The sequence below is a fragment of the Centrocercus urophasianus genome, unplaced genomic scaffold, assembly GCF_019232065.1.
Source record: "Centrocercus urophasianus isolate 14NV4802_14NV808 unplaced genomic scaffold, USGS_Curo_1.0 seq_10, whole genome shotgun sequence".
Classification (NCBI taxonomy): Eukaryota; Metazoa; Chordata; class Aves; order Galliformes; family Phasianidae; genus Centrocercus; species Centrocercus urophasianus.
In genome coordinates, this window is record NW_024884142.1 from 40,817,434 (window position 1) to 40,879,907 (window position 62,474).

The following is a 62,474-nucleotide window of genomic DNA, read 5'->3' on the forward strand; positions in this document are numbered from 1 at the left end:
TTAGATAATAGCACATAAAAAATAAGCTGCTTCAGCACTCAGTGTGGAGTATACCTAGGAGAACATTCAGTAACCAAGTTGCATTGTGTAAGTTCACAGATATTCCTCCATTGCTTTCCTCAGCAATATACTATGCAACTGAACATGTGTGGCCATGATATCCATAAAGGATGAACTTGTGGCCTTTACCTCTGGTTGTAGAACTGTACTGCTCTTTCTATTATCCTACAGTCTATGAGATCAAAATAGATCAAAGTCATTTGTGGCTGTAGCAAAAATGCTAAGTCATGACCTGAAACAGTGATAGAGCACCTGGTAGGAAGGCAGGACCAACCCACGGGAGTTCAGGTGTATGCTCCACCAGAAGGGGTGGAGCCAGGATCCACCCCTTCCCAGACTCATTTAAGTGTTGGCAGGGGAAGAAGGGGCACCTCTTGTTGGAGGTCTCTATCTCTTTGTGGCCCTTCAAGGGTAAGTAGCTCTCTTCCTTCAATTTTTGTGTCATTTTGGTGTGGTTGCTGCATTTTGGCTCATTCTCATTTGCTGTAGCCTGACTTTGCTGTCCTGCTGTTACTGTGGTACTTTCTGTTCTATTTCAGCATTACAGTAGCATTTTTAGTAATTTCTATGATCTGTTCCCCTACTGTTATGTGAACTGTGGTTCTCAACTGATGTTTAAGAGTTCTTCTATTGCCCTGCCCCAGCTGCAGCTCCTAGACTCAAACTGACATATGTGAGGTGCCATCCAGTTGACTCTATGAACTCTGGAAGTGGGGCTCTTCTCTGACACTTAGAGTACTTGTTTGAATGTAACAAACTTAATGGAATTTATTGTGAGCCTGGTATCCAGTATCCAGTGGAAAGAGCGAATTCTGTCTCACAGCATCAGTTGTTGTCCAGGCACTGTCAGGAACTGTAGATGCAGAACCCTTGCAGATGATCAGGTGAGACTCACGCTCTTTTGCTCACTTATAAGCCCCTTTGGTACTACATAACCATCTTAATCCATCGCTGTCCCTTCCTTTGAACAAAGGATGCTTCCTTACTCTTATGCGCATACAGAAGCAGACACTTGAGACAATCTTTTGTATCTGCAGGTGCAGTTTCAAAATTATTTTGTTTCGGTGTTGTTGGCCAGTTCAGCAGCGAGATCTGCCTGGGGGAAGCTGCCCACATCCGTTTTTTCAGATTGGCTCTTTATGTCATGTCTGTTGGCAGACTGGGAATCACCTAAGTGCTGTAGGCATGCACAAGGTATGGCTCTGGTAAACCAGGTACATCAGGGTACACAGATACCAAGTATTTGTAACTCAGACACCACAGCTCCTGCTGAAGCTGAGGAGCTCTGGCTGCTGTGAAGATGCAGAGCTCTTTAGAACAGAAAGTGAGAAGGCAGTTGGGAATGTTTTGGGATAAGGTGTCAGCTGCCAACTGGGTTCAGCACAAATTGCAAGCCTCCTGATGAACGCTTTGTATCTGGGATGGGTTTCCTTTCCCCATTGTAAAAGCACTAGCAATGAGACCTGGGGTCAGCAGCACCATGCCAATGGGGGCCCAGAGCTCTGCATCCTGCAGTTTCCATCAGCAATACAGAGAGGTTGGGTTGGAGGTGTGGGGGCACTGTTATTTTGGCATCTGAGATGAGACATGGAGCCCAACAGGCAGACAGCCATGCTTCTGTCAGTAAGCAAGGGGAGAGGATTATAATAGTCATGTCTTTCAAATACACCATTCATGCGCAGGTTAGAGGGGTATCATTTGGCCTTATGAATTAAGTGAACTAAGGCATCAGGTAGTAGTTAATGACCTTCTAATAATCCATAATACAACTCACTGTAACATGTTTTCCCATGACAAAATGCGCAGGGAGTTAACTGAATTGCTTGTTAAAAGGTCAGTGAAAGCATGCAACCTTTGTAAGCCACTGAATACTGGTGTCAAAGTCACTCATTCCTCTGTACAGGTGGCCAGACAGCACAGCTGCTTGCCATTTCCCTGTGAGACCACTGCCTCCTGCAGGTGATGGATTAGATCACAAAGTGAATGATTAAGGCTGTACCTACAGATGCTACCTGTTGATGAAAGGTGTTCTGTGAATAAGGCAGAATGTTTGAGTGCAAGTACAGAGCTGTCATCTGGCACTAGAAGGTTTCTGCTCTAAATGAAGTGTTTCTGTCTTGGGCACAGTGTCCTTAGATAGTGCTGGTTCAGTTACTCCAGTCAGCATCGCCACAGCAGTTAACTAACAAGATGGTGTGTATTTTTAGAGTGACAGGTATGACTAATTACAAAAAAAAAAAAAAAAAAAAATCAGAAATCCCAAGAAGCTTGATGGCAGTTAGAATTGATTAGAACTGTATTTAAAAAAAAAAAAAAACCCTACATATTTTTACCAGAAACTTAATTTTATGTCATCAAAGATTACACCTCTAACTCACACACTTGGAGATATGGGATTTTTTAGTTGGACTGGGAAATAGGTGAAGATTCACATATTCCTACAAAAAAATATCAATTTAAAAAAAAAAAAAAAAAAAGAGAGAGAGAAAAGGTCCCAAGACTACAAAGCTGCATCCAAAGTAACAGGGAGCTGCCCCTTCCACACTTGTGAATTTATAATCAAAGCCATAAGGTATGCTGTATCAGCATCCCTTTTAATGCATAAGTGCCACCACAGAACTTTGCTACCAGACTGGAGTGCTTCAAAGAATTGTTAATATTAACATAAAATACTATCGCTCTGTCTATCCTATTTTACTACACTTGACACTGCCAATAGCACAGTAGTTGAATGGGCCCTTCCTCCATTCTCAGGCTTAGGAGGGGCAGCTCCAACCTTGTCCTTGAAGTGAGCAAAAGGAAAGCAGAATCTGGTATGACCAGGAGGACAGATGTCTGTGATGAGTGATAGCAGCTGCAATGTGATTACAGACAGCTTCCAGGAGCAGAAAAACTTGTACTCCCTCCTACTGTTGACAGTTGTTAGATGGTTTAGTCCTCAGATTTTACCGAGTTGCTTTTTTTATTTCATTCCTACAAAAGGGGGGAGGGGAAGAAATCCAATCTAGCTGTCTTGGTTTTGGATAGAACACAGTTACTGTTCTTCCATAAGGGCTCATATATTGCTGTGTTTTGGACTTAAGTTGAAAACAATTGATAGCACACTGGTATTTTACTTGTTGCTCAGCAGTGCTTATTATAACTCAAGGACTATTCAGCTTCTTGTGCACCCCTGCCAGCAAGAAGCTGGAGGTGCACAAGGAGCTGAGAGGATATAGAAGCATGATAGCTGATACAAACAGCCGAAAGGGATGTCCCACGCCTGGCTGTTGGTAAGAAATAGTGAAGAGTTCTTTGTCTTGCTTGGTTGTGGGTACAGCTTTTGCTTTGTCTAGCAATCTGGTTTTATCTCAAACCATGAGTTTTCCTGCTTTTACCTTTCCAATTCCCTCCCCAGGCCAGCTGTGGGGGAAGTGAGCAGGAGCAGCTGTGAGGTGCTCAACTACCTGCCTGCTGGTGATAAACCACAACACTGGTAAAGAACACTGAGAGTTAAATGCTTGTTAAGGGAGGAAAGGCTTTTTTTTTTTTTTTTTTTTATATAAAGTTCATGCCTAACATTAGAGACTTGCAAGGAGCTTTCAAAGGACCATGTAGGCAGGACTCGCAGCATCCTTCTGGTTCTATATGTTGGGGAAGTTGCAGGCAGGTACTGTGCAAAATGAAGTCTGACAGGACAGAAGATGCCCTGGAAGCATGATTTTTTTAAAAACCATTATCAGAGCAATTTTTAATTAAAAAAATATTTATTCGTAATACAAAACATTTTCTTTCCACGCTACAGTGGTTTGTCTCATGCACACTCCTCGAGCAAACAATCTCCACTTTGTACACCACTGCCTCACCTCATAAGCACACTTCTGTTAGCAAGGGGTGCACCAAGGGAAGACAAATGATTAAAAAGAAATGCAGTAGTAAATGAATCCCTGCTGGAATAGATCATGCCAGGTGAAAACACTCAATTGCTTCTGTACTTCACAAATAGTTGCTGGAGAAGTTGCTGAGATACAAAAGATACTTGTTAATCAAATTTTACAAGAGATGGAACATTAGCCATAGAGGAAGTATAAATGTATTTACAGAGATGAAGTTGACCAGGCACTCCAAAAAAAAAAAAAAGTCGTTTCACAGTATTTTTACCCACTGTGCTTATTAATAATTAATTATAGTGCATAGCTTGCTACAGGGCAGTGGATGTTACTTTGTAATTTAAACAACTAAGAAAATACCCCATTTTCTGCTAGCCTAAGAAGCTAATACTGAAGAGTTACACTTCACCTGGAGGGAAGTGTTTTGATTGAAGATTAAAATTATAGGCCTAAGTTTGATGTTGTGCTTCTCCAAGCTCTTAGACATAACTTAAGTGTACAAATCGTTAAGCTAGTCACAGTCCAATATGACTAGTTCAGTGTTTTGTATTCAGCAGATTTCAGAAAGAGGTAGGTAAGGCATCCTTTAAGGAATCTTCTCTGATGTTAAGACCTGAGAAGCCAGACAGCGAGCCTAAAAAGAACGGGGGAAGGAGCGTGAATAGTTTAACAAATGAAAACATCTTTTTTCAGTCATTAATTTAGAAAATGCACTTACTAAAGGGCTATATTTCATCCTAAATGTGATCTTTCAAGGTAATAATCTAAAGAATTAATATTTTAAAATATAAATAGAATCTTTGGAGAGAAGAAAAAATACATGTTCCCCTCCCCCAGAAAACACTACTTTAGTTACTGTGTTGTGAATTCTAATGCACATTCTTTTACATTTTCTTACACAAACTATTTCCTAAAATACTTACAGTTTTCTCTTCCAATGTGAGGATGCCATCTACAGCAACTATCTGGTATTGCTTTTCTTTTAAGCTACCCATAAACTTTCGAAGTAGTTTGAGACTAGTGCCATCACTGTTTAGTTTTAACAGTTTCTGCATTTCTTGAGCAGGACATCCAGGATCAAATAGTAGCAAACATAAGGCTTTATTCTTCTTTTCTTCTATGCCTACAACAGTACGGCTATGACCTAGTTTCAAACAGATTTTCAGTATTTTAGAAAAATGAAATCCCATTTACTTGCCTGTAGCATATTGCTTATTTTTAAATCAAGCAATACATTAGTAGAAATTCAACATAGTGATTGTAATTAAAAAGCAGATGTCAAAAAGCTGATATTCCACTCATGCTTTTCTACCCAATAAAAATACAAAATTAATGTTATACTTTTTAAACAGAAATTTAACAATAAATAGGCCTTCAATTAAGTGAAAAACACAAGACTGCTCTAAATCACAGCACACATAGAGAAAAAGTAAGAAAACAAATCAGTACATTGTGATGCTGACCTTGATGTTGCAAGTAGATAGGTGGCCTGGAAGTGCACACTACCTTTGCAGTACCTTCATTATCTGTAGAATAGTAATGTAAAATCCACTCAAACAAACGAGGGTGTGTGCCTGTGGGACCAGTTGGCTTGTGGAAGTCAATAATTTGGCACCTATAGAACATTAAAAATTAAAACAAGGTATTAAATTTGAAGCACTTCCTTTTTTTAAAAACAAACAAAAAAAAACACCTCTCAGTCCTTCCCTCCTTCATGAAGAACACTTCATAAACAGCTGCAATTGCAGGCACTAACTATTTCACACTATTTTTGTTGTATGTTTGCTCTTGCATTGGACATGCTGAATCATGGCCTGAACCTCTGATTGATCACCTGAGGAGAGCAATGAGTCAGCTATGGGAGCACAGGTGAAGGCAATTCACCTGTGCTCCCAGAAGGGGTGGAGACCTCTCCTAGACCCATTTAAGAGCTGGCTACCAGGTACAAAGGATCTCTTCTGGAAATCATTCCTCTGGAGTTTTGCAGCGAGGCCAGGACATGGGTAAGTTTTCTGTCTATTCTCTCTCTTTGTTATTATAATCTGCTTTGCCAATCTCTCTTGTTTATTTCATAATTATAACAGCTTTATATTCATTGACTATACAGCTCTTATTTTAAATACAGGCATAGAAGATAGGCCAACTACAAAGGAATGCAGTAGGTACTGTTCAAAACCACAGTCTTTACTCTGTAGCAAATAAATACTCTATTCTGCTCAGCCAAACGAGCTTAGGAAGTTTGCAAAAATCCAAACATTAGATTTCTGTAGAAATACCAGGAAGTAAAACTAACAGCAGAATATGCAACTGAGTAGCTGAAATTCAGATTGTTCTCAAAGTGCAACTAGAGAGAAAATAAGTTTTTAAAATCAGTACATAATTGTATGCATATATGGCACAATTCCTCAACAAGTCTCAGTGATTATAAATAGTTATTCTCCTTGCTTATCTGCATAAGTAGTTACACAGGTTTATGATTGCATTGACTACAATGTATCCACTTACAGGCTGGTTGAATTTGAAGTTGCTATGATGGATGGTTTTTCTTCATAGTTGACAATTTTGACCCTCAGAAGGTATATGCTTAACTATTGCTTAAAAATAAAAAACAGAAAAAGTAATACTTACTTTATCCTGAGACTGGTTAACAGCGAATAAATTTCACACGCTCCTATCCACGCCTTGGAACCACGTAACTGGTTGTTGAAGTGAGATGCTCCATGAGGATCAAAGCCTTCTTTCCAAGCATCTTCGATCATGGACTGAATTTTCGGTATGCTAGGAATTAGTGCAGTATCTGAAACATAGAAGCTTTTGAATTGCAGCTACAGTTACCAAAATAATCTATTAAGAACATCCAGCCTCTTTTCTAAGAGATAATAGATATTAGAAAAATACACCCCCGCCCCTTCAAAAAAAAAAAACCCAAACCTAAAGCTTTAACCATATCATACCTCACCAATATTCACCACCCTTCAAATTCTTTTCACAATGTGCACTGGAGTTCTAACAAACATTTAATAGGTATAATTGACATTGATAAGCTTTGCTGTATAAACAAAAAGGTAAAACATCAACAGTTTGTCATCTGAGGCATGTAAAACAAATAGGAAGTATTTTGATTACTACCTCTCAAGCAGTCATTATACAAGCTGTTTTGCAAGAGTGAGGAAAGGAGCATTTGGAAATTCCTGTAACCACAACCCCAGCCTTTGTCACCCAAAGATGATTGGAAGTGATCTACTCCTGCTGAAAGCCATACGCGTCTCACATCTTTGTTTTCATTCTGGTAGTACTTGCACAATACCTCAGTGATTCCTGGAAGAACATATAGAGAATCTGTAGAATGATTTACAATGTGCTGAAAAAGATTACAACTAACTGAAACATAATACAAAAAGCTACTATAAATTTGAATAGCTATCCTATAGCACTAGGTAGTAAACAAAAATATTCTCTTAAAGACAACCTATATGCAACAGGAGATTTTAATCTTATGACACATATTGTACTTGAGCTCTTAACCACTCAATGCGATTCCAAAGTTTCACCCTCCCTTGGACCACCCATTTTGAAAGAAAAAAAATTAGAAGGATAGATGTTACCGACATGCTCCAGATTAATATTATTTGTGCCATAATACCAATCTGAAGTGGGGAAACATTTTGCTAAAAACACCTTTGTTCACCACAAACTATGCCCAAAATTTACATACTTCATTGCTGAACTGCTCTTTTACCTGAGGTTTTTGTTTTCCCATCATCTATACCAAAAGCCAAACATTCCATCATGTCGGCTTTTCTCTTGTGATACTCAAAGGGCTGCATCCTTCCTCTGTTAACTTCTCTTTCCATATTATTCAGGAATTGCTTCTTGTAGCCTCCAGAACCATCCAAGCCATACTGTCTCTGTAAGGGATACAGTGTTTATAATTTAAATTACATTTTAAAAATTCTTCTTCAATGATTTAAGAAGCAGCTTGCACCATCAGCAACATTGAAAAATAGTGAACAAGACATAAAACCTTTGTACTTACAGCACAAGCTGCTCCTGCCACCAACTCTTCAGTACCTGATTGAAGCCTACCTGACTGCGTAAGTCTGACCCGGTATGACTGCTCTTATTTTCATATAATGCAGGAAACAGTTTCAACTTCATCAACTTCAAATGGCACAACTCTTAAAAATTTTCCCATTTACAAACATTACTGTACCTGTAGCTTTTTAAATTCTTCCTTCTCTCGCTTCTCTTCTTCAAGTCTCTGCTGTTTATCTTCTTCAGTTTGAAGCCGCTGAGCCAGTTCTAAATCTCCACTGCCTCCACCTATTCAGGAATAACATTCCAGAACCAGAAAACTTTACCAGGAGGTTAACGATGCTTTGATGGATTGTTTACTTGAGGATTCTTTTCTAAGCAGACACTGACAAACACAGCTAGGCATCACTTTTCAAGAGGTATCCTCAGCACTATGCTGAGTTATTAGCAAAGAGTACTAAACACGAATAACAGAATTGGGTCTGTTAAGCCCAAATTCCTGACTTGGAGAATGTGTGTGCAATCATAGATGCAATTCCTTGGCAAATAATGCAAGTATAGCTCTGCTACTAAGCAAACATCTTTTGGTTACTGTGCTTTACATAATTATTAGTAAGAAATCCTAGTTTTTTGAATAACACAGACCTATCAGTTTCTCAGATCCCTCCTAGCAATCTCAGAGTGACAAAAAGAAACTTGGGAACAGAGAGCTGGATAGTGAATCTCCAGCATTTTATTAGCTATGCAAATAAAGTAAACTTATTTTGATTCCTTTACCCTATCATTATGACTCTGAACATTTGCAGAAAAGAACTCAGAAAAAAATCAGTAGTTTTCAAAAGACTATTTTGAACTCTTCACGTGGGAATGAGCTACTAGATTCTGCGAAGGTAACCCTTTCATAGGGCTAGAATATGTAAGGAGGCATCTTTATATTTATAGTATATTTTAATATATTTAATTATAATATATTTCTAAGTTTTAGTTTTACCTGATATTTAGAGCATATACTGAATAACCGTACATAGAAAGACACTTCTCATAGCACATGTAATTAAGCAAAGCACAAGGGCAAGTGACCGAACTTGCGTTTAACTTCATTATGAATCTATTCAGTTCTCTTCTTAAATAAATAAATATTTCATTTAAATTTTGTATGAGATTCTGTACTGCAACATGCAAGTATTTTCAAAGATTATCACTTGCATCCTTTCAGGTACCTTCTGGAAAGCTGTGTTCCTCTAAGTGTAAATCCACATGTTCCTCGAGAATCTGAATGTCTGTACAGGTAAGACCACATATTGGACATTCATATAGCTGTTCAACATTCTCTGTGTCTGAAAAAGAAACACAGTTTCTTGCTTAATGCAGTTCCTGGTCCTCCTTTTCTGCTATTTGTAAGAATCATCCCCCAGCAGCTCAAGATAAACAAAAAGAATTATGCTGGTATTGAAATTCTCCAGTGGAAGGCACCATATGCCTTGGTTAATAGCTATGGTTCTTAACCACTTATGAATTCATATTTAAATACCTTTAAAGTTCGAAGATATATTTTCCCTCTTCCTATTCAGCAAAATTTTCCCTATTAAACTTACCACAACTAGCTATAATATTTTTTATTAAGGCCTACAAAATGCCAATCAAATATCAAACCTTTAATGAAAAGATACATCCTGCTGATGGAAGAACACTTGCTTACAAAATCTTAATGCTTGTATGACAACTCAGCAATCAGCAGGCAGAAAAAAAAACTACAATGCTGTCATGTTTCCTCAGCTGTTTCTTCAGCACTTTTAGTGTTATTATGAAGAGTAGCATATAACAGCTAAGGTTCAGAAAATCACCTGGAGATCACCAGGATCCTCAAACCATGGTCATGTCAAAATGGCTCAGGGTTATCACTCAGGGTCTTTTCCAGTCACTTTTCTGAGGTTAGAAACTCCACAATGTTCTCGTTCCAGTAACAGCTTTCTTATGTTTCAGTGGTAGCTCTTTATTTCACTTGCTGCCTGCAGTCCTGCCACTGCACACTACAAAGACTTAACCTTCAGTGCCCTCTCTTTTAGTCACCTAGCCTCAGAATCCAACTCATTTGAGTTGGAAGGTGCCTTTAATAGCTATCTAATTCAACTGTCCCATGAGGAATACTAACACCTACAACTCCATCAGGGTGCTCAGCCCCATCCAGGCTAACCTTGAGTGTCTCCCAGGGATAGAGCTTCCACCACCCCTCTGGACAGCCTGTGCCAGTGCTTCACTGTCCCTACTGTAAAAAAAACTTATTCCTAACATTAAAATAAATTTCTCCTCTCTTAGTTTGAAACCATTTCCCCTTGTCCTATCCCCGCAGACCCTGTGGTGAGGAGACAGCCCTTTCCTTCTTAGTTCCTCTTTAGATACTGAAAGGCTGCTCTCAGGTCTCCCCGGAGCCTTCTCTTCTCGAGGCTGAACAGCCCCAGATCTCTCGGCCTGCCCTCAGAGGAGAGGTGTTCCATCCCTCGGGTTTTCGTAGCCCTTCTCAATCAGGTCTATGTCTCTCCTGTACTGAGCACTCCAGCACAATACGGAGAATAACAGCAGAACACGTCATGCCGTCGATTACACCCTCACATTCTGCATTCTTAACATCATTCCTTTTCCCTGTCAGCACAGCCAACGCGTTACACCAGCGATGCCACGCCGTATGGGAACCACCCACCTGCGCCGAGCAACCGCCCGTGCCGCGCCCTGACGTGAGCTTCCAGCTGGCGCCCCGCCGCCTCCCCGCAGAAAGGGCACTCGAGCTCAGGGCTGCGGGGCAGCGGCTGGGGCTCCGGGTGCACGGCCTCCACGTGCCGGCAGAGCTCCTCGTAGCCCGAGGCGGCGGCGCTGCAGAGCGGGCAGCGAGGCTGCTGGTCCGGGTGGGCGCGATTCACGTGACGCCGCGCCGCCGCTTCCGAGGGCAGCACCCGTCCACAGATACCGCACACGGACATGGCGGCCCAACGGTCCGCTCGGAAGCCCCGTCCCCTTCCCGGGGCGGCGGAGGCTACGCCCGCCCTTCGCCGCCGCGCGGGGCCTGCTGGGAACGGCGAGGCCCGCCCGTGGGTAGTGCGGCGCGAGGTGGGGTGGTGGCCGCCATCTTGCGCTCCGGCTGGGGGCCGAGCGCCGCGCAAAGCGCGGCGGGATTCTCTGGCTTCGGGGGCAGTGGGCGCCGTGCGTCCCCGCTGCGATGGGTAAGAGCCGGTGGGTCGGGGAGGCCGCGTTCGGATTCGGGCGGGGCGCGGTGCCCCGTGCTGCGTAGCCGGGCTCCTGACCGCCCGGAGGCGCTGGGCTGTGGCGGGGCGATGCCGCGCACGGTGCTGGGGCTGTCCCGCAGCGCCGGGACAGGGGCTGCTTTCTTCCCGCCGCCGGCAAGAGCGCTTCTCCGTCGTCTTTTCAAGGGGCGCAGGCGAGAAGCGTCGCAAGCAGAGCCCGGGGCCGGGTGCCCTCCGTCCGGGCAGCTAGTGAGCGAGACTGGATCTGACGCGGCGCCCAGCGCGCTCTGGGCCGGGCGACGGCTTCGCGCGGTCTCTCCGGCGCTCCGGGCGCTGAGGGGCAGCGAGGGGAGCCCTGCGGCGGGTTATGGCGGGGCGGCCGCAACCGGGGCACAACAGGTGGGCGGCGTGCGAGATGTGGTGGCCGCGGGGGTCGGTGGTAACGCAGGCATAGCTGGGCGCAGCAGAAGTGTGGGCTGGACGCAGTCGTGATGCCCGAGTAGATAAAGCACCGCTCGACTGTCTGCCCTTCTGGTTCTTATTCCGAAGCCCTCGTGGGACAGGGGCCGCAGCTATGGTTTCAGCAGCTTTTCTTTTTGAGGAGAGCTTCCTTCTGCTTAATCGCTTATGTAGAGCTTGGGTTATTTTGGAGTTACTTTTAATGCAGTCTTCTCACCTTTGGTTCCTTGTGTGGCCTGGCAGGTGTACTGGCCCAACTCATTCCTCAAGGTGTGAGTGATTAAGAAGGCGACGGTGTTTGAGAACTAGTTAAGCCACAAGAGTTGCTGGACAAAATGCTCTTCACGTTAAATTGTACTTTGGAAGCTCTGTGAGTTAGAAGACAGTGACTTTATACTGCGTCTTAAGCAGCTCTGTGTCCAGAAATGGCAATAATTTGTAAAGGTTCTCATGAAGCAGTTGTGTTTGGTTGAAACAGCTTGCTGACCCCTCGGGTGTCCTGATGGTGCCAGCCTAACAATGTGGGCTGTTGGCTTTTTACAGCCTGTGTTTATTACTCAGCAGGCCTTGATACTGTTGATGTTAAACAAAATTAAAAAAAATAATAGTAATAATAATCTCAGCATGGAAGTGGGAAGAGAACTTTGACCATGGTTCAGATAGGCTTATGCATCTTTCCTTGTGAAATAATTCCAAGCAGCTGAGTTTGCTTAGAGTATTGAATCACAGTTTTGACAGTTATTTCTTCAAATGAAGGCTGCAGTTTTGGCTTTGAATATTAGCACTGGGCTGTTCACAACCTTTTTCAGTCAGTTTGATCATTTCAGTAGCAGAATCATGTTGTATCACTCTTCTTTACACAGCTGATATGCCTGACAGGCAGATTCTAATTTTCCTTGTACATCAAAAGAGCTGTTAATTAAGGATGAGTCATTTTTATTATTATTATTATTTTAAATTTAAAATTGCAAAGGAATACTTGTCTGGATGTTATTAACCATTGATTCTTTTTTCCTGTAGAGTTTTTCTGCATACAGATTAAAAGGAAATTTAGCGTAACTTTTAGATCCTGCTTTGCACTTCTGTGATAGGTATTAAAAAAGTAATGAAGAAACTATTCAGTGAGGCACTAAATGAAGCAGTAATTACAGCAGGTTTTCTTCTGGGATTTGTTTTCGAGAGAAGAAAGCAAATTCCTGTATTTGTTGATGGTGACAGACATTCCTTCAAATTTAGGTCAAAATTTAGCAACATAATGGTTTTGCTTTTATTGTCTTATTTTGCTCATAAAATCAGTAACTTCATTTTGCGGTTCCTTATGCCCCTTATGAGGTGCCTGATCTCTGAAGTGAACCTGTGGTTTAATCTGCAGTTCAGAAATGCCTGTGGAGGCAAAGATTTTTCTATGATTTCTCTCTTGGAGATTTTTGTTGGTAAACTGGGTATTGCCAGCAGCTACAGGAGTATATAACTGTTGCTTTAGATACTTTTTTAGTATGAGAGATAGAAGGTTTGCCTTTCAAGGTTTGGCCTTTTGGAGTAAGTGAGTAATTCCTTTTTTTTTTTTCTTTTTTTTTTAATAGACATCATGTCAAGCCCAGGGAAGGATAACTTCAGAATGAAAAGCTACAAAAATAATGCACTTAATCCTCAAGAAATGCGCAGACGAAGAGAAGAGGAAGGAATCCAGCTTCGGAAACAGAAAAGGGAAGAACAAGTAAGTATCCTGATGAGCTGTTAACTGTTAAATGCTCATGCAGTTGAATTCAGATATGTGAAAGGACTTGAGCAGATTCCTCCTGTGAAGCAGAAGTCAGAGCACCAAATTAAAAGTGTTTTCTGTGCAATCTTGGGGAGCACAAGGCACCTCTTGGTAGAATTATAAATCAAAAAGATGGACACAAGCCCTGTAAGTCACTGTGGCATTTCAGGTAGAGACCTGTGTCTTAAATCGAGTCCTTAGTCTCGTTTTCAATATGTGAGCAGAAAACTGAGCTGAAAGGCTAACCTTATTTCTGGGAAGAATGGGAAAACCTGCATTCTCTTCTAAAATTTGCGCCAGAGATGCACTATTAGAAGTGAGAGGAATGGACTTCAAATTGCCCAAGAGTTTTTCTATCATAGCGTAGTGTAGTGGTCAACAAATAGTGGTCTGTAAACATGAAATTACAGATATTTTAATACGATATTTAAGTTGTCTTTATTGATTTTGATTTTTATTTTTTAGTGTTTAGAGTACTGTATAATTTCATAGTTGGTAGTAATTCCTTTCCCCAAAATATTTAGTAGTTCATTGCCTGGAAAATGAGGAATATGGTTTTTTCTTCTGCTCGCTCTAAAGTGGCTGACTTTTGTCTCCCACCACCTAGTGTGTCCCAGGCACTGATCTACAGTCCCCTCTGAGGTGGGAGTGCTTACCCTTCTCCTGGGAGAGTGGTGCTACTGCATGGAAAAAGAATTTATATTAGTTGGGCCAGAGAGGTAAGAGTAAGAAGCAGTATGCTGCTGGAGCATTTACCTGTGATTGAGTTCTTCTGAATTGCAGTTCCTGCTGAAAGTTCTGTGTATTTTGTAATAAATGCTCCGTAGGTAAATAATTTATTAAAACAAACAAAGAGAAAAACATTGTTTCCCATGCTGAATGTGGTGATAGTTGAGAATACCTTGACCATAATTGTTGGATGGGTGTTTTCATCTCCTTTAGCATTGGTAGGATCAAGTTTGTGCAGGGAAATGAGTCTGGTTTTCTCCAGATAAATTATAAATTGTAGAGAGAGTGTCTTCTTGGGCAAAAATGGTTTACGTTTTTATCATTTATATTTTACAAGATCCTGTATGGCATTGTTGAGTGCTAGGAAGAATGGCTGATTTTCTAAAAGAGGAACACTGATTCTTCTTCCTTTTGTGGGTTTAATTAAAACCTTGTTTGTGTTCAGGACTGTGCAATTGTTAGGGTCCAAGTTTGTGCTCAATCCAGAGTTTGATCAAGCAAAGGAGAGAATGCTTTGTTTTAGGTTCCTATCTGAAATATAACTACATGTAAACATGGTGTTTCTCATTTAGTTTTTGGCACTTGTGACCACAGAAATACTGAAATGTCTGTAGGCAACTTTGAGAACAACGCTTACTTCAGGACGTAACAGGAGTTTTCATTATTATGCTTCCCAATGAAATCTGAGACACTCAGTGGTCTGAGATTCTAATATTTGCTTTTAAGGTTACCAACATGATATTCTTAGAATTGTTAAGGATTGTAGTTTTATGAGTAGTAGTAAATTAAAGGTACTAACTGTAGGTTTGGTCTGTGGGAGTAAACAGGCTAACGTGATTGTTATGTTTGCATGCTAGAAAATGAGGAGGTACTCATTAAGCATAGCTTATTAAATACTGCAGCACAGGTATGTATTTTAAACACACGTGGTGTTTGAAGCCAGTACCAAATGTTTTTTGGATATAGAGAACATTTAAGGTTACATAATTTGAAAGCTTGCCTTCAATCTACGTCATTTGTTTCCAACTACAGTTTTAGTTTTCTAAATAAACTTGTATACTAAGTGTAGCTACTGTTCAGTTGGCATGCAAGGAGATTTTATGCTTTCTTTTAAAGTGTGGAGTACAGTGTGCTGACACAGACTTTGCCTTTGTGTTGATGTTTTATGCCTCAAAATTAAGAAAGAATGCTATTTCCCTCTTAAAAATAAATGCTAAACTATGAAGTATGAAACAATGAAAATAAAAAGGTTTGTATCATCATCGCCGTTGTCTGAAAGATTTATAAATTTTTTCTTTGCTCAAAACCTCCAGTTTTGTTAATTTTGGCCTGAAGTGTTGCAGTGCTATTTATCAAGATGCTGAAGATAGCAGTGTTTTTTCTGTTACGTTCTTAAAACTTGAAAGTAGAATTCCATTTGTGTGAATGAACTGGAAGGTGAGTTGAAGCGTTTTGATTGGTACAGGTGAAAACCAGTGTCCTCAAGTAATAATCAGTATCCACTGTGCGATAAACTCCCCCCACGTTTCTTCTTTGTTTAGCTCTTTAAACGCCGAAATGTTTCTCTCCCGGGAAATGAAGAATCTATGGTGGAAAGTCCAATTCAGGATCCTGACGTCAGCTCTACTGTACCTATTCCAGAGGTAATAACTCTAGAATGTTTAGAACTTTATGTGTTTATACTAGTCCTACAAAATCCCTATTTCGTTTTTAGGAAGAAGTTATTACAGTTGATATGGTGCAGATGATTTTCTCAGATGATCCTGATCAGCAACTCACAGCAACTCAGAAATTCAGGAAATTGTTATCTAAAGGTATGTAAGTGTTGCTTTTTCTTCTTCCTCTTATTTTATTATTACAAATTTTAGTCAAACAGAGTCAGTTAACATTAAATTTTACTTTTTTAAAGTAGAGCTTGCAGAAGCTTCTCAGTTTGTGTGTAACAAAAACAATACCAAATCTATTCTAACCTAACGACTAAATGCAAAAAGCTTTATTATTCTGTTGTTAAGTCTTCTGGACAAAATCACAAAAAAGGATATTTTGATTGAAGCACCCAAGGCAGTAACTAACAACAGCACGCTAACATTACTTGAAGTACTTGTTTTGGTAATTGATTTTCTAATTCTGTGTTTGAGGGGATAAAAACTATGGCTTGTCAAAGAATGGCTGTAATTTTGTGTTGTTGTTGTTCGTGTTCTTGTTGGGATTGTAAAAATGTAGTCTTAAATTCATGCTGGTATTTGTAAAGTACTGTACAGGCATATGCTTGATTATTTAAAGTTTAATCTAACAGCAGTTTTTCTATTGACTGAGGGAAGAGTGTTGTGCTAACCTCCCAATAGGCGACAGTATGTGTTATTGTACAGAATAGAGCAATTGCTAAATTATAACATGTTAAGAGATTATCCAGCAATCTTCAGAAGGAAAAAAAGCTTAACTCCTTCCTTCAGACCTATTAAAATGTCTGAAAATTTATGTTAAGTTTTCTGAGAATCATTCATGTTTTGTGTTGTACTGAAAAAGTAACTGCAGTGGTCTTTTCTCGTTAGTCTTATGCATATGTGCTTTTGTATTTTTATCCCCCAGAGCCTAATCCACCCATAGATGAAGTCATCCAAAAGCCTGGAGTAGTACAGAGATTTGTGAAGTTTCTAGAGAGGAGTGAGAATTACACACTGCAAGTGAGTTTGGCTGCTGCTTGGTTAGGGTTTGGAATGGGGTCAGAAATCCTGAGAACAGCTTTGGAAAGCATGTTAATTAAAAAAAAAAAAAAAAAATTAAAAATAAGAAAATGTAGTTATATCTATCAAAGCTGTAAGTTTTAGATATCCCAAGTTTTAACAGTTGCCACTGGAATTGTAGCTCAACTCTTGTGAATTTCACAGTAGTCTTTAGGGTAATGTATTTAGCTGGTCACGTATTTGGATGTAGAAGGAGGTCTTTGTTCAAGAGAATTTCCAGAATGGTGTATTGAAAGTATCAGTGTAGATGTGTGAGCAGTATCTGGGTGGGTTTTTTTATTTTTTCAGTTTTGTTTTGTTTTTTTTCCTTGGAAGTAGTGTACTGTTCTGCAGTTGAAATCCTACAAAAGAAACAAAATACAGGAAAACTTGGAAGCTAAAACTCTTGGAAAGAAATCTTGGAAAAATAAGTGACAAACAGTAAGAGTAACTAGTAACCTTGTGCACATTTGCATTGAAATGACAGAGCATAGCATAAAAAGATTTATATGAAAAGATTTAGAGATAATCTTAATGCACAGAAATTACAGTAACATGTTTCAGTGAAAAGGAAAAGAAGTTGGAAAAGTAACCTCTGGAACTCTTGTGTCAAACTGCTTACAATAAATTTTTGGGTTTGTTTGTTTGTTTGTTTTCTGCTGAGTTATTTAACATGTTTTTTGTTTGTTTTTTTTCTCCTCAACAGTTTGAAGCAGCTTGGGCTCTAACAAACATAGCATCTGGAACCTTTCTACATACAAAAGTTGTAATTGAAACTGGAGCTGTTCCAATTTTTATAAAATTGCTTAGTTCAGAGCATGAAGATGTACAGGAACAGGTAACTGTTTTCTTGCAATGTTTTATAACTTCAAAATTAATTTAGGAATGTCTTTCCTCCCCTCCAGTTTTTGGTTTTTTTTTTTTGTTTTTTTTTTTTTAGTTCAGGTAAAGAAATCTGAGTCCCATTGACCTATTAGACCATTGATTTGACTCCAGGAAAACAGAAATTTGGATTTAGATGTCCCTTATGATCCCCTAACCCCTTCCAATTTTTCCAAGTCCTTATGAGCCTGTTTTGTTTCTTTTTTTTTTTTTAATATTGTTTAATAATCTGAGGAAAGCACCTCATTTCTTTTGTGCTGTGTACAAGTGGACAGAATCTAAAACAGGGTAACAGAATATAGTGGAAAACAAAATGTTCTAGGTTACAACACAGCTTTATTTCTTAGGTACTTCTTCTTAAAGTCTTAATCAGTGTCTTCCTGAATTTGTTTTTTGTTAGTTTTTCTGTATTTTCATCTTCACATAATAGGTAATATTACAGACTTTGCATAAGTTCACAGAAAATTCAGAATATAAATCAGTAGTCTTCTGAAGTGTTATATTAAGAATTATGCTGTGACTTTTTGGATTCCCTTGTGTTTGCTGTAAAAATATGTAGACTATTTGTACAGATACGTAGATATCTGATTTGCAGACATGTAGAAGTTCACTTGGATGCTTTCATTTTTAAGGCAGTGTGGGCTCTTGGTAACATTGCTGGTGATAATGCAGAATGCAGAGACTTCGTCTTAAACTGTGGAATATTACCACCCCTCTTGGAGTAAGTATTACAAATTGTTACCAACATCAGGTGGGAAAGATGATGTAAGTGATACATTTGTGTGATTCTAACTGGTTGGCTTCCCTGCTTTTTTGTCTGGTAGCTCCAAACTTCAGTCTGTGTTTGGTTGCTGAGATGTGCCAGCAGACTGCTTGTTACACGAGCAGTGTTCCACTGGCAGATTTCTCTTCATTACGAGTATAATTCCACTGCTTACTGTACTTCTACAGTGGGCTATGAAGTAGCTTGATCACAGGGGAAAAGCTACCCAACACAACTAGCATTCAAGTTATTTGAACTTAAAATACCAAGTTGACTTAAAACATTTTTAAAACAGCTTAAAGGAACATGATGTGATTGCTTTCCTTGAGGATTTAAAGGCTGACGGGTTTGATAAGTTTTGATATGTATCTGAAAGTGAACCTGATTTTTCAGCTATTAAATTTTTCCAGGTCTATTCTGTTAAAAACAGTAAAACAAATGAAAAAAAAAATCTTCAAGTTCTAGTATTTTATGCAGCCTTTATTAAAATATTAATTGGGTCTTACGAATTAAAACATCAGTGTTAGCTCTAGGGTAGTTTGCATTTTCTAACCACTTTGAAAAGGATTAGTCAGGTGATTTTTTTTATTATTATTTTCATATGAGCAGTGGCTTACTTTATACACATGTGTATTTGTTTTAGGAATGTGATGTTTATGCACATAACAGTCCCTTCTAAGAAAATTCAGTGTCATTTAAACTATAAAGAGAAATAGCGTAGAACTTGTGCCCAATAAGAAGATTGTTTTTTGTTTTGTGGTACAAGGCATTGATGACAGTAGATGAGAAAAAAACCTTTGCAACGATTTTTTATTTTTTATTTTCTATCTCTTTGACAGACTGTTAACAAATTCAAATCGTCTTACCACAACTAGAAATGCAGTCTGGGCACTCTCAAATCTCTGTAGAGGCAAGAATCCACCTCCAGACTTCAGTAAGGTATAATGAAGTTCTCATTTCAAGAAATTGGAAAGCTAAAGGAAGCCTCTGTTTGTAATATAATATAGTCTTTCTATCTGGAGATAGACAAGACTGTGTGATCACATTAAAAACATAAAATTGAGTCTATTTGTTGTATCTGCTCAACATTTTCTACTTTGACCTGTTAGCAATTAAATGAAATAATTAAATGACTGAGAAGTTTGAGAAGTTATTTAGTCAGATGCAGGTAGTCATTCACTGAAGCAGTGACAAGCAAGGAGTACTTTTGGTGGCACCAAATCCTTTTGGTCTGTATTTTCTGTAGGTACATGTTAGAGGATGTAAGTTATGATTGAAGCTTTTCTTTTTTACTTTCCTTTTTTTATGCTGTGATTACTTAATAAGATATTGCAGGAATAAAATTTTCTTTGCTGTTTATAGAGCAAAAAATTCAATTAATTCACACTGCTGTGACAGAGGTGATTTGCCCTCTCTCATTCACTTTATCTCCACTTTTTGAGACAGTAAGACTGTCTCTAGTTAGGAGTATTAGCTTTTTATTTTCAGTATGAAATTTAATTTCTGGTAATGGTAGTGGCAGTAGAAAATGGAATATCATGTTGAGTATTCTGGCTGATGTTAAAATGATCGCTGAATGTAATTTGGAGTCAATTTGTGTGTCTTAAAACTTCGCTCACAGAATACAGAGTTGCTACTTGTTAATCTCTCTGCAGGAATCACTACAAAAGGAGATTTCTGATGCCAGTTAAACAATCACCTCACAATTGCTGTAGCTAAATTATGTCTTCCAGTAGTGTTTCACTCTGGCAGCAAAAAAAAAAAAAAAAAAAAAAAAAAAAAAAAAAAAAAAAAAAAAAAGATTCCTTGCTGCTTAAGCTACTTTAAGTTTAGTGGAAGAGGATATCCTGTATGCAGCTGCTAATAAGAGTAGCTCCTTTCCTTCTTGTCCTTAGCGATAGTACTAGCAGGACACAGTTAGCAACTCTTTGAAAGGGTTGATAACTGCAGGACAAGGGGAAATGGTTTTAAGTTGAAGGGTATTAGGGTCAGAGCTTTTAGTTAAAATGAGGTTAGCCATAGCTTGTTTGAATCAGTGAATGTTGATTTTACTCTTAGATTCTTAAAGTGACTGCAAATTGATTATTACTAATAACGAATCGTGCTTCTGTACGATTGTTCTTTTGAGTGATTCAGGAAAGCATCAGTAATTCTTGATTATCTCTAGAAGCAGATAGTTGTCAAAGCTGAGCAACCATACACCTAATGTAGTATCTGCAAGTAAGTAGGCTGTTAATTGAATCAGCTAATTTGCTGATTTGAATTGGATGTCTAGTTTAATCAGAAAATGTTTTACCTAGGTCCTGTTTCACTGATGAACTCATGGTTTGGCAGTAAATAGTGTTGCATTTATATGCCTTTGCAGAATGTTTTCTGAAGTACACAAAACACTTAATTTTGCAACATTTTTCTTTAACCCAGGTTGCTCCTTGCTTAAATGTTTTATCAAGACTGTTGTTTAGCAGTGATCCGGATGTATTAGCAGATGCTTGCTGGGCCCTCTCTTACCTTTCAGATGGACCCAATGATAAAATCCAAGCTGTTATTGATTCTGGAGTGTGCCGAAGATTGGTAGAGTTGCTTATGTAAGTTCTCTCTTTATCACAAGGCAGTTATTGGTATAGTCAATGAATGCAAACAGAGTTGTGTTTTTTCACCTGAAATCTGAATTTATTTTTATGAAACAATGAGCATATCAGTCTGATAGCTTTTCAGCTATCTCCTAGTTTGCTTGGCTCCTGGGATTTTTTCAGCGGTTGACAGTGAAAAATGCTTTCTCTCAAATACTCCTTGATGTTAAATAATGAGAAGAAGTAGGATTTCATTTGCATGGAAGAATAGAAAGGTGTTGACTGAAGATGAAGTTTTAATTGTGAATCAATCTCTCAGCTCAAAAATCTTAATTTTCATGTTGCATTTTTTCTTGTTGAAAACTGATATATTTTTTTTGAACTCATGAAGTCTGGAGTCAGGCTTGTGCTACTTTTGAACTGTTGTAGAATACTTATTTTATGGTTCATTATTTTCCTTGAGAAGGAGACTTAAATCCCTGTGTTTGAATGGGGACTGCAACATAGGTCAGATGGTAGTTCCCAACACTGACAACATAGTACAGGTCCATTTGGTTGCACTTGTGAAACTTGTTTAAATAACAGGAGAACAGGATGAAGTAATGCTGTGTTCTCTATAACTAAAAGTTTACCACCCAAAGCAAATCACTGCTAACTGAAAATTCACAGTTATACTGTGCTACTTGTTAACATCAAGCAATATTTGTCTCCAGGCACAATGATTACAAGGTGGTATCCCCTGCATTAAGAGCAGTTGGAAATATTGTTACTGGTGATGATATTCAAACACAGGTAAGACGTTGATTTAAGAAAAAAAAATTGTCTGGAAGGAAAGTAGTTGTAAAAATATCATACTAAATTACAATAGAATGCATGTCTAATACAAGTGTCTGCATATATATAGGCCACATACATTAAGGTCACAAAAATGCTCCAAGGGTTGGAACACCTCTTATGAGGACAGGCTGAGAGAGCTGGGGCTGTTCAACCTGGAGAAGGTTCCAGAATGACCTGATAATGGCCTTTCTGTGTCTAAAGGAGGGCTATAAGAAGTAAGGGAACAGTTTCTTTAGCAGAGTTTGTTGAGGTAAGACAAGGGTGAATGGTTTCAAACTAAAAGACAGGAGATTTAGATTGGACGTAAGAAATTCTTTACAGTAGGGTTGGTGAGGCACTGGAAAAAGGTTGGTTAAAAGAGGTGATGGGAGCCCTGTCTCTAGAGGTGTTCAAGGTCATTCTGATGGAGCTCTGAGCACCCTGGTGGAGCTTTAGATGTCCTTGTTCCTGGCAGAGGAGTTGGACTAATGGCTTTTAAGGGTCCCTTCCAACTCAAAAGGTTCTGTGATATGAAATTGAAGGAAGCTCTACAAATCTGTACTGCTCATTTGACATTTAGTTTAGTCTGGTATTTTAATCATAAAATTCCTGCACTTTATTACAGCATTGTTTGCTGTAATAGATTCACTGTTCAGATTGCTTCGTTCTTGTATGGTATTTCAAATGCTGCTTTCCATTAATGGTGGAATTATTTATTTTCCTAATTGGGGGATTCAGTTGTGTTACAGTTCCCTTTTTCAAGCCTTCAAATGCAAAGTTCTCATTGTTTTAAGCAGTGCATACACTTGTTTTGTTCATAAACCTGTGTATGATAGTCTGATAAAAGTTTGTTACAGAGATACATTTTGTTTAAATTTTGAAAAGTAGAATTGAATTTGAAGTAGTGCAAGGAAGTTACCAAGGTCCTTTGAAGTAAATTGTGCCTGAAAGGCCTACAGTACTAGCGTAAAAGGAAAATAGTGAAATCAGGTAATTGCCTAATTTATTGTGAGCTCTATTGGAGCAGATTTCATTAATGAGTTAGAAAACATATATCCCTTTAAAAAGAATGAACTAATTAGGTTTATGCTTCTCAGGCGTGTAAAAATACATGCTCTGGCACTAAGCAGCCTTATGCACTCTTGGTGTCTTTAGTCTTCTGATGTGAACTTAGTTGAGGGCAGTTTCTTTCAAATTGTATGGACAACTGGATTTGTATTCAGATGGTACAGTATTGAGCAAATGCTGCATGTTATTTTTGATGCTTTTTGTCATGTAAATGTGTTGCAAAGTACACCTCTTTTGAATTTACCTGTAATGTGATTCATCTGTGCATATGCATACACAAATCAATCTTCAATTCTCCCATTATTTTAGGTGATTCTAAATTGCTCTGCATTGCCCTGTCTCTTGCATTTGCTTAGTAGTCCCAAGGAATCTATTCGAAAAGAAGCGTGCTGGACTGTTTCTAATATTACTGCAGGAAACAGAGCTCAAATTCAGGTACAAACTATGTATAGCAATTTGGGTGGGTTTGTTTTTAGTATTTTATTTGATTTTCATTCACAAAGGGAAATAAGATGCTACATTGATTGCATTGCTTGTTGTAGTCCTAACAGTCTATAATTCTGTGTAAGTTTTGAATGTCTTGAATAAAATTGCCAAAGTGGAGTTCTGTTAAGATCAAGTGAGGCTTGATTTCTAGTTCAAAATTTCAAATTTTGTGCTTATGTCACATGATTTTTCAGTAGATCTGTCTGGTAAGGTGTATCCTGATCACCAGAGAGAAATCAACTAATTGCAACGTTGGAATAGTTCTGAATTTTCTTTTAGCATTTGTAGTTAGTGGAATGCCTTCTAAGAAAACATTGCTTCCTTTGATATGAACAGGCATTGCTTACCACTGTAGTGAGGTTATTAATCTTTTTGCCCTCTGTATGTTAACCTCCATAAATTATCATTATCCTCTTCTTGTTTCTTAGGCAGTTATAGATGCAAATATTTTTCCAATATTGATTGAGATTCTTCAGAAAGCTGAATTTCGCACCAGAAAAGAAGCAGCATGGGCCATAACTAATGCAACATCAGGAGGAACCCCTGAACAGATTAGGTAAGCTGTAGTGTTGTTTTCTCTGCCTGGATACCTTTTCTAAGGCATGTTCTTCCTCAAATTGAATCCTGACAAACATGGCAACAAAAAACTAAACATAACTATAATTTTTTTAAGCTATGTCTGTGCTGACTTAAACATATAGAAGCTCAGAAAAAAAATAGGAAAATTTATGCAGTAGAGTTAATAAACTAACTCAATTAACTTGGTTTGGGGATGTTAGACATAAACCTTTCATGGGATTATTTTCCAGAGTCAATATTGTGCTGTCAGGCACTATTTAAACATTCAGCAAACTGTGAGTGTTTTGAAAATGGAAAACTTTAGGACAGTTGTTTAGAAGCTTGTGCAATATGATTGCATCTCTCTGTAGGAGGACTTAGGAGTTTCAGTGGTTTCTTCATGTACATAAATTCACTAACAGTGTTACTTCGTGCTGATAGCTAACTTTTTCCAAAATGGGATTTGATTAAAAATCTACTTGGCAACTATCAAAATACTACAGAGAGTGGACCTGTTGAATAACTAGAATAAAACACATTCTGAGAAACTAGAGAGCCATTAACAAACTGATCAAATTCAATCAATATCTGATAAATGGATTCTAAAATGATCATGTAAAGTATTAAAAATTTAAAAACCTGAGTGCACAAAATTATGTAGCAACTCCACCAGCGTGTTTGGGAGATTTGTTGCAATAACTGCATGTTTGTTTATTTAAAAAAAAAAATAAAATCTCATTCTGATTTTCTTACTGTACTGCCACTACTTGTTTTCAGTGGTAAGGAAAGTTTTTTGGTATTGTGCATTTATTGTTGGTAGTTTGGGTTTGGTTTTGTTATTTTAGTAGCTTGCACAATGTGTTATCTTAAATTTAATAGCAGTCTTCAAATACCAAACATATATCATGTATGTAATAGCACAAAAGTTGCTTCTTACCATAAAGTACAGAGTTGCTAAATTTCATGACAGCTATTACTGTCAAGAAATTTTAGCACTTCTAAGATCCCCAAGATACTACTGTGCAGCTGTAGGATAATTTAAAACAACTGATAAATATTTAAACAATCCTTTGATTCAGACAAACATTAGTGTCGTTGTTTTCCATACAGACTGGAAACAAGGACATAAGTAACGTCTTCCAGAAGTTAGGATTTTGTGCAAAATTGGAAAAAGGTTGCTCAGAATCGCAGTATTTTGTTGTATTTACTGTTATGTCCTTTCCAGTGGATAATTGGACTGGTATTTTGATGGGCTAACAATATGAACTGTGTTGGTTCAGAGCCATGTCCCCTCTTCTTACTTTGTGTGATTTTTTTTTTTTTTTATTTTTTATTTTTGCTGCTGAAATTTAAGTTTCTAATGCCTGAGAAAAGAACTTACTGCCAATACTGTCATTTTCTCGTGTACTCATTCAAATCCATCTGAGGATCATAAGTTGAAAGAAGATGAATAGACTACAAATGTGGAAGTCCTGTTAGGAATGTACATTACATTTTCTCATTAGGATAAATTAGAATATTTATTGTATTTCAGACTGAGGTTATCTTTGTGTTTCATGCTTTAGATTATTTGTTGCAGTTGTTTCAACCATTTATTTTATAACAAAATCACAGCTAATGTGTAACGACGTCATATAAGAGTAGATGTGCTGGTTTATCAGACCTCCTTTTCCACCCCAACCTCTTCTGTTTTTTCTGCTGTCCTAAAGGTATTTGGTAGCACTAGGTTGTACCAAGCCTCTTTGTGACCTCCTGACTGTGATGGATTCAAAAATAGTACAGGTGGCTTTGAATGGACTTGAAAATATTCTGCGTCTTGGAGAACAAGAGTCTAAGCAAAATGGAATGGGCATTAATCCTTATTGTGCCCTTATAGAGGAAGCATATGGTAAGAATTTACTTACTGCAAGGCTACATACCTAAACTTACCTGTTCCAGGGAAATGTAAAAAATGTAGTGAACTATTTTGGTGAGTATAAGAATTTGTACTTCAAACGTAAGTAGACTTTAAATCATTGCAGATTAAGTATTGGCATAAATTTATCACCTAAACCTGCAGCATAGTTTTATTACTTTAATATATAATTCTCTCCTGTTCAGTTTCATTACTGTATAGGGATGAATGATCAGAGTTAGTTTTGCTTATTCCTGAAGTCAGTCACTTTTTAACATAGTAAATATCAGAAATTGCAAGAATTCGTAATAAGTTTATGAGTATACGTGGAAGTATTTTGTTCTGTTTCTTTTAAGATTTGTGGAATTAAACTGTATTTCAAAAGCAGTTTAAACTATCAAAATTAAAATTACATTTGTTGAATTTCATGGCTAGGTACTTCTGACTTTAAATTTAAACATCGATTTTGTTATCATAATGAGTTCAGCATTATTTATGGAGGCTTATCTTTTTGTAATTTCTGACAGCATAAAAATGGCAGATGTTTGTGTTTCATGAACTGGTCATAACAGTTCTGGATGACTGTATTATATCTGACCGGATAGTACTAACTTTTCTTCCAAGTAAGCACTAAATCTGAATTCTCTGTTTAGGAGCTGCATTTCTAAAATCTGCAACCTGCAGGACCTTCTTTTTAGCCTAAGATATAAGAGGAATAAAAGTATTTATTTGGCTTAATGAAATTTATTCTGGTCCAAATCTTGTCCAAAGTCTGTTCTAAATTTCACTTACACATAGAGAACCTAGACAATAAATTTGCTAGTTGAGTAGGCTGTTGGAGCTGAGTAGGGGAATTAGCTGATGGCATCACACTTACTTCTCCAGCCTCTATCGTAACCAGAAGAATTTCTTTTTAGCCCTTCCTAATTTGATGTAAATTGAAACTGAAACATCTTAAACAGCTAAAAATGAGTTCTGAGTCTTCATCTACCTGATCTCCAGGTACTCTGACAGCAGGTTATTTCCTCCAGCTTGCATGTGATAAGCCTTTGGAAATAAAGCATCATCAAATTACAGAAGAAATTTGAGAAAAAGTGATACTAAGCTGATAGATGTGATGATAGAATTTAGTGTTTTTGAAGACTGTGAGAGTGAAAGAAAAGGAATGAGGGTATTGGAAATGGCTGTGGAAAGCAGTTTTATGCTGTCGTGACTGCGTACTTACTTGCTTTCTGTGTATACAAATTCTATGTGGGTACAATAAGCACTTCCTCCCTAGATTAATTTATATTCTTTTAGCATGAAAAATAGTTAGAACAGCAGAAGTTGCTGAAAACGAAACATAAAAATATGTGGGTTAAGAAATTCAGTAATATATCCATTAGGAGCATTTGGTGTGGGGAAAAAAAAGGCAGAAAGAATAGAAAGGGAGGGGAAAAAAAGAAAAAGGAAAAACACAACCACATGATTGTATGTGAAAATCAGTTATACCAAATAAAAGAAATGCAACCCTAAACCATCTCAGTTCATCTAAGTACCACCGGAAAGTTTTCATCCTTAGAATCAGTTTCCCTTTAAATTCTTCTGAAGAAACTAGACTATGAAAATGTTTTGTTTTGAACTTAGGACTTGATAAAATTGAATTTCTTCAGAGACATGAAAACCAGGAGATCTACCAAAAGGCTTTTGAACTCATAGAGCATTACTTTGGCGTTGAAGAAGAGGATTCCAGTATTGCACCTCAGGTGGATGAAAGTCAGCAGCAGTTTGTTTTCCAACAGCAGGAGGCTCCAATGGAGGGGTTTCAGTTGTGAACTATTCAAGTGAAGACAAGTAGAAAATGTATACACTTGTAGAGTTTTTGTTTGTGTTCCTGAAGTCTTTTCTTTATGGCCAAAGGTAGAGGGAAATTTGAGTATGTTTTGCAGAAATAGATGAAGAAGCAGCTCATGCACTTTTGTATTTTGTTAGATACAACTGTTCTTTGTTCTGTACTTGTTTGGTTGTTGTTTTTTTTGTTTTTTTTTTTTTTGATTCTCATATGTACAGAAAACAACTGTGAGTAATCATGTCTAAAGTAAAACATTACATGTGATTTAACAGGAACTGCTAAGCTAAGACTTAAAAGGATTTTAGGCAGTAGTTCTGAATCTTTCTTGTAGTCTCAAACTCCGTATCAGCAATACAGTTACTGACAGTTGTATTTTTGGCAGTAGGCTTGACTTGCCCAGTCTATCAAATCTACCTCTTGTATTGAAGCATTGAACATTGCTTCAGAACTAAGGCATGAAATAAAGATGAGCTTGTTAGAAGCTGAATTGGAATGTGAAAAATATTTATTTAAATTATGAAACTTCCACATGTTACTTACTTTACCACACGCTGTTGGAATTTATTTATAAAATGTATTTAAAGACATAAATACATATATATAATGATAATTACACAATATATAATACTGAGTACCTGAAAAAGCTTTTACACAATTATGTGGGAAGAGACTGTTTCAGAAGTTTTCAAATTGGAATCAGCAGAGGGCTTGCTGGTCACTTGGTGCTTGCTCTGTAATTAAAGCTGCTAAATGGCATTTAAAGTCAGCCACAAATACAATACTTTGCTGTGGAAGCAGTTGCTGTAGTTACCACAAGAATGCTGCAATCATGGATGACAGAGATGGTCATTTGTACAGTTGGAAATACAAAGCAGATGGTTTACAGCTGTCTCCTGCCAAAATGTAGTAACAGCACTTCAGTTGGGGAAACGTTGCAGTGTTAGTCTTTCTAGTAACAGTAGCTTCTTAAAGGTTGAGAAAGTAGGTGTTACATTTTTGATCAAATATGCTACCACCACTTGAGTTGTTCTGGAAGTTAACAAACTCAGTTCTCTTGTAAGACAATGAAAATACTGCAAGGAGGAATGAGTAGAGAATCACTCCTTTCCAGCTAATTGACAATTTGTTATACTGTAAATACACGTTAAGTTTGTGGACACCAAAACTAACTAGAAGTTACTGTATTCTAAATATTTAGGCTCTGCTGTGCACAGTGTTTGCTGTTTAAACACTAACAGAAACAGAATTCTAATATTCACGTTAACAGTTTTGAGTACAGAAGAATGTGTGCTGTGCTTGGACTTGCATATATGCAGTGTTTCTGGAATATCAGTAGATGTTTCATTTGGATAAACTAATACTTTGGATTAACTAAAGTATGATTTCTTTTTTTTATCTGTAATTAATGTATTATCTTCAAACTCCTGGGTTAAGTGAGTTGGCATATGACAGCATTTCATACTTCATAAAAAGCTGCAGTTCAAACGTGAAATTACTTATCCCATGGCACTGTGCACAATATTTTAATGCACTGAAAAATATGTATTAAAGGTGATATCATCTACAGTACCATTTTATATCTAGAGTTTTTTTACGTGCAAGTTAGGATTCTAAGATGTTTCGCTTTGATGTTGCAGCAATATATAATTGTATTGTAATTGAATGTGGGACTTGAAGTGGATTTTTTAAGATTAATGATCAGTTTTGACTAAGATGTAACTGGGAGAAATGAAGTCTCTTTTTGAAGTCTTTGTACTGGAATTCAGACGTGTAAGAGGTGTGTATATAGGAGTGCTGTTACTTTATGAACTCTGAATAATGAGATGTTTTATCAAATGACACTTTAAACCTAGATTTGTACAGCATACAATGGTTTTGAATAGCGTGATAATCTGAGTTACAGCTGCCAAATTTTCATATAATATTAGATGATTGTATTTGTGCCCTTTTTACTCTTACAGTTTTCAGTTTGCGTATGCTGACCTTCTCACCATCTGTTCAAAGTACAGGTAGTGATCATGGAAATGTACTACGATTGTTAGTAAATGCTGAATTTCTATGTTCTTCTAGTGTAGAAATAAAGAATTCAGGTAACAGGGTATTCCATTATTTCTAACAGACTTGTTTTGATAATGTTATGTAACCAGTTGTGCCTGCTTTTTATTTGGAGGACCTTACAAACACTGCATTTATAAGCCTCTCTAACTTAAACCAAAATCTGAACTATAAAAATCTCGATTGGAATGCTTGAAAATGAAATGAGGGGGCGTACAAAGTATTATATTTGTTTTGAAAGAATGTCTTCAGTTTTGTGGGTATGTTGTCTGAACAGTTAGTGACTGCACTTTATGCATTTAGGTAAATATATTTCATGTCTGATATATTTAAGTGTAATAGCTTAAAAGGGAGATAAAAGTGATGGGCTTTAGCTAATGAAACAGTTATTTGAACTCAACACTTGGTTTACTCTGACATTCAAAAAAATATGTCTTTGTAAGCATAAAAAATGGTCCTTCCTGTTTTATCATTGGATTTCTTGCACATTTGGTTAAAAGCACATTAATGAACAGTATAAAAAGATGATGTCTTACAGTCAGCTCTGGTGTAGTCACCTGTCATAGAGATGTGAGCATAACAATGTTGCCTAAACAGATGAAACCACTGAAGGGAAAAAAAAAAAAAAAAAAAAAACAACTGAAAAAAGCATTTTGGTGTTTGTATGAGATACTGATGTGCCCCGTCAGTTGTGAAGTCTGTTTCAAAATACAGTTTTGGAGAGTTTGGGTATTGGGCACCTTTTGTTTTGCTTAAATGTGAATACCAGCTAGCTAATCTATGCAACTATGCAAAGCATGGAATTTATTTTTCAGTTCCCTACTCTTGACACACTGAATCATATCTAAGTTTTTCATCGTTGCACTTTTGTCTGAGGACTGGTTCATACAGCTTTTTAATTTTCCAGTATTTGCTTTAAAAACTGTTGCTAGCAGCAATCAAAAAATAGTAATAATGTTGGCCCAGAAATAAGTTGTAGGAGAAGTTGGCAACTGGAAAGTTTCTGTTGTCAGGTCTGTCTTAAAAATAAATAAATAAGTAAAATAAAAAGATGCACTATTGTCTTTCTTTCGTGGCTAGTTCTCAGTTGGTTTAAATTTAATAAATTGTCCAACTGAGGATTTTTGTCATTGGTCTGCCAGCTGATAAAATTTCAACAGTGGCCTCAAGAATTCACTGAAATCTGGAATGAGAAATTTCAGTTACCGCACAAGATCTTCATATAACGTGTACAGACTTAACATACCTGTATTATCTTCAGATAGCAGTAGTGCATCTTTAAATCCAGGCCAGAGGCCAGTTACTGTAACAAAACACGTATGAGTAGTATGCAATTTTAGGGAATGTTAAATCTCCAAATACCATACAGAAACCAATAAAAACCTATTTTGCAGAAGCGTGCTGTGTTTGGTGTTTTAATGAGTGTGGCTTCTTAGGGTGGAAAGCACGAATGCCGTTTTGAATACAACATTGAGAAAAATGAATTTGGAAAGGCTGGTTTGTGCACTTTGGCCGAGCACCTCTTGTTTTTAAATAGATTTTTAAACATCTGACCAAACGTGCAGTTGTGTGATGATCACATGTAGAACTGACCACTCGTTTGGGAAATTCTTAGTGAAGTCTTTAAGGACTAGAGAATTTGGTGATCACCAATTTGCTTCCCTTGCCTTCCTTCCCCAAGCCTTCTCTCATTATGTAAAATTTTGAAGCATTCTTGCCAATTAGTTTGTTACATGCTTAGCACTACAAAAATTTATTGTTTGTCCCCTTATTTTTGCAGTTTCAGTATTGTTGCTTCAGCACTGTTTGGTCTTTGCTGTACTTAACCTTTGACTAAGAAAATGCAACTAGGTTTTCCAGTAAGGAACTCTGATCTTTTTAGTAGAACTCAATGTCAAGCCTGAAAGAAAGGTTTTAGGGCAGATTGTGGGCACTTGGCAAGCCCTTTACTTTTCATTCTTAGGCATCTACCTCATCTTCTTTGCAATTATTGGTTTTAATCATGTGCAACGCACTCTGGTTTCAATCAGGTGCAAGTGTGTATGCTATCTTCAACAAAAGCCTCAGTTTGTGTGATCTCAGAATCGCTGCTGTTAGTTTCTGTTTGTGCAGTGCTAAAGTTGTCCATTTGGTGGTGAAATTCACTAACCTCTCTTGACTGTTAACTTTGCTCCTGCAAGGACACGAAGCATCTCACAAAGTTACTTTGGCTTTGACTCCGCTGCCAGTGCGGCCTCTTTCCTCCACTTCTCCTTCTTTGCCAAATTCCAGCTTGTCAGGGATTCGTGCCGTGCTGCAGCCTGCGGAAGGAAAGCCCTTCTTGAGAGTAGTGTTGTGAGTCACCATTGGCATGGAGAAATGGGCCTGGTCTCGGGATTAACCACCAACTTAATGCTTTTGTTTCAAAGCAATGGGAGCACTGTTACCCTAAGTTCTCACAGAATGCCACCACTTTGAGGTATGCTACACAGAAGCTAGCCAGCAGTATGCTCACCTTTTTTGCTGAAGCAATCACTGCAAAACAGGCAACAATTGAAAGGCCGATCATGATGTAACAAGCTTTAACACGGGCTTTGTTCCTTGCCCTGTCTAGCATCTCTGGCCTGCAATTAAAGTTTTGGAACGGAGTCATTAAAAAATAGAAGCATTTCTCAAGGTCTCACAGTTGTAATATCACTACTGCAGAGTGGAAATAAATTGACTCTGGAAAGAAGCATCTATTGCTGTGGTGATTGGGTTTGTACCACCTATGTGCACCCTTAACCATTTCCAGCAGAAAAATGACATTTAAAGGATTGTGGAATATTCTAATCCGAAAAAAAAAATAAATAAAAAACATTTGCACTGAAGTGCTTGAGGTAAGCATGCTACAAATTGCACCTGAAGCTCACAGTGTGATGTAGGGGGATTTATGAGAACCAGGAATAAGGGAAACCTCCCCATTACTGCAAGCATCCAGAAATTTCAGTGAAGTCATTCCCTGAGCCAGACGTGGCACTTGGCAAGCACTGTTTCTATGATACTTGTTGTAGTACTGAATGTGTGCTATTTTCCTTTATTTTCTTAAATTGGTTTTAAATACATCAAATATGCATATATATATATATACATATATGAATACATGTTTCTCAAAGGTTTAACAATGAAAAGGACAAATTACAGGCAGCTCTGCTGTACTTCCCCCAGTGCTTACAGCGCACGCACCCGGATGCAGGGCAGGTTCCTGGCTAATGGCTGGCAATGCAATGGTTACAAGAAACCCCTTTCACATTACAATGTAAGCGCAACATCTTTAAAACAAACCGCACAACAGACTGCCACCTAAAGCCATTAATCCAGAAGCCATTTGTAAGAACAAAAGCAAAGCTCTAAGTGTTATTGGTCTGGCTTATAAACCTAATTATATTTCTCAGTGCACTAATTGAAATTCTTCAGAAGCAGGTTTTCACTTTCTCCTAGCTTTCTGTCTCTGCTTTAAGGAGAACAAACCTTATTATCTCCTCTAATTGCACATTAAGGACTCTGTTACTCTATCCCTCATCAAGGTCCTGGCTAAGCCTCTGCCGAAGGCAGTAACAGCTGTTTGCTGTCATTGATATAAACATTTTGAGTGAGGACTGCAGGTTTGACTCTCATCTTACCACACATCTTCAGCAGCCACATTTTGTTCACAGGTAGCAAACAGTTTCTTGCAGTGCTTTATTAACACTGAAAACTGATACAGTTCAACTTGAACATCTTAAAACTAACTTATTTTAGAATGTTGTGGTGACTCCTAGAAATGTGTTGCTCACACAGAAGGTAGAAAGTCTGTCCAAGTGGTTACTGTGCACATGTGCAGAGGGATTAGCATAGTACCTTTACAAACACCTTTCAATGACTTCAGTAGTGCAAATAATGCTTCTGAGACCTGCCTGGACCTTCCTGTAAGAAAAGGCAGTGGGATAAGCACTGAGCAAGAGCAGTTGGACACTCCGGTAAAGCTGCTGCTCAGCCCCAGATGCAGCAGCAACACTGCTGGGAACAAACAGGTGAAGGAAAGGCTGGGGGACACCCTCAGTGGTTCATACAGTTCTGTGTGCTGCAATGGCACAAAGTGGTCCTGAAGACCTTGGGAAAAGCAACTTACAGCAAGTTGAGGTGAGCAGGGGTCAACCAGAGGCTGAGGCTGCATCAAGTATTCAACTGTCCTAGGATTTGCCTTTGGGGATTTTTTTCTCACGACCTCTGTATCTACTTTTTTTTTTTCCTCACATTCTTCTTTAAGCTATAATAAATTACAGTTTGTCTGATGCAATCATTTAGCGGCTCTCAGCTCCCTTAGAGCTGTTTATGGGGGCAATAAATAGAACATGCAGTTTATGATAGCATCCTTCTCTGATTACACATCAGGAATAAACAAACAAGGCAGTGTGGATGTATACCAACAACATGCAGAGACCAAGGCAAGAGTCCAATTCTTAATTACAGCATCTGGGGACTCCAGTAGGGAACATTTTTTCTAACTTGTCAGCAACACAGGAGAGTTTTCTTCCTGCTAGTTCATTTCAAAGCTCTCAGTGCCAAAAGTTCTTCCCAGTTTGAGCTCAGCAGTGCTCTGCTGGGCACCCTCTGCTTCATGCCCTTCAACCCAGTGCCACCCTTGGAATGAACTTACGGGATCCTCAGAGGAATTTCTTCTTCCGTTTTGAAGCGACCGGTCCACAGGAGGATTTTTTTGTCAAACTTTGAAGGTTTGTAGCTTGCAACCACCTTGTGTGCCTGTTCAGCTGAAGGATTGGAAAGAAACACCCCATCAGGCCATGATGAGTGGCAGTAATGAGTGGAAAGAGCAAATCCCTCTTAGTGCTCTAGTGGCCAGAGGAGGAATCATACCACAGAATTATATTTGTGTTGGAAGGGACCCTAAAGCCCATCCGGGTTCATATCCTTGTTGAGAGCTGAGCTGCCCCACCAGCTCAGGCTGCCCATGGCCCCATCCAACCTGGCCTTGAGCTTCTCCAGGGATAGAGGGATGGAGGTGCTTCTCCCTCTGCACAGCCCTTGGACCACCTCCCTTGGGGAGCATCCTTGTGGCTCTCGTTCAAACATCCCTCTACCTACAGACTCACACTCACTAGGCGTTTAAGCCAGAAGGCAAAATAACGAAGCCAGGGTGACGGTGGGGAGCCCTCAATCCCCAGCCTAGCCCTGTCCTTACCTCGGGGGTCTCCTGGGCCCCGCCCGGGCCCGTCGCCGGCGGCGGCTCCTCTTAGTGAGGCCGGGCGGAGCAGCGGGGCACCTCTCAGCCTCCCGGGGAGGAGGCGCAGAGGCAGTGGCAGCATGGGTACGGCCGGGCAGCACCGCACCGCCGGGTCCCTCGCTCTGCCCTGCTCTGCCCTGCTCTGCTCTGCTCTGCTCTGCTCTGCCCTGCTCTGCTCTGCTCTGCTCTGCCCTGCTCAGCTCTGGGGGGCTGAGAGGAGCTGCCTGCCTCCACTTCACCCGCCCACCTTAAAGCAGTCATAAGGGACTGATGAGAGAAACACTCGGGGCGGTCCAAGCTCACACAGTACCAAAATATCCTTTGGGGAAAACAAATAACAACAACAAACAAACATTAAAAGGAAGTCTGGAAAGCGGTACGGAATATGTATTTAGCAAGCAGCCTGTGGCAGTGCTGTGCAAAATAGCCTACCGTGTCTCAGCTGGAGCACTCCCAGTGTGTGGATCAGGAGGTGATGTTACATCTCCCAGTCATGACAGGCAAGGTCAGGTTGGTTATCCAGAAAAGATTCTTCACCAGAGGGTGGTCAGGGCACTGGCACAGGCTCCTCAGTGCAGTGGTCACAGCCCTAAGATGCCAGAGTTTAAGAAGCATTTGGACAGCACTCTCATACATATGGTCTGATTTTTGGGTGGTCCTGTGTGGAGCCAGGAGCTGGATTTTATGATCCTTATGAGTCCCTTTCAACTCAAGGCATTTTGTGATTCTATGATTCTGTGATCCAGCCAATGCCAGAACCGCAGAATTTATTGTTTTCTGTTATCACAATGAACGCCATAAAGACTCCAGAGGTGTGCTACCAGAACGGATGGGGCCCTGTTCATCAGGGCTGCACTGTGAGGTGGCAGCATACAGGTCTGTGCTCAGTGGGAGAGTGTGAGGCAGAATTAGTGAATCATTTGTAGACAAAACTTTATTCCCTGTTCTCAGCAGCACAGCCTGAGTTAGGCAGCTCTTTCTGACAGCAAACTGTCAAGAAAATGAAAACCAACTTCCCACATTCTATACTGGAATAAAATTTCCTGCAAATGGGACTTATTTAAACAAACCAAGTTTATCTTAGACCTGTGCAAAAGCCAGGCACTGGCTTTCTCATGTCTCTTAACAGTTGTAGGGAGGAAGAACATGCACCTCTGCACGTGCACAGAACAGCTCTGCCCTTTTACATGATGTCTCTGGGGAGATGAAAAAGCACCAAAAGAAGTGACCAAGAGCTTCAGTGTCCATTATTCAGCATTATTGCAATGAATGACATACAACCCCAAAGGGCGAATAGTGCAGCTTCACACTCTTCTCTAACAAACATCATTTCTGTTTTCTTGACTTCCCTGAACATCAATGTTTGGGGAGCATGTGTCCTCTCTGACACTTTCAGAGATAAAAAAAAAACTTGAAGATGGACACATGCACACACTAGCATTGGGGTAATTTGTGGTGGGATCTTTCCAATGGAAAAAGGCAGAGCATGCCCTGGTCTGGAAAGAAGAATCATCCCCTTTGTCCCTGCACTCACATCTACTCAGATGTTTAAGGACATGCAGCAGAGATTGGAATCTTTTTGTCTGTTTCATTTTGTTTTACTTAATTTTATGAGCATTTTCTGCCAAAAACCTATTGCATCACCTCTCCCGGGTCTGGATGATTATGCTCTGCACAGAAGTTGCGAGTTGCTGGAGAGACAGAGAGCTCATGGAAGTCATGGACAAAGGGGACTTGACGGCTCTGGAGAAGTGGACCAGAGGTGTGCATGTAGTTGAGAGGTTCCTAGGAGGATGGGATGTATTAGCTTTTGCATGCTCTTCCCCTGAATTTCTGCCTTATGCGATCCCTTTCATTACGGATAGGCGCTGCGGGACGCTCATACTGCTGCCACAGCCCTCTGGAGGCACTTCCCTCCCTGTCCCGCAGGGGGGACCGCCTGACCGCACTGGGCGCCCCGGCTTCTGGCGGGTGGGAGCAGCGAAAGGGGGCTCTGCTACTGCTTCTCGAGGCCAAACCAGCCTGCAGATGAGGAAACGAAGCAAGCCAATTCAGTTTTTAACAAGGACATGACTTTAATCACCCCAGTGTTCAATAAATGATATGCTCACTGCTTTTGAAAACAGTAAATACATGTACAAACTATTAGCCAAATTAGCTTTTTGGAACTCATCATGTGATGAAAGCTTTGTGTTCCTCTTTTTGCTGCGTTGGCAGCCAAACTGTAGGAGCAGCCAAACCTCACTGCACGTAGGTTTGTGTTCTGAACAGTACTCACAACCACTGAAGCACAAACAGCAGTCATTGTACAAATGTACGTGCATAAGCCTGCAGCATTTCCAGTCGGCTGCAGAAAGTACATAATTGCTCAAATCTATATATAAATTACACCCTGCCATTCATACTACTTTAAAATTATCTTCCCAGATTTGCATGACTTATGTAAGTCTGCATCACAGTGATTTCAGAAATTGTGTCCGTTGCTGAAATTTGATCTGTAGACATTTTAAACAAATCTGAGTAGGAAAATCATGCAGATGTCGGTTGCGGCATATAAATAGAAACGCTGAAAAATAGATCTATTGCATATAACAATAACACAACGTGCAACAACAAGTCTGCAAAGCTTTATTTTGGCCTGCAACAGTGTACCATCATTCCACATCTAAACAGAAGCATGGACCAAACTGAAGAGGTAAGCATCTTTTTGCAGTTAATGTTGCAAAGCGGGGTTTCTCTGGTCCACGCCAGGGGCCTCATGAACACATAGAAATGTTCTTCGAAAGCCTTCTGCTGCTCAGTGTCTGAAGATGCTCTCCTTCACCCCAGCTGTGAGACAGCTCCACAGGAAAGCTGTGCCCTGCCCAGCACAAGACTTGGCCGTCCTTGGCTAGGAGATGCAGTGTGGCTGTCCCAGCTGACAGTCCTCCTTCCTGGAGAGTGCCTCTTGCACAGAAGATGCTGTGTAGCCATATTCACTGAGTTGCAGAGCAGAGACTTCCAGAGCAGCTCATTCTGGTGTGATTTTAATGCACTGGAGTGGTGTAATGCCATGTTCTTGTAAAAGTTAGACTTTTTGAACAAGTGTCAATTAAGCTAAAATTCACAGGGTGCATTCATGCTGATTCTGATTATTACATTATTTATGCTAATGAAGGGAATCAATTTATGATTGTAAGCTTTGATGTTGCATATTGTGGAAGGAAGGAAATTTCGTTCCTTCAAAAAAGAGGATATCTGGGGACAAGTGTAATGGGTCATCTCTCCACATGAGTTAGAGAAAGTGTGTGAGGCAGGCAAATCAGTGTATTTCTGAGTACAGAAAAAAAGTAAGTGAGCCTACAAACACTACAGACAACTGCAGCAGTCTGGGTAAATCCTTCTATTTTTACACAGCCCTTTCTTCAATTCATTATCTCTATAGCAAATACAAGGAACTTTAGATGTTGCTGCAGCACCCATATGGAATAAGGCACACAATTTTGGGCACGGAATTTAAAACCAACAAAGGATTCACTCAATCTGGCTGAAAAAGTTGCTTTTGGATGTTCAGGAGAATAGAAAGCCTATCTTAAAAGTGGGGACAAAAGGACTGGGCTTGTTTATCCTGGCAAACAAAGACTAGGAGGGGGCTCTTTTTGACCTGTGAAACAGATCCAGGTGAGAAGAGCAGCTCCTTAAGCAATTGGGTAGAAAAGACATTAGAAAAACTGTGTGAGTCCATGCATTCCTGCCTGCTTGCCTGTGAGAAGTAAGGCCTTGCTGACACTTGTGTTTGGCTGAGAGTATTGAGGTCCTGGCTCTGGTGGTTTGTATGAATGGGTTGAGGATGGGGAGGGAGACAGGGGAGAGATGCTGGAGGTCCCCACAATAGCTGGGGTTCCAAGGAAAGCCTTTCAAACATAGCAATGAATAACCATCAGAGTATGGTTTGCATGGTGTGCTTTCCTTGGGTGTACCAAAAAGAGAGAGATCTGAAGGAGAATGGCTTTTCTTCTTCTAGTACTTCAGCAATGCCCAGTCATATGCTGGACAGCCTTTTCCTGGACAGAGTCCTTGCTGCACTTTTAGAAGCAACTTTCTCTTTGGCTGGTGTCTGCCCAGGCACTTGAATATGGCAGTTTCCATTCACAGAGCTTTTCTCAGCATTACATGAGTCTGACGCAGTGATTCGGGAGCTGGAAGACTTCGAGTCCAAGGAAATCTGGCTGACAGCAATGCTGCCCACACTCTTGGAAGAGTACGTGTAAATCATCTTGAGGAAGGCAGACTTTGTATTTGTTTCTTGCTTGTAAATTATGATATAGCACTTAGGAAAGAAAGTGCAACAGAGAATCCCATAATTGGATATTAATATAACAATGATCTCCACCGCTGGTAGGTATTTGCCAAACGTAGTTACATAGACAGGGATAAATACAATCCATGCTATAAAGTAAATTAGCATGCCAAATGTTATGAACTTAGCTTCGTTGTAGTTCTCTGGTAACTTCCTGCCTTTAAAGGCACATATGAAGCAGATGAAGGCTAGAGCAGCTATGTAACCCAGCATAATCCCAAAAGCCACAACAGAGCCCTCGTTGCACTCCAGAATGATGGCTCTCGGAATAGAGAAATTTTGCTTTACAAAAGGCGTCCTAAATATTAGCCAGAAGGTGCAAATGATAACCTGAATCCCAGTGCAGATGAATACAATGGTTATAGGTTTATAGGCACATTTCAAGAAATTCTGCAGCTTGGGATCGAAGCTAAAGGCTAGTAAAATTTTTAGCGATTTTATTAAAATACATGAAATGCAGAGTGCAAAACTTACGCCAAAGAGGGCTTGGCGAGTTCTACATTTGAACTCTGTGGGTTCACCTATGAAGAACACAGTGCTTAAAAAAATGAGGAAGTGGCTGAGGAGGATAACATAGCAGACAGTTAAACCTCCGGATGCCTTTACAACTGGTGTGCTCAAGTTTTTAGTGAATATTGCACTGATGGAAAAAATGAGCACAACCCCGAAGGCGGAGAGGAGGAGCAGGAAAATAGCAAACCAGTCTGACCAGTCGAGGAAGTGGATTGTTTTTCTGTAGCATGTAGTGCTGTTCACCGGTGCCCAGTAGGTTTTGTTGTGGCACCGGTAGCAATAATCCATATCTGAAAACAGAAAAAAATGAAGGTAACTCAGGAACCCAAAGCAAATAAACTACCAAGCGAATGGTAAAGCCTTGTGATACAAGAAGGTGAGAAGGGACATGGGGCAAAAAGTGAGGCGTGGGCCAGGTATGCAGCTACCTGGAGTACCCCTTGCCATGGACACACCACAGGGATAGAGCTTGGTAAACCTTCCCTGGCAGCACGATGGTGGCCTGAATTTGAACAAATTGCCCTACAGAGAGTGGAACTGCAGCTTTTTCATTTACCTAGTTCAACAAGAAAAAAATCTTTCTTTGTTCAGAAATCTTTTGAAATGCAACAGCAAGAACACACAGTGATGTAGATTCCACTTTCAAAGGTTACTTTTCCTGTGAAATTCCTGTTATCTGCTATGGAGAAATGTCACAGCTTTTTAATAATAAAAGAGATAGCATGTAGTTTCTTTGTTTTCTAACTATCAAGACTTTAGAAGTACATTGTACCCCAATTTTCTTAATTCTATCTCTCTTCTCCATATTTAATTTCTTCCTTTTATAAACCTTACTCAAACTGAAAATGAACCAGAATAAGCATCAGATTTGATAGTAATACTACTACACTCTCATATAAAACATCATAGTTCTCCTACTTAAGATAAAAAGTATGCCAGCAAGCAAATAAATAACCCTTGTACTTGCATTGGACTTTCTGTGTTGCAGAAAGACACAGAAGCAAGGCTCTATTGTCATGAGATGTGTCTCACTGAAACATCAGCCATACTTTTCATCCAAACACAGATAACAATATTCAGCTACAAAGTCTAATTTTTTAAAGTTTCGTATTCTAAAAAGCATGGAAACCTCATCTTATATGCTGCATACTGTTCTTCTCTTTTTTTAATCTGTAAAGCTGAGCATTAACAAATGTTTTAACCTCATTCCAAAGTTATACCCGCAGTTGCTAAGGTGCATTATTCACGAACAAAACAATTGTATTGACCTCTAAATAAACCTTTATTTGGATCACAATTCTTTACCTGTTCGATTGCTGTAATGGTTTTCTGGGCAATAAACGCACTCGTAGCAGCACGTGTGTGGACTTTCTGTAACCTTTTTCATCTGTCCTGGTCTGCAGTGCTGGGAGCATGTTGATGGAACCTTCTGCAGTGTGCAGAGAACAAATTGGAAAAAAAAAAAAGAAAAAGTTCAGGCATTACTGATTACTACGAACTGTTAAAATAAGCCTTCAATTCTACTATGATTTAAACTCTTTTAATATCTAACATATTTTAAGGCAATCTGAAAATGATGTTAAAGAATCTGAAGAGGACTCTGTATTTCTTACGTTTTCTCCACGCACTCAAGAAGGGACAGGATGGGGCCCTATTTACATGACCATTTTATTTTTTGGCCCTAAATCAGTGCGACTGTATGTAGCTTTAAAATTTACATCCAAGTGTCTCATTCAGCTTTGAAACTGGAAGTTAGACCACTGGGATCCAGATCCAAAGAAAGAACAGAAGCATTTGGGAGGGGTTTCAGATGGACCACACCACAAATGCTGTCCTGACATCCTGCTCAACAGCTCTGAGTGCAGAGCAGATTCTCTGGCTCTATGGGACGTGTTTCTCCCATGTCACCAACACAGCAGCTCACCCCTGGGTCATCAGGCACTACTCAAGGTGTGTGTGGTCAGGACCCTCTCTCAAGAGCTGGATTCAGGGCCTTCTTCCAAGATAAGCCTTGTAAATGGAGGGACAGTCCTGAGGGATGCTGCTGTTTCTTCTCCCTGCAGGATAGGGCTTACAAGTTGCCATTCTGAGCAGCACCGTGAAGATGGACAAGAAAAGAGACCTTCTGTCCTAGCATCTTCTTTCAACTAAGGCTACACAGAAACTACATTCATCCCACCTTGTAAACAGCATTTCTTCTGGTGTGCTAGCACAGAGCCACACTGAGGCAGAGCTGCACAAATCCCCAAAGCCTTCACCATGCACAGGTGACATTATCCAGCTGGAACTGGCTGGGGTCAACCACTCCTTCTCTCTGCACTGGTGCTGGAGTTCCAGATGGTGCCACCTATCTCATACTCCCGTGTTTGTACTGACCCCAGCTCTAACAGGAGTAAACAATCAACAAGGCTTATTTTTCCCCAACTGTAAAACAGTAGATATGCATCCTTTTGTGAAAAATAAATGGTTGCCTTGTGGCAAGGCAGGAGACATATATAAGTAGTCATTTTCTGTTCTAAAACTCAATTTTGCATTCTGGAATAGTATCCTTTGGACACATTTGATTTACACATTATAGGAAACCTCTTAGGGGAGTTATGGAGAAATAACTTAATTTCAAATCTCTGAGACTGCTTACAGGCTCATGTGCATCTCAGAATGCATAAAGGTAGTTGAATCTTACCTAGAGAGGATGCATCATTCTGAAAGGAGAATATGACAGCAAATGAGTGATTTTTTACACACACTTCAGTTGCAAACACCAGAGGAAGAAGGACACATATGAAATAAATTTCAGATGTTTGGTCAACAAAATAAAAGTTACCTTTAAATCCAGAAATTCTTTTTTTTTCTCCTCATCCTCAAAGATGAAGTAACCATTTTCTGGGTCATATTCTGCCATAGTGGTGATTTCCATGTGGCCATCAACTTCTTTCCAAAGAAGTACATCATAACCAGAGCTCATATCGCCTTTGGAGTCAAACTTGATTTCTTTATCATCATCAATGATTGTAACCTTTTTAAGTTCTTCAAGGAGCTGAACATAAATATAGGAAACAGTGGCATACATCAGTGTCATTTCAGTGTGATACACTGAGTAGTTTAACATTAGTATGGTAATATCAAATTAAAAAAAGAGATGTTGCTTTCTACAAGTGGTATCATCTTAAAAGAGAGCTGTATAACTGTTAATCCTACATCCTACACAGATTTACATTATTCTGCGAATCCTTGTTGACCTTAAAAATCTATATAGCACAGATAATCATTTTTCAACTTTATGCAATGTATGCAGATACCTGTGTATTAGTATACACAGCCTTACATTTCCAGCCTTGGAAATTTCAGGACAGAAAATGCTTTACTTGCAGGAAAAAGAAAGGCCTTTTAGAACTTTCCTTACTGTAAAGAATGGCTGTGATTGATGCTCCTGTTGTTACCATACTGTCAACAAAGTGGATCTGGGCAATATCTCCTTCCAGTGTAACCTCCCCCAGTGCTGGAAATACCTCATTTAACATTTTCAGCTGAGGCTCTGATATTGTGTATTGCAAGGTGAGGTTCTGAGTTATGGTATGAATAATAAATGCCATTTTACTCAGATAAATTGATATATGGCACAATGGCAATAGATAACAAGGTTATATTTGATGCCTCATAGGAAATTTCATGGCAAGCACATTTCTATGAGACAACTATCTAGCTTAATATTTCAACCCATTCGGTTCAGTAGGGTGAAATTTCTTGCTCCCACATGAAAAAAAACCACACAGATTTAAAAGGTTCATTGTGAATCTAGAAAAGGACAGGTTGAAGCATACAGAACACAATCCCAGTTCATGAGGAGACTGCAAGCAGATTTTCATTAGCTACCATGGCTGCAAACTGAAGCAAAGGTTTTATTACTTTGCAAGCCTAACAACTTTTGGCAATAGGAGTTAATTAACAACAAAAAACAAACCGAGGATTCAGTGAGTGGATGAATTTGAATCTCCCTTGAAAAGCACTCTTACATGGATTCCTGTGTGACAGTTATAGCATTTAAAAAATATGCTGTTATTTAAAAGGTTCTGGTATAGATATATGTGTAAAAAAAATGTGGCATCTGTAAGTTTTTTCATATACAACATCACTTCTTCACAATTTATATATTCTCACTGCCTGTCTGCAAATACATGGTGAAAGAGAACATGCATCTAAGTGACATTTCATTTGATTTGGACATTGCACAGTCTTGTGGGACTGAACAGGGAATTTTTGGTTCAGTGTTCTCAGGTTAATTGTTTAATCTTCCTCTTCTTCACTCTTCCAATTTCTCTAAAATACAAAATACAAATAACAATAACAAAAACTTTTGGAAGACATCTTCAGCTTCAAACAGAAGGATCTAGTAATTAGTAACCATCATTATTTAATTTATATTTATTTTTGCAAATATATAATAGAAATGACTTTGATATTTTTCTGTATGTTGAGGAGAGTGATACAGACTTGTTGTATCCTTGTCTTTAAATATACCCATTTCTGGAGGGGCTAAAGTTAATTTAGAAGAAATGTGTAATGGAAACAGCACTGGGAGTTTCTCCAAGAATTCTTAGCTTCTAAACAGGACACTAAATTTGGGTGGTTTGGGATTTAATTCAGCAGTGATGTAAATGCAGCTCCATAAAGTTGCATATCCCACAGAACTATCCTGAATTTGTCCCATCTGTTTTTACAGATTCATGTAAGAATTTGTTCCTGTGGCTGCTGCTTTTTTCAAATCCCCTATCTTGGTTTGACCTGCCCTGACCCAGGATGAGAGGTCAGAGCAAGTCAGAGAGCTTCAGTGGGTGTTTGACTTTTAAATGAACTTTTGTTTAATCCTCTGAGTAAAAGTGTGTAAAAGTGAATACTCCTGAGCAGGTTCTCAGGTAAAAGGTCAGGTCAGGTTTACTTGTCTGATTTTTCCTGTTCTTTTCCCACCTTGTAAAGTCTGATAACAAGTACCTCACTCATCTTCAAGATTGTGTCACATTTTTCTACCAGTCATTTCCCTGTAACTCATGATCAGACACAAGAATGGTCTGCTACATTTTCATTTCCAAGAAAAATTACATTATAGAGGAATTTACCTGAGCTCAGACAAAATGGAGAAAGCAGTTAGAGATAGAGGGGGGATTTGAAACTCTGTGGGGACCTGTTCTCTTCTGTAACATCTCTACCTCTCTAGAGCACACTGCTGAGTATTAAATCGGTCTGCACAAACAGGACTAGTATTTAGTGGCAGAACACCTATGTCAACCAGATTGATTGCACATTTATGTTCTATCCTGTTCAAGTAGCTAGTAAGATGTTCCAGGAAGGAGCTTAGAGACTGGAGTCTTCATCCAAGCTGATGCCTTCTTTGAAGATGATGGGGGAAGTGCTAGGTATCCATACACATGGGTATCCAACATTTTGGCTTGCCTAGGCCATACTAAATGAAGAGAACTATCCTGGGCTGCACATACATAGTTTGCTCTGAAAGTAATTCCTCCTACTTATTTCCATGGATCAGCCAGTTATCTCAGTATATAAACTGCAGTAGTACATCTCAATCTACAGCAGAATAGAGCCATGGCTTAGCATCAGCAGTTTTTGCTCCTGTGTGGGCCAAAGCAAGGGAAGAAAGCTAGATTCCAGTTCTCATAACTAATTAGCAACTGCTGCTCTGGGAGATGAGCTGTGGTTTCACTTGTCCCATGCAGTTTCAAGGAAAGGCAGAAATAGGAATAAGAAGTCATTTAGTAAAAGAACTAAACATGTAAATCCAGGAATGCAAAAGGAAAAGTGAGATGGAAGTTATATAGAGAGAACAGGACCTCAAAGAATTAACACCGTACCTCCCAGGGGGCGAAAGCAGAGGGGTCCTTGCAGTTTCTGTCTTTGCATTGCCCTTTTATGGCATGGGCAATGGCATACACTGCAAGTATAGTACTGTGGATAAATCCTGGTTCAATGTTGGCACTCAAAAAATCGTCTCTCCAGATCTGATGTTTGTTCTCAACAATTTGCATCAGGTCATATTGGGATTGGCTTGAAATACACATTTGAAAATCGTAGTTGTCCAGGTGTGCACAGACTGACAAAAGCATAATATACTCAAGTAAAAACTTGTTGTTTTCAGTGGGCCTTTCATGAATATTTCTCAGAAAGTCTTGGAATGTGGATACATCCTTGTTTTTAAATCCAAATCCCACAACAGTTCCCAGCTTTCTGATGTTGGGCATTGTACTGATTTTCACTGCAGTTGACCAGTTATCACTTGCAATCCAAATCTTTTTTACATTTCTCTCAATTGCCTTCTTAAATAGTTTGAGCACGTGGAATTGTCTCATAAAGACTACAATGACATTTACTCTGGTTTCCTTGACAATCTTCTCGATTGCACAATCAACTTTTGTATGAAAGGTGTTATCAGAGAGATAGGCAGGCAGCATTTCTTTGAAAGCTATGCAAACACTGTTTGCCATGGCCTGGACCCCAAAGCTCTCCAGAGCAAAGCGCCCGTTGTCATCATCGGTGGCTATTACTCCAATCCAGTTCCACCCAGATTCACAGATCAGGTGGGCCATTGCTCTTGTCTGATGGAAATCACTGGGGATAGTCCTCAAGAAAGAAGGAAAACGGATTTTGTCACTGAGGATTTCAGCTGATGATGCAGGACTGACCTAGGAAGAGACAACTGTTTAGTTATGGAAGTGGTCTCCTCCAAAGGATTCTGAGAGCCCCAAAATTTCCACTATTGCTTTTCCATCCCTGCTGTGACTGGGGGCAAACACAGAGCAGTCAAGCAGGGCAGGACTCTTAATCGTGCTGTTGGAACATGGGCCTGTGCCCAGCACCCTTTCCCTCATTTTCATCTTTGTGCACCTAATTGCTTTACTAAAAGCAGAGATTAAAACATTGTAAATGGATCTGAAAGTTATGTTGGATTTTGATTTAACCTGTACAATACTTAACACACTAGAAGTACTCAAATGTTGTTGGAGCTGTTATTAAAATTTCTAGTATGCCTACATTTTGCAATTTTTTTTTTTTTTGCACTATGTTAGTATAGTCAACCCACTTATTTATTTTCTCTCAAAAATTTAATTACTGTGCTTTAAAGGGGTCATAAGGTCTGTTAGAAAATCCTATCAGAGAAAAAAAAAAGCGTATCTAATATTAAAGAACAATATAATATTTTTTCTTATGTAGAAATTTTAGCCTTTCTATAGTGAATAGCAAGAAAAAACATAACTGAAAAAGATGTAATTTAAACGTATTTACTTTTTAACCTTTGTCTAATTTGTTGTTTTTCCTAATGTAATATTTCTTATCTTGTTTGACAGTTCTTAACAAATCTAAGCTTTCCAAAATGAGAGCCCCCAATCTGTAGAAGATATCAAATCTTAATGTCAGCAGATTGCAGATACTATAGATGAGAAAAATCTACTAGGCCACCTTTTCCATCTCTATGTCACAATGTAAATTTGTTTTATAATTTGCCTTTTGAGTAATTTTAAGTGTGGCTTTTAATTTATATATCAAATATAGCTCCTATTGTGGAGCTGGAGGCCATAGTTATTTCCTCCCAATGAAAGGGAAAAGATTCAATTAAAAGCTACATTTAGCTCATATTTTAATTTTTTTTGCATGTTTATGCTACTTTGCTGAAAGGTAATATATGTCAAATAACCAAAATCAGTGTGCAGCACAAGATGATTTTGGTTTTGACCACAACTTTTTTTTCTTGTAAAGGTGAAAGTAATAATGGAAGCACCAGCCTAAGTGCAAGCATGGGACTGTAAGAACTAGAAATAGTACTGGAGCAGCTGGAAATAGAGAAGGATGTTTGGGGAAGGAGTAGTCATATTCCTTCTCCTCTATAGCTGCTTGAAGAGCAGCAGGACCAAAACTGTTTTTTTGGAACAACTGTGACTTGCAGTCCTTCCAATCAGATCCACATCTAGCCATGGTAAATTTGATCCTCTGTCTCAAATGAAATAATTCCCTCAAACCTACCTGTGGGATTAGTTGCAAAGCCAATAGCCTTGAAACTGCCATTGACACCTCAGAGTAGCTGGCTCCGGTGACTGCCTTAATTCTTGGTACATAGTCTGAATAGTTACACTTGAACTCTACAATATCCTTAGAAGTGTTGGATTTGGACAGGAACCTCAGAGCAGATGCCATGGCTTTTGTAACTTCTGCACAGGTATCATAGATTTCATAGCCCAGAGTAACTCCAGATAATAATGTTGAATTGTTGATCATTTCAATAGCATGTATCATTGCAAGAGTCTGAAGAAAAATTTGAATTTCAAAGCTGTCAGAAAACACAGAAGTTTCATTTTAGAAAAAAGATATTGCTGGAATAAGACTGAAGCAAATTCTGTTCACATCCTTTAGCTTTGCCAGCTACTGAAAGGAAATTCTTGGTGTGATTTGCTCGTGTTTTATAGAATCAGATTTATAGAGTATCTCGAGTTGGAAGAGACCCACAAGCATCATTAAATCCATCTCCCAGCTCCACGGAGGACCACTCAAATTTCAAATCCTATGTCTGGGAGTGCTGTCCAAACACTTCTTGAACTCTAACATCTTGGGGCTCTAACCACTGCCCTGGGGAGCCTGTTCCAGTGCCTGACCACCCTCTGGTGAAGAACCTTTCAATAACACCCAACCTGACCCTCCATTGATTCAGATTCACGCTGTTAAAAAAAAAAAAAAAGAAAATTGTATTATTTTCTTTCTCACTTAAATGGTAGAATAATCATAATTAACATAATACTTCAGTAATACCTGAATAAAAATACTTTTCTGAAAAACAGGCACTAAAGTTACAATTATTGTGATACATGAAAATTTGCAAGGGAAATCTTCAGAAAGTGTCTGTTAGAGTCAGTTCTAATTTGCCCCATTCAGCCCAGCAATTTTTGGTTTTTTTTGTTCGTTTCAATATATTTGTTTTCACCAAAAGAATAAAACAAAATAAAGGACTAGAAGAAAATACTTCAGAAATTAATGTCTTCCTGTGGTTGCACAAATGCTCCTAGCATCCTCTCTAAACCTAACAAAGTTAATACAGCTTTTCTCCTTATCTTATATGGATATGATAGTTTCTTAATCAGAATATACAGGCTGCCTGCAATGCAACCAACTCTCCTCTTAAGCAAGGGTCTCTAAAGTTTACATACCTTGCAAGCCAAAATAAATTTCAAATGGTGTGGATACAATATATGGCTGAAGAAAAATAATAAAATACGGACAAAACAACCAACTTTGACATCATTTTGAAATAAGCCCATACGGATTCCCTACATTAAAATAAAACTTATGGAATTGTAACTATATTAAAATGAAATAAAATGCATGTATGGATTTATATTATATCACATTCCTGAATTTACAAAAAGTAGGATATGGAGTCAACAAAATAAATATTTTGATGTGCAGTATAAACGTGAATGCGTACATGACATGGTGTCTGTTCTGTATATCCCATCACACAGTGCCACAGTTGTAGTACAAAATACAGTATCTACACTGATTATAACAATTGCAACATAGTCAGTAGTACAATAGACTACCAGCGTGGGTGTGAGGGGCATACTTTCTATATGTGTTTAGACAAAATTGGGCAGACTGTCTGTGTTCAAAGTATTTAGGTGCAACTTAACTACAAGTAATGAACTGCAAGGCAGAGTCCTTCAGTCACAGAGCAACAAAACAGTATTAACATGGCAATTAAATAGTTCCTCAACATAAACTTCTAGGGCTATTTGATTCTGTATGAAGATTGAAATAGGATCAAATAACCATTCCCTTCCTTGGTCAGCCATAGTATTTTCTATGACAACTCTGTGATTCCTTGTCATTTTTTGTTATATTATAAGCAATTTATGTGATGTCCAAAGTCTTCTAAAAAACTGAGAAATGCAAGAGAAACAGATTTTGTTGATCACAACACTGTTTGATTTGCCTGATTTCAGTGATCTCTTAGTTGATATAAGTGAAATTTGCCGTGTTACTCACCCAGCACAGTTCTGAATTACTGGCTTGATAGGATGCTCTTCTGGATGCAGCATTTCACTGTGAACTGCAAACAAACCTCCTATAATAATGTCTCCTGGAGAACTGGCGCCCACAAAGTCATCTGTATTCTGGCAAGCAGAAGCAACATCAGAGCTGATCACAAATGGAATCAGCACTAAGCTAAATAATGCCATGCTTCTGCTTCACCTGCTCACTCCCAGCTTTAAGTCCATTAGGCCAGCTGCAGTGCCAGCAAGTGTTCCTATGTCATCTATAAACAGCAGTAAGGGAAAAAAGGCCGAGCTCCAAAGTTAGTCACACCTCATAAGTTGCTCGTATTTGCTTCACTGACTCAGGTTACCTTATTAGAACTTATTAGAACTCCAAAGCAATGTTGTCACATAAAACGTGAGAGTGCAGGGGAGTGAGAGGGAAGGAAAAAGAAATATAAATATAAAAGGAAGTGCTGGACATAAATCTGTCCTGTTGTATTCAAAAATTATTATTCTTAATCTGAAACACTTGGCAAATATTTTTGTATAAGTTTGGGCTTGTCTTGGTACTTTCCAGCTGATTGCTGGGTGGAGAGATATCATGTAATATGGTAGTGATGTTACTTTAAGAGTCTGATCCAAAGAGTACAGAAAAAAAGGCCGTGTTGCTACAGTGGTCTTTATAGAAGACAGAGAAAAACAAAAGAAAGCAACAAACAAAAGTAAACAATCAACAAGATCAAAAAGTAAGTCTGGATTATTATATTTTGCCTTTTTTTTTTCCACTTACTCTTTATAGTTAGAGTATCCATTTGCAACAGAGATATTAACCACAAATGCAAAAGCTAATCATCCATTAAATCACCATTCAGCAGCTTCTTTTTTATAATACAGAGCCTTGTCTTTCTTTCTCTGTGGTAATCTCACTGGTAGTTCACGGTATACAGTAAACAGCTGTCTACATTTTCTTTAATGTATCTAATGAAATGCATTTATGGGCAGGTTAGGATACCAGTTTATTCTGCTTTGTGCTGACTTGTAAAAATTTAATTTATTCTGAAGGTATTCCTCTTGATTTATAGCAGCATAAACATAGTTAGAACCTGACCCTGAGTTATCCACCTGCAAATATACACGTACCTACTTCTTTCCACCCAAGTAATGCTCCCTCAAGCCTAATTCCAGCTACCCAGGTGTTTGATTTTCCATGACTTTGCACATACCTTCTAAACCTTCTGACAAATGATACCTTATGCTGTTGAAGTTTGGGGTTGGAGGTAGTCATTTTGTTGAAGAAGTCACAAGAAATCTTCAGCCATGTGCCTCTAGTATAAAATATACTACTTAAGGAGCTAACACTAAGTACTATTTTAAGCATACAATGAAAATAAAATGTCAATAAATCAAAGTTTGAAATGTATTAGTATTTTATATTAGAAGTAAGAAATAAACTTTCCTCTGGCCAATACTTTAAAAGCTATGAATTTATGTAGAAGAGGATTTTACCTAGAAAAAAAAACCTTACTTGTTTTCTCTGGAAAGTGGAAGTTGACAAAATAAACATCACATATAATTGGTTCCCAATTTCTTGTTATTTATAAAAACACCTTTATATGAAGCGTGCTTTACATTCAACTACATTGAGTTTGGGTCATAGTGTATTGCAGTGTATTTTCACAGGGAGGGGTCTTTTATTGTTATTGCTTGTTTTTAAGACCTACATCTCATAAGTATTGCTAGCGGTGAGGAGTACTTTAATGTTTTACTGAAATCAGATCCTACTCTGGTACTGAAGAATCAACCGTAAGTGCTTGTAAACACTCTTTTTCACTGATAGCTAAGAACCAATAGAAGTAAGTGTATAATACAAAATGATGTTTGTAATTTAATGACATATTGTAGCATCATTGGACTTTCACAGTCTTCTCAGTTGTCTGCATAGGAGAATTTCTTGGGAGAAAGCATGGGAGGAGATGATACCTCAATATGTCAGTCATAAGACTTCAATCAGTCATAAGATTCAGGGGAATAACTGAAGTATCGTCATGTCTAAGAAGCAGTGAAGCAGCCTTTAATAAACTGTGAAAAGACAGAAAGCATGACTTACCAAACCCAAAGATAAGATGAGAGACACAGGTGACTTATAAGAGACTTTAGAGGATCTGGTGGGAGACAGAAATACTCTGTTAGCCTCACTGTATGTCCCAGAGTGACTTGCTACTGTGCCAAGATGTTTTTTTACACTTGGTCTTCAGCCTCCTTTTGAGAAGGACCAGAAAAATTGAGTTTTGGAAAATGCCCTTGCCAAATTCAGCATTAATCATGCAGGGGACTTCTTGTAAATTCACAGCTAGTAAGTTTTTGGCAGCAGTGCCATATATATTCAAAGTCCCCACAATCGAATATGTGCAAGAGAAGCCAGAGATATCTGTGTGGATACAGCAGTGGATAAGTGCAAATGGACCGCCTGCTTCTCCCATCTTTGCAGCCTCTAAAGCTGGACAGGTTATAAGGAAGTTTTGCAACTGCCAGTAGTTTGGTCAAGAAGACAGAGTTGTGAGACTGTTGTGTTCAACCCTAAGATACTACATTACTCAGTTTCTGTGAAGGAAGTTTAAATAGAAGGAAGCAGATATTGCATTACTTCACTTTAATTACCTTTTAAAAATATTCTACTATCTGGGAATAGTCTTAGCTTAATATAAAATGTTAAAATTAAAGAATATAAAGAAAAATAGCAATTTTTTATATTTGTGTCCAATTAAAAATCATCATTAAACATTAAAAAAAAAAAAAAAAATTAGAACAAAAAACCAACAGTGAAATAGAACCTGGATGAAAGCCAAACAACACTGATTTCTGAGAAACAAACCAACTCAATTTTCAGGTTCACCGGGTTTGTCCTCTAGAGTGTGTCAGCTGAGCTGCACAGTGGAGAGGACGAGTCCTTTTTTTCTCCATCAGGTCACAGCATTCTGATGTGCCCATAGATTCTCTCCATAAGTTGAATGTCCCCTGATGCAAATGGCCCCGCTGGATTACTTCTGGTAAACAGCCTAAGAAAAGGCTGTGACAGTGCCCTGAGCCTCCTGCCCTAGCTGTCAAGGCAGTACTGGGAAGCCCCTCAGTAATTCCTTCTTCAAAAAGGTCAATAGTCACCTTTGTGTATGCATCTCTGCTGTTTATGCTACAACAGGCCTATAAGAAATCGAAGTAGCTTTGGTTCAGCAAAGTTGTGTATACGTGGGAGGGAATTACAGTTCATTTCTACAATTTTTGAGTTCAGAGCAGATGTTTGTTTCTTTTATTTTCTCTCTCTGATACTTGAACATACTTAGATTAACATTCAAGTCAAATATAATTTTGAAATGAAAAAAATCAAGTGAATATTACCCTTCTGATACTAAGGAAAAGCATGTTAGTCACTCCAAATTTGAATTTACCTGTAAATGAAATTATCTATATTGTTGGTTTTGGAGTTTATTGCTGTTGTTTCAAAACAATCTAGAAAGACTGTTTCTATCCCACCCAGCCATGATGGTAATCAGCTGTGTAGGACAGAGGCAGAATAATTTCTCATAAATACGTTATGGCAGCCATTATCCAGTTGATCAAAGTGCTATTTCCAGAACTATTTACCACTTTTTGTTACCATTTGCTGGTTTTTGTTTTTTTTTTTTGCCTTTTTTCCATCTTCTCTTTATAGGAAAACAAGTGAAAATGTCATTCACCTATCGACAATGCAAACATCTGGGCCCAACCTGTAGTACAAGAGCCATCCAGAGGGAAAGTAAATCTCTAGCCTAGATATTTGGACTGTTTCCTAAGAGGCTAGGGCCCTAACCTTTCTGCCAGCAAGTACTTGCAGTTGCAGTGAGACCTTCGCTACATGAAGGAGGTGTCTGAGGTCTCTTCACTCCTAGTGCCCCATGCTCATTACTATGACACTGAGGATTTGTTTGAGAAAGGTCTGCTATCCTGACAGTTAATAACTGTACTAAGAGTGTCAATATGTTCAGGAATTTCCATACTTCTGAGGCCTACTGTATGCGGTGTGTTCTTTGAAATTCCTATCTGCAAGAAAATCAAGCAAGGGATCATCTCACATGAAAACATCAAAGACCAGTAGGGGTGAAGTTGATGCTTAACCATTTAGCATTATTAATACTGAACAAATCTTAAAATAGAAAATTAAGCTTATAGGGATTTTGAGTTTAAAAATTTAAGTGGTTCTGTACTTTAGACATCCCCAAAGGAACTGGACATAGCTGACCTTAGTGTTGAACATAGAGGTTTCAAAGAACATCTAGTTTCCTAAATCCGAGTAGTTGTTTTGATGACCTTGTACTTGTTTTCACTAAATCACTTTTGAGAATAATACTTTGTGTTTGTTTTGTTGTTTTCTGTTTTCATTTTTTTTTAACTCTTACAGTTTCTTTAAAAATATGTGCATTTTTCTTCAGTTATTATGGAGCTGAAATAGATTTGGCAACAGTAAGAAATCATTAGAAGAAGAGGACTGAAAAAATACTTTTTGGGAGTACACATTGAAAATCAGGTATATCCTACTTTTAAGAGAATGTCTTCGATTCTAAGAGAAGCTGGAGAAATATTCTTTGACTCAGTCTTCAGTTACTCAGTGCAAATGTCAGTATGTGAGAGAATGATGATTCATTTCCTTCCCTTCCTCAGCATAGTTTAGGAAGAACTGTCCTGGAAAGCACAGATTTAAATAAAAGGAAAAATAGAGACCATGCCTTCAAAATATGTTGACTCACAAGATCTATTTTGGTACATTGGAGAAATGGCAGTTTTTCACTTGCTTTGATTTCATAATAGTCCCCTCCTTGTCACTACCTTGAAAACACATACATGAACAAGTAACAATGCATTTACTGTCTCCCTGAATAGTCAGTTATTATCTACAACAAAAGATAGTTAGGGTTGGACTAATGATTTCCAGAGGTCACTTCCAATCTCAATTATTCTGTGATTCTGTAATAATTTTTCTGCCAGCAGTGCTTTCAGGGAAGGGTTGTTGTCCATTGGTGACTAATTGTAGAAGATTCGAGTGGGTTTTAGGCTTGTCTCAGCCATTTATTTACAGTATATTTATTACTGACTACTGTAGACAGTCCTGACCTCAGCTGGCTGCTCTCGGGGGACCCTATTTTTGGGAAACTGAATCTCCTTCAGTTTATATAGGAGATCAAAATTTTGAACTGAGCTGTAAGGAGCTCTGCATGTAAAGACCAAGATTCTTAAAGGTAAATAGCTTCTGTACCTTAGTTAAGGAGTTTCATGCTTAAATACATTTCAAACTGATTCTAAAATTTTTGATTCCAGGATCCAAATAAACTCCCAACTTATTTTGCCAGTATTTTGAGCACTGATTCAAAGTTGTCATCATCACCCTAATTTTGGACTTTCACAAATTATTTTGTCTTCTGAGATCTTAAAAGATCTTAGCTTAGCTTACAAGGCTTAACAGCTTGTGTTATAAAAGTAAACATACATCTGCAAAAAAGAGTACAGACAGAACAGGTGACACTCATAAAAATTCCTTTCAGATAAGGAAAAGAACCCCAAACAGTAAACTTACAGGAGTCACTCTGGACATCAACTCAATCTTCAAAAATAAAAACTGAGAAAAAAAAGAATTATTTCAAATTGGGCATGTTTCCTGGTAAAAGTTCATTCTTAAAATCTCTTAGGGTGGAACTCAACACATTTCCTACAGAATATTTTGCACTGTCAGTTAAAAAGAACTCATAGACACAAAAATAGTGCACTACTAGCTTTGAATAAACAGAAAATGGAAAACAATATTTTTCACTTCAAACCATTTCTCCTCTCTGATATGAAACTGTCTTTGAATACATACCACAAGAATGTACAAGTCATTAATCTACAGTTACACCCCTGCACATGTATCTTTAAGAAATACATTACAGAGTGGTTAACAGTATATGAAAACATGACTGACTTTAATTTTGGTACAAACTTTTTTGCAATCATCCAATATTTGAACTTGGGGTTGTAGAACAACTATTATCTTCATTAACTGGAAGAAGAAGTAACTTATGTCAGCTGCAAGTCAAAAGACTGCAAGAATTGATTAGAACCTATTAACCATGGGGGAAAAAAGGCATTTGAAGAACAATCTGTGTGAAGTTTGTATTTTTCTATTTTTCATGACTCCAGAATAGATTTTTGGGCACTCAATTTCCTGCAATTTTCTGATATATCCATTGTAATCTATATTGACAAAATCATTATTTTCACACCATAAGACAGAGTTTGCATGATTTCACAGAAAATCAGTAGGTTTTTTTTTTAAGTTATTATTTTCTTAGAGATTTTATAAGTGTTACTTCTTTCACTAGTCTTTTGTATTAAATTCACACATTTTAAAATTCGAGGGGTTGAGCATGAAATGTTTTACTATGAGTTACTTTAAAATCTTCTCATGTTTCAGCAGCAGAGGGTTTGATATCAGCTTTATATTTCCATAAGACAGGAATAATTCCATGAGACAGAAAGAGAAAAGAACATCAAGAGTTCAAGGCCAGTGCATGTACAACTTTTCCATCTGTTTTCATCATGTTTTTACACTGGTATGGTTTTCTTCTTTTCATACATCTTCATTTTTTTCTTAGAATTACATAACTCACTGAAAAATCCCTGCTTTCACTTTTGCTCCTAGTGATAAGAAAAGTTGTGTTTGTGAGTCACCTTAGAAAAACATTAGCTTAAAAGCATTAACTTAAAAAAAAAATCCCTTGATTTAAGAGAAAGTACAATTATATGTTGTAACTAATGGTTGCCAAACTTGTACTGTGACCTAAGAATAACTTTCATATTCAAGGTGGTTAAAATCCTTCATCTACCTCAAACACAGTAAAAAAAAAATTAATAACAGTTTCCATGAACTGCAGAATAGTTCTTGTTTACATGGATGAAAAATACTTTAGCATATATTTATCTTCTAAGTTGTATGTGGGCAGAAGATTCTGGAGACCATGTTTTATTTTTACAAAGTAATTTCATTATTATTTTCACAATTAAAATGGAATGATGATGATAATGATGGTGGTGGGTAGCATTTCCATCAGTTTTCTGGCATCTAAATCATTACAGTCTGTGAATACATATATAGATTAATGAAAGGTGATTTGCAATTACAAAATTTATTGAAGTGAGGTAGTAGGAAAAGGTCTCTGCAAAGACACAATATCTAGTCCTATCTCATTAGTGAGAAATTAGGAAACAGAAAACTGAATTCTGCCATGAATCACACCAGAGTAATTCACAGCTTGATTCTACAGAGGTATCTTGGATAACTGGACTGCTATATACACTCCAGAACTGAACCATGGCAGACCTTTTCCAGACTTACTGCAACACTATCAAATTTAGAAATGCATCAATATATTTTTTAAATTAAAATCTCAATACAATCTGTTAACTATCAAGGTTAATGGAATGAGATTTTTCTTATATAGTAGTGTGACAGATGCACTGTATTATTAAAATCTAAATGAAAGAAAATAAATGGAAATAACTCATCAGCAAGAAATTCAAGCTTTGTATATTTGCACAAGTGACAATTAAAACAGCATCTAGAACCAGTAAAACAACCACAGAATATTGTCATGAGTAAGGCTTTGTAATAATGACACATCATTCGGTATATGTACATAAAACAGTTCTCCTCCCATCCTCTGTCTGAAGGGCAGCACAAAGAAGAGGTGGATAATCACATAAACATGATCTAACTTTTTCCTAGTCGCCAAATATGACACTTGACATCCCTCAACCAGACAATGGTGCTTGTATCACCTGTCCTACCTTTCTTAACAAAACTGCAAAACTCCTTTAAAGTAGGATAACAAAATGTAGAACCCATACTTACCTTATGCTTGAAGTACAGCTGTTTGAAGGCTAGCTTAGGCATACAAATTTTAAAAGTAATTCTTTAAATTGTCTTTCCAGAACTAATTTAATAGAGGTTTTGAAGAAGTTACTGTTTCAGTTACCATTAATGCACCTTTTGTAAGCCACATAAAATGCATTTTTATATGCATAAGTAGGTGTTCAACAAAAATATCATACGTGAATCTTAGAGTTAGAGCTGTTTATTTTCATAAACCCAACACAAAATAGTTCGAAGAATTTACTCTCCAGAATTTCTCATCACAAATTTAATTCCCATGAGAGCTTTTTCATCACATCCGGACCTAATTTAGCCTGTTTTGTTTATGCTCTTTCTTATTTGTAAACAGTGCGTGTCCAAATGCCTTACTTTTAATGGAGTGTAGCAACAGTATTTGATTTGAATTTAGATAAAGGAGCGGATAAATCAGTTTTCTTTAAGTTTATATGCATATGTATGAGCAATTTAGAAAGTAGTTTGATAAGGACAAGAAAGGCTGATTTTTGTTACCATATCTTATCACACTGAGCCCGAGATAGAAAGGATCAGCAAAGTCCTGTATGAGATTCTCCTCAATTTTGAAACATAATTGTTACGAGACAATCCACTTTGGGTCCTTATAAAGAATAAGTGGAGGGTTGCATGGAAAAGTAAGAAAAAATTATAACTACAAAATATAAAGAACTTCTTTTTCCTGTGAAGAATAATTGTAATAGTCCCTATTATAGTTATCAGCACACACTACTACTTGCAATATTTCTGTAGTCTGAGGCTGAGGATAAGGCCAGAGCAGCCTCTGTGCCACATATTGGAAAACAAAATTCTTCCCCTTAAAGATATACAAGCTAACTGAATTCCAGGAACCATTTAATCTTATTTCACAGATAGAGCAGGTGAGTTTTTCAAGGGCAAATCAGATATGCTGAAAGCAAGCTACAGAGCCTTGGTATGAAAGACATATCACCCTTTGCTGAGTACTACCATAATAACTCAACCTTTCTTGTCAACCAACAAGAGTATACCTGACAAAGATCTGACAATTAAAGTTTGGATGAATCTCTGCTCAGATGATGCAAAACCACTGTAATGTTTTCCAGTTTCAAGATGCAAATCAAAATATTTAACAGAGCACTACAGTCACTCAAGAGCTGAGGCACAGTCAACCTCTTGCTTGTGCCTTGTTTTTTATGATGTGAGTGCTGATATGGAAATAGAAAAATACTTCCAACTGCAGTGACACTTTGGTATACCATGAGTTGGAGCACACAGTCCTTTGGTTTGCAATGGGATGCACTGCTAAATCCTGCACATTTGTTCTGATCAGGTATTCTGTTGATAAGAGACACAGCCAAGGCCTATCCAATGTTTTCACAACACTCAGCAGGTTCAGCAGGTGCTGGCGAAGCAGTTCTAGGAATAGAAAAGGACTAGCCGAGGCTGGCTGGTGCTGAGGCAGTCTTCAGGCTCCCTTGGCTTGCTGTGACAAAGGAGAGGAAGTAAGCAAGATTCCTCATTTATTGTCAGTGCATTGGAAAGTGCCCTGCCCACCAGCATCCTGACTATTACTGAGCATATCTATCTGGTATTCCTCTGCCAAGCAGCATACATCAGCTCAGTTCTCCAACCTCTGTTGCTTGTGAGGCTCCACACAACTCCCTCTCTGGGACACATTTGCTTTTCTGCCCACTACTCATCTATTACAAGAATCTTGTCCTTGGCCAGGATTTATGCTTAGCAGGTCTGTAAGCATTGAAGCCTCTTCATGTTTGGAGATACAAAACCTTTGACGATAAAAAACATTGCTTTCCTGACATGGGTATCAGAGCCCATTTTCTTCCCTTGCAGATTCCAGAACCTGTCTCTTGCAAGAACTTGTGATTTTACTTAGAACTCAATACTTTCATGATTGTGTACACGGCGAAAATAAAACTTTTATCTACTGTTTGGTTAGCAAATAAGTACCCAATCAAGAGCCCATTGTGGTCAGTGGGCAGAGTACTATTGCTTTTGGATAACATAATGAATTGCTGTGAGAGTGTACGTTATGAAATATATCTATTATAATAAAATGCTTTTAAAAATATAGCCCAAAGATACCACACAGAAATGCATCATATTTTTCATCTGTCCCATGTAAGAATAGCTGGCTATAATACATCCATTTCTGGCAAGCACCATTATGTAAGTGACAGTCAGAGGTAGATAACTGCAAGCAGTTGGTTCTGACCTTAGAAAAATCCTGTTGCAATTATCACAACTCAGATATCAGCTATTGAATGAATCTCTCCACCCAGGAAACAGACTCAGTACCTCTCTTCTGCATCAGAATACAAATTATTAGCACAATGGCAACCTGGGTTGATTGAAGACCAGTTTCCAAGTGAAGGCATTGTCCGTCCTCAAGACTTTCTATGGCTAACCAATCCTCCAAAAAAGAAAAGATTTTGTGGAATGAAAAACAAATTTAAAGGAAGAGAACACCCAACTCAACTCAGATATCCAGTATCAAAATCCAATAATTTTGGCTTCTGATTATGCCTAGTAGAAAGAACATTGATCAAATTCTATAAAAATGAAAAGTCAAGTCCTGGTATTAGAATAAACATAAAAATATAAAAATAAAAAGGTCAGTTAACAAGTTACAGAAGCATAATGCTGAACTGTATCTGTATGAGATATTTTTTTTTTTTCAAAGAAAACCACATAAACCTTAAAAGCATCTTTTGCCAGATGCACATCACCATTGCAGCCCCAAGCAGATGTGTGGCTTCATGTGCAGTTCAGCAGATCTGACAGCTTAATGCTGCAGAAGGCATGAGATCTCACTTCCCGTCCATTTTCACACAACCTCTCCCTGCTCTGGCTTAACCAGTCCTCCTTCCCTTTCCCAGCTGCACCGTCCTACCCATTTCCTACCTACCACTCATAACACTCGTTGGCTGATATCACACATTGAAATGTTAGAAAGCTGGTCTTGTTTTTGTTTTTGTTTTGTTTTCCTGTTAAACCACCTCATGGAAGTGTTTGACAAGAGCTGAAGCTGGCACGAAGCTAGCAGCAGGGGCCTGTGACCAACAATAGGGAGAACAGCGAGACACAGAGAGGGAAAACAGCCTGCTGTCAGTAAGTGCTGATCTGCCTATGAAATGCAGAGCGCTAAGGAGCTGCAGTCACCCTTTAGGATCTGGCTTTACACGAAGATAATAGTCTCTTGACTTCAGTGGTTTGCTTCTATTAACACCTATTTAGCAGTTATTTGCATAGAAGCTAGATTTACAAGAACAAGTATTGCTTGTCGGGAGTATCTGCAGAAACTCTCATGGTCACTTCTTCAAGGGTGAATATATTCCGTATTCTCAGCTCTATTCTTGGACCCTTCCCAGTGAAACCAGAGATGTCTATATAGCTGCCCAGATTAAAATTCAGCTGGCCTTTTTACTTTTCTTCCCAGGGATGCTGTCCACCAAAGCGCAGTGCAAATACATGGATAGTGAAGTGGCTGTTCAGTTTGCAAGCTTGTAGGAGCATGTACTTGTAGGAATACAAACATTTTCTCATCATTAGGCAGAAGAAAAAAGATTACGTTACCTCTGAAAAATGTGTGTTAAAACCAAGATAAGTAACCTGAGATAACGGTCTAACAAACTCTTGAGAGGTAATCATGCAACTCTTTCATCGGTGTAGATACGTAAGATTAAGCTATGAAGCTGCAGTTTGCCTCAACCACTACAGAACATGGGATCTCCCTGGTTTTGTAGAGGTTGGAGACATATCAGGGATTACTGAAATACGGGTGTGTAATGACAGTTTACTTATTCTGACTTTGGGAGATAAACAAAAGTATTCATTCCTGTATAGAAGAGAATGGTTTTCAATGCAGAGATAGTAAGAACAGGAAATTAGTAAAATACTCAAATATAAAGAAGCAGACATGTCTAGCTGTTTCAGCCAGATTCAGAGCAGGAAATACATTATTAAACATCACCATCTACTGGAAGCTAGTGTTTATTCCTTGCAAGGGATCCCTAAGTTGCTACAGTGAATTAATTTGTGAGACAAGATCCTGTTTTCCCAGATCTGGCACTGCTCATAAGGCTGTTAGCAGGCCAACATCTGTGGAACTTTCCAGCACCAGGATGGAAAAAGTGTTCCAGCACTTAAAATATGAATGCAAAAACTTTTGTGTTATACAATGCAAACTAAAGGTGTTGATAAGCCATAATGGCAACTTAAAAAACGTTTGGGTAGGCAAGTACTGGGGCCTGATAGAGTGCTCCCTCCCTTCCCGCTGAGGACAGAAGCCTGTGGTCCCATAGATATTCATAGCACTTCTTTGCTCAATGTCTGTCCTTCATGTCTCCCTCCATCAGCTTTTTTCTTTAAGCTCCAGAGAACCCATGGTGCTGTGTGGCATCAAGGGAAGATGTGAACACACCTCTGCATCAGAAGACTGATATTATAGTGAAGTGCTACAGCTGTGATGGCTCTTCTCCTCCTTTTCCTCTGCTTTCTCCTCCTTTCTCAATGCTGTTTTTTTTAATTATTATTATTTTTTATTATCATTATTATTTTTAGAATCAGGTGATGTTCAGGTTGGATATTACAAAAAAATAT

The 62,474-nt window shown here is 38.5% G+C and overlaps 4 protein-coding genes and 1 long non-coding RNA gene across 15 annotated transcripts; 2 read left to right on the plus strand and 3 right to left on the minus strand.

The window, feature by feature from the left end:
• The first annotated feature begins 378 nt into the window (after positions 1 to 378).
• Positions 379 to 5,804, plus strand: LOC122159059. Its single transcript, XR_006168375.1, has 3 exons — positions 379 to 471; positions 1,098 to 1,254; positions 1,964 to 5,804. It is a non-coding gene; the product is annotated as an uncharacterized LOC122159059 (long non-coding RNA).
• On the minus strand, positions 3,788 to 10,960 carry ZUP1 (zinc finger containing ubiquitin peptidase 1). Its single transcript, XM_042816160.1, has 9 exons — positions 10,663 to 10,960; positions 9,185 to 9,301; positions 8,143 to 8,252; positions 7,669 to 7,837; positions 7,059 to 7,247; positions 6,558 to 6,726; positions 5,393 to 5,544; positions 4,853 to 5,073; positions 3,788 to 4,563 (listed from the first exon to the last, which is right to left on the minus strand). Exons 1-9 carry the CDS (start codon positions 10,937 to 10,939, stop codon positions 4,516 to 4,518), a joined length of 1,452 nt encoding a protein of 483 aa, XP_042672094.1. The 5' UTR covers positions 10,940 to 10,960; the 3' UTR covers positions 3,788 to 4,515.
• Positions 5,840 to 31,192, plus strand: KPNA5 (karyopherin subunit alpha 5). Of its 9 annotated transcripts, none has more exons than XM_042816105.1 (17): positions 5,840 to 5,932; positions 6,437 to 6,505; positions 7,968 to 8,023; positions 9,181 to 9,252; positions 13,243 to 13,376; positions 15,692 to 15,793; positions 15,865 to 15,964; positions 16,740 to 16,834; positions 17,580 to 17,711; positions 18,388 to 18,476; positions 19,358 to 19,457; positions 20,940 to 21,103; positions 21,802 to 21,880; positions 23,282 to 23,407; positions 23,887 to 24,014; positions 25,726 to 25,904; positions 27,537 to 31,192. In XM_042816105.1, exons 4-17 carry the CDS (start codon positions 9,222 to 9,224, stop codon positions 27,722 to 27,724), a joined length of 1,647 nt encoding a protein of 548 aa, XP_042672039.1. In that variant the 5' UTR covers positions 5,840 to 5,932; positions 6,437 to 6,505; positions 7,968 to 8,023; positions 9,181 to 9,221; the 3' UTR covers positions 27,725 to 31,192. The 9 variants fall into 9 exon arrangements, with proteins under 9 accessions (XP_042672039.1, XP_042672029.1, XP_042672048.1 ...); XM_042816132.1 differs by lacking the exons at positions 5,840 to 5,932; positions 6,437 to 6,505 and adding exons at positions 6,527 to 6,702; positions 10,612 to 10,696 and having other exon boundaries at positions 7,968 to 8,037; XM_042816141.1 differs by lacking the exons at positions 5,840 to 5,932; positions 6,437 to 6,505 and adding exons at positions 6,527 to 6,702; positions 10,612 to 10,696.
• Positions 28,335 to 35,120, minus strand: FAM162B (family with sequence similarity 162 member B). Its single transcript, XM_042816204.1, has 4 exons — positions 34,997 to 35,120; positions 34,454 to 34,565; positions 32,291 to 32,399; positions 28,335 to 32,096 (listed from the first exon to the last, which is right to left on the minus strand). Exons 1-4 carry the CDS (start codon positions 35,118 to 35,120, stop codon positions 31,998 to 32,000), a joined length of 444 nt encoding a protein of 147 aa, XP_042672138.1. The 3' UTR covers positions 28,335 to 31,997.
• A 3,929-nt stretch (positions 35,121 to 39,049) lies between these two features.
• Positions 39,050 to 57,910, minus strand: GPRC6A (G protein-coupled receptor class C group 6 member A). 3 transcript variants are annotated; one of them, XM_042820227.1, is made up of 7 exons: positions 57,840 to 57,910; positions 49,932 to 50,059; positions 47,919 to 48,222; positions 45,755 to 46,582; positions 42,715 to 42,927; positions 41,196 to 41,319; positions 39,050 to 40,180 (listed from the first exon to the last, which is right to left on the minus strand). In XM_042820227.1, the coding sequence occupies exons 1-7, from the start codon at positions 57,879 to 57,881 to the stop codon at positions 39,060 to 39,062; spliced, it is 2,760 nt and encodes a 919-aa protein (XP_042676161.1). In that variant the 5' UTR covers positions 57,882 to 57,910; the 3' UTR covers positions 39,050 to 39,059. The 3 variants fall into 3 exon arrangements, with proteins under 3 accessions (XP_042676161.1, XP_042676154.1, XP_042676162.1); XM_042820220.1 differs by lacking the exon at positions 57,840 to 57,910 and having other exon boundaries at positions 49,932 to 50,125; XM_042820228.1 differs by lacking the exons at positions 42,715 to 42,927; positions 57,840 to 57,910 and having other exon boundaries at positions 49,932 to 50,125.
• Positions 57,911 to 62,474: the final 4,564 nt, after the last annotated feature.

What these genes read in the sequence shown, in the direction of transcription:
- KPNA5 (XM_042816105.1), top strand. Translation starts at nt 9,222, where the DNA reads ATGTTCCTCGAGAATCTGAATGTCTGTACAG. An exon ending in AACAGAAAAGGGAAGAACAA is followed by an intron (nt 13,377 to 15,691) that starts GTAAGTATCCTG and finishes TTCTTTGTTTAG; the next exon opens with CTCTTTAAACGCCGAAATGT. An exon ending in ATGAAGATGTACAGGAACAG is followed by an intron (nt 17,712 to 18,387) that starts GTAACTGTTTTC and finishes TTCATTTTTAAG; the next exon opens with GCAGTGTGGGCTCTTGGTAA.
- ZUP1 (XM_042816160.1), bottom strand. Translation starts at nt 10,939, where the DNA reads ATGTCCGTGTGCGGTATCTGTGGACGGGTGCTGCCCTCGGAAGCGGCG. An exon ending in AAGAATTTAAAAAGCTACAG is followed by an intron (nt 7,838 to 8,142) that starts GTACAGTAATGT and finishes TATCCCTTACAG; the next exon opens with AGACAGTATGGCTTGGATGG. An exon ending in TTAACCAGTCTCAGGATAAA is followed by an intron (nt 5,545 to 6,557) that starts GTAAGTATTACT and finishes AATGTTCTATAG; the next exon opens with GTGCCAAATTATTGACTTCC.
- FAM162B (XM_042816204.1), bottom strand. Translation starts at nt 35,120, where the DNA reads ATGCTGCCACTGCCTCTGCGCCTCCTCCCCGGGAGGCTGAGAGGTGCC. An exon ending in GGGCCCAGGAGACCCCCGAG is followed by an intron (nt 34,566 to 34,996) that starts GTAAGGACAGGG and finishes CCAATCCTTCAG; the next exon opens with CTGAACAGGCACACAAGGTG. An exon ending in GAAATTCCTCTGAGGATCCC is followed by an intron (nt 32,400 to 34,453) that starts GTAAGTTCATTC and finishes CTTTAATTGCAG; the next exon opens with GCCAGAGATGCTAGACAGGG.
- GPRC6A (XM_042820220.1), bottom strand. Translation starts at nt 50,125, where the DNA reads ATGGCATTATTTAGCTTAGTGCTGATTCCATTTGTGATCAGCTCTGAT. An exon ending in GTAATTCAGAACTGTGCTGG is followed by an intron (nt 48,223 to 49,931) that starts GTGAGTAACACG and finishes GTTTTCTGACAG; the next exon opens with CTTTGAAATTCAAATTTTTC. An exon ending in CTGCTTTCGCCCCCTGGGAG is followed by an intron (nt 42,928 to 45,754) that starts GTACGGTGTTAA and finishes ATTTATGTTCAG; the next exon opens with CTCCTTGAAGAACTTAAAAA.